Source organism: Plectropomus leopardus, chromosome 11 (assembly GCF_008729295.1).
Source record: "Plectropomus leopardus isolate mb chromosome 11, YSFRI_Pleo_2.0, whole genome shotgun sequence".
NCBI classification, from domain to species: domain Eukaryota; kingdom Metazoa; phylum Chordata; class Actinopteri; order Perciformes; family Serranidae; genus Plectropomus; species Plectropomus leopardus.
In genome coordinates, this window is record NC_056473.1 from 30,872,575 (window position 1) to 30,941,584 (window position 69,010).

Sequence of the window (69,010 nt, forward strand, 5' to 3'; positions counted from 1 at the left end):
AACCACAACAGGAGCAAGATGGTGCACAATTTAAAGCTATTGTAAAGTAAATTTAGAAACACACTAAAACTGGGCTCTCATGTAGATGCTGGTTGTCCGTGTTGAGCAGCTTAACACCAGCAGCTACAACTTTGAATGCTTTCCCCGGGAGCATATTGCTTAGTGTGTACTGGAAAGCAAGAAAATGATAGAAATAATGGCTGCATCGCTGTGGCACTGACTCAGACAGCTTTATTTGTGGCATGATGTCTTTCTCCCAGTTGCATAATGAAAATGACTGAAACAAGTAGAGTGATATTGCTGAGTCGGCGCTGCGAGGCATTGCCTGTGTTTTCCCTTCGTGTGAATGAAATGAGGCAGCATAACGAAACTCTTCTCCCCTCCCTTTGAGTCACTGAAGCAAACCTCGAGTGCTGCACAAAGCAAAAGCTGACCTGAAGTTCCGGTGAGCATAAATTTAAAATCAGCTTCTAATGGATTTACAATTTAGCTCCTGCCACTCAGTTGGTCTCAGGGAATTTAATTAAAGAGCATCAGGCTTAAAATGTTTAATAAGATGGAACATTTAAACTTAAGTAGGCCCCAAAATTGAAATTGATATAATAGCATTTAAATACAAATTGGGAGACACGTAAAAACTAACTGAGCCTGGAATTTTTCCAACTCGTAAATCTCAAAGGGAGATAATCTGATCCGACATCACCTAATACTAAAACCAAAGACCGTCTCAGAAGCTTTAAATGTCAATAGAAACATGAATGCAGAGCTTATTTTCCATAAAACTTGCAAAAATTTAACCACAAACCTAACCTTCACAATGATTTAAACTGACAACCAAAAAAAATTGGGTAAAAATCCAACGGTTCACCAGAAGCCTCCATCTTTTCCAGTTGAATATATTGGGAGGTGTTCATTGCTCCTGAGCTGAGATGTTACTCCTGACATACCAGGACAGGACATGGTATTTCTCGTAAAACCCCTGTAATTGAGTTGACATGCTTTTAAAGCCATCTGAATAATACAGCAAGCACACAAACTCCCATCTCAATGTGGAGCTGGTGCAAACCTGCATCAATTAATCAGAAGCATTTAAATCTTTATATGACATGCAGGCTGCTCAAGGAAAATGCACGTCACTAAAATTGCAAAAAGAATTTGGCTGATCACAGCACCTATGTGTTAATATTGTTCTCATCGAGCTTTGTGTAACTGTGCACAGTAATTAGAATTTTGAATATATATTTATACAAATTATACTTTTCCAGACGTTTACTCCTCGTTTTTGGGTCGTATCCCACCACAGCTAACCCCCCGCCCCCATGTTTTTAATACTTGTGAAAGACAAAACTGATGTGGATCCAGGTGTTAAAGGGTTAAGCTAACATGAGCTACCATAAGCTACTGGCACAGCTAACCTTCTGAGCAAGTATTTTTTTAAGCTACTTATGAAAAAGACATTTTCACCAGAGCGAGACTTCTTTGAGAAGTTATGTAGTCTCAAAACTATTATGCAGCAGATTTAAGAATTTCTGTCTTGCCATCAGAGCTGTCAGAATGATATCACGCTATATTTTCACATGGAATTATGTTTTGTTCATTAGGTTTGGTCTCCTTTAATCTGCACACAATTATGTCAGTGCATGTTTATAGTCCAGTGTCCACATGCAGATCCCTCAGCCTGTCATTTCACACACCTGCAGCTGCTCTGTGAGTAACGTCTGACAGGTGGGTCTCTGACGAAAACTAATAGCGGCACACACCTGTACTTCAATGCACGACTGTCTCACTGTTTTTGACAAAGTGCGATCTTTAATTACTGTTTGGTAGTGAACTACAGAGATGACTCAGCTGATGTCGTCAGTCTGTCTAACAGGGGAGAGTGCTTTGAAAAAAATGCTTAAGGGAGTGAGTGCATTGGTGTGGGAATAATTTCTTACAACTCCACATCATTAAAAAGGAGCTGCTGATAGAGTTTGGAAAGGAGGCACATCTAATTAAAGTTTTGCTGAAGATGCACCGGTAGAGAGATTGAACAACTGTAGATACCTTAGTGGCACGCCTGATAAGTCTCCCTCCAACAATATTGTGTCATTCAGAAATAAAGACACCATCCCCACATGTTCTGTACATTCTGCATCAGCAGGAAAATGTACTTCCTAAGATACTCTCGCAGCTACTTATAAATAATTCTCACTTGCTCCAGTCCTCTAAGAAAACCATCACTTATGAGTGATAACCTGCGTGGGATTTACAGAAACAATCTTAAATAAAGGCAGCACTACAGACGGCAAGAGGCATCTACAATCCCTGAACGCAGTTTGACTAAGCATCGCCTTCTGCTGCCATCTGAGAGCAAATTTCACATTAAAAATGAGAGTGATCTCAAACAGATGCAGGATGAACTCTGTTCTTTAGCTGTAAATCTGCTCAAAAGGGAAAATGACAAACTACAGCCTCATATTACATTATAATTTGACAACAAAGGTCAGTCTTAAGACTTTTATCTTGAAGATTTCATTTTTGTCAGAAATGTTCTCTCCTATGCTGCCCACTGTTTTGTGTTTTATAACACATTGTATACAGCATGTTATACTAACAACAGAGAAAAAGATCAATAATAATAATAATGAAAAATGCAACATTAACCCTTTGAGACCTGATCAAATTGCTTTGATTTCTTTCAAAAACATGGGGAGAAGGGTACAAGCAAGTTATCATGGCAGTGGTGCCTGGAAGCAGAGGAATTGCAGTTTTTGGTATTTCCATACTGCGTTCATTTTATGATCTCAATTCTCTTGTCTACATTTTACTTATTTATTTATGAAATGCATTTTTGTACTTCCACCCCATATGTTCATGTATGCAGTGCTGTTTAACATGTGTGCTCTAATATATATAATGTTCTTAATTTTGGTTATGTCGCAAGGGGAAGGGGGGTATTTCTGATATCTTATTTTTATTCTCTAAATCTTATGCAACCCTCCCCTCCCCCTCACTGTGCAGAGAGTATTTGAGCACACCTGTCCTTAATCTGCTGATTAGGTGCATGCAGCATGTAAGGACTGGAGAAGTGAAATGTTGGAGCCAGCGGGGGTGCTGTGTGCTGGAAACACAGACTGAAGACACTGGTGTTGCAGTCCAGCAAAGGCAGGTTGTTAAACTTTGGGTAGAGTGATTAAAAACACATCAGCGTTAACTGTTACATTTAGTGTGTCCCTTTCTTACACAGAGTACACACCATCGTTTTTGATCCAAATGTTTGTTATTGTTGTTTTTAAGTCAAGGTCTGTTGCATAGATATTTCCAAATTATAAATTCAAGAGCAAATGTTTAACCTTTTGAAACCTGTGCTGCTTTCAGACGCTTTTCACAAGTGTTTAAATCTTTGAACCGACATCAGCAACCTGGTGAGAAATGTCCCACGCATTGCAAGAAATTAGTAGATTTAGAAAATTAATTTAAAAAGGGAAATGTCTTGTGAACAAAGGATGGGGAAAAACTATATTTATAATTTTCATAATTACATATTAAAACTTTATTTACATTTTATCTACATTTATGCACCTCTTTTTTGTTGCCTTTTTTGCTCTAGACTTTTTTTATTTTTATTTTTTTAATAGTGCTTTTTTCTTTCCTTTTTTAATTTTTTAATTTTTTAATTTTATTTTATTTTTTTAGTAATTTCTTGCTAATTTTTGTGTCAGTTCTACTGCTTATAGGCTTCTTGTAATGTTTTTTTAAAAAAAAAAAAAAAAAAAAAAAAAGATATCAAGCCAATTTCTGGTTTCAAGGGATTTAGATTTCCAATTTGGAAAAGAGGTTAAAACAATGCGTTTGTTAAACGAATATGCCATGAATTCCTGAAATGAAGGGCATTCTCCTTCAGCAGGCTAAGTGTTTAAGGGTAATTTTTTTCTGCTGATATGGTCTTTTCTGAATTGCACTATTTTCTCTTCTGTTCAGGCAGACTGAATTTTCCTCGGGACATTAAACAGTATTGAATCTTAAATCGTGCTCAGAGTTTCACATGATGGCGTTATTGTAAACAGTATTTACACGAGCACGCTCAATCAGTAAATAGCTGAGTAGACTGAATAACCAAAGGATACTGTTGTGCGTGTAAACACACTCAATCATACATCTCACTCGCTGTGATAAACTAATGTGATAAAGACCGAAGGCAGAGTACTACACTGAGCACAGGGGAGACAGAGAGAAGAAAATGTGAATACAAGAAGATAACGGTTATGATTTATTCATTGATGAAAGGTACCCTGGTATTTTATTTATGGTCTCTTTAAATATAGCTCATGTAAATTAAATAAGTGATTGAAAATGGATGTTCCAACCTAGATTCTTGTGTATCTCACACACCCGGGCGCATGCACTGAACACAGGCATGTGCACACACATTCACAAACAAATACAAGGTAACCCTTTGCATCCAGAGGAAGTCGGCTCAATTTATTTAAAATATGTGGGAATAGGGTGACAAGCAACCTAGCAAGAAATGAGCCCCATATAGTAAGAAATTAGTAAAAAGTTACATGAAAATTAGCTAAAAACAAGAAAATGCTATAAAAAACAATTTTTTTTTCTCCCCTTTTTGTAACATAATTTTAAATATAATATTAAGAAAATATAAGTATAATTTTATGGCCATTTTTTTCCTTGTCTTATTTTATTTTTATTTTATTTTATTTTTGCAGTTTACAGAATATTCATGCCAACCTGAGAATTTTTTTGTTTTTCAATGTTTTTGAAAGAAATCAAACAAATATTCTAGATTTCAGAGGTTTAAATGTTAGTGAAAGGCATCATAATGCAGGACAAGAAAACAGATGCCAATCCAGTTGTTTAAGGGTTAATAAATCAAGGCACACACACTGACTTTGTTCTCCAATGTTGCTCCTGACTGACAGCTTTATCTCTCTTGGATGCAGCACAGTTACACAAAAGCAGCTGGATTGGCTACTACTGAAAAAAAAAACCAGTCTGTAACAATTCATCAGTTTATTGTGATTAAAAAGAAGAGTTCTCTGGAAAGAAATCACCCAGCATTTTGGTCTGGAGGATTCAAATGATTATTAATAACAGATTGGCCAAATGAAGTCGACATGTCACCAGGAAAATGTCTCTGCCAGCTCATTTCTCAGTTCAATGAAATAATTATACTTCTTTCATGAGCTGACATGACTGAGAGTTAATGTAAGCTTTTTATGGTCTCGTCAACAAAAAAAGTATAATAAAACTAATTGTGTTTTGGATTTTGGGATATAAGGGAGAGTGGGTACAGTTCTAACACTTTTGTCTCAGCATATAATGCCCGAGGGATGCCAGTTTCTACCAACACGCTGTTGCACATCATGTGACCTATAGAAGCAGGAAAAGTGTTTCCATTGTAGTTTGTGAAACATGGCTCTTTCGAATTGCCTGAAATACCACCTAATGCTGGAGTAAAAACTTTTTTTGGCTATAAATGGGAGTTTTTTCAAAATTGAATTGCTTCCATTTGTGTATTTTTTTACTCTCAATTTCAGTTTGTGCAATTTTTGGTTTAATGGACAGTGTCATTTGGGATATTGTACCTCTTAAAAGACAAATATAGACACAGACAGACAGAAGAGTGATATCAGTCTTGTACTCTAACTCCTAAGAAATCTAATGAGGGTATTACTTTAAAAAAACAACCTTTTCCCTGTGTTAAACCTAAATTTATAGCCATTCGTAAATATGAGCCTTTTTTATACCAAGACTCTAATAGAGCGGTGAAGTAATGAGTCCTAAAACGTGGAAGTCTGTTAAACTTTTAGCACTTCTGGTTCCCTCGTCAAAGTCTATGGGATTTTTTGGGGGGTTTTTTTATGCCTTGGCCTGTGGTTAACACAGGCTATAGATATTTAGACATTTTGTTGTGCAACTAAAACTACGTCTGCTTAAACCCTATTTTTAAATGGGCCTACAGTGCTTGTCGGGGACGTTAGACGTTATTACACACCGGACACAGACACCATTAAACCCACACGTCCGCCTTTACAGCTTCACAGAGTCGCATCTGAACTTGTAGATTTATCTGTTTATGATATTTTTCGATTGTGTCTTAGCGTGTTTTTACAGTATTTGTAGTGGTGACGTTTACATTGTGCGACCATGTTGTAGTTCGTGTATAGCAGAACAATAGCTTTTAGCTTCTGGTGATTTAATTTACGCTTCAAAACACACAAAGTGGTGTTCATCTGTGGAGATTATCATACTCAGCAAAACCTGCAACTATCATAAACTCGTGCTCGCCACAGAGCTTATTTTTGGCCATAATCGAAAATCCCATTAAAAAATCCCATAAGATTTTTGAGGAGGTGAACCAGTGTGATGCAAACTTCTTTGTTGACCTACAAAAAAACGTCATCCATTCACCACACTATTGAACCGAATGAAATAATATATTCAGTGTTGATGAACAGAATCTTCTACATAAAATCACAACAACCCAGAGTCATATTACCAAAGTTTTCTGTGAGATCAATGCATTTGCTATCCAAAAAACATCAAGGTAGTTCCCTTTCTCCTCCGTTTGCATAAAAAAAGTCAATTTATCTTTTCATCTCGACAGAGTCCCAGTGGCCCATTAATGTTTACTCCTTACCCCAAAGCCAATACAGGATGATTCAGGAAGAACATATGAAAGAGGATCCTGAAGGGATGCAGGGAAAGGAAGTACTATAAAAATGATCAATATTGCCATTTTCAGTTGCAGAGAATCCTTCTGGAGCGACTCGACCAGGCTTTCCTCTTGGTTGAATGTTACACAGCCACAGAGAGTGTGATGCTTAATAAGTTATGTCTTCATCCTGCTGATTTTGCCTGACCTTGGTAATAATTCAAGCAGAGAGGCAGATGTGCAAAGAGATGTGACAAATAACCAGCGGGAACGTCTATAGCAGAGTAAATTGTGCATTTAATTGTAATTGTACTTTAAAGAAATGCCACTGTGCTATCTTGATGAATCACGGCGAAATCAATGCTTAAGACAGGGTTCTTCAATGTTTTTCAAGCCAAGAGTCCCTTTGCTGAACAAGCGACGGAGCAGAGAACTTATTCTACAAAACTGAGCTGAACTTCAGATAATTATCTGAACATTTTTTGGGTTTTGTCTCATTTGCACTTATGTGTAGCTGCTAAGTCAGCAGCAGTTGCAGCAAAGCTAGATGCATTGGCCTCATTCGACACTTTCACTAGTGGTTTCTTATGTCAGTCTCATTCACAAGATTGTCTGTACACTTGGAATAATAATACGGCTAATTGGCCGATGTGTTTTAATGATATAATATATATATACAAGCACATTCCCGAAATCAAATATCAACAAATTTTCATTATCATTTAAAGTAAAAAGAGGAAGTTACCACCTGGTGATTGTCAAACCTCCTATTCATCCCTGTGCCGTGTGAAAAACATGTTTTTATACATTACTTTAAACTGCTTTATATTTGGACACTGTTTTAGCTTCACATTAAAACTGTTCCATATAGTTTCACTCCACAGATTAATGTACAAAAATGTTTCCTGTTGGTAAGAACACTGCAACTTTTGATATTAAATTTAAATTTTCCCCTTAAATTGTAACCCTACACCGGCCATCAGGCTGTAAAATATCTCACATAATCTGGGCTACAAATATGACTGAATCCTTTACTGCATACAGCAGATTTAAAACAGTAAACTATGACATATAACTATCTTGAGATAAGGAATATGAGAGGGGTCCTTGCTTTTTTATGTTTCAAAACTTGAAGTTCACTAACTTTACTCAGAAAAGATTCCTGTTTGGTCGGAGATAATCGCTCTGAAGCAGCTGTTTGAAGTAGCACCAGTCGGACATAAACTCTGGTGGACTGTCCACTTGTGTCTAAAGTAGCAGCAGGACTGGCAAAATGGAAACATCACATTCTGAACTGTCCCTCCGCCCCACTTACTCAGCGGACGGACCAACTGTAATCCCAGGCATTAAGTGACTGTGGATTTTTCTGTGGAGACAATACATCACTATTGTGTACGCTTAGGAGAGCCAGTTAACACTCTGCAGCTTCAGGATCACAGTTCGGCACCGCACATTGTACCACGACCAACCCATCATTTGCTGCTGTGCTGTGTGCCAAAGTAATGTGTTCTGTAAATGGAAGCACTGAAGCCAAATTCCAAATTAACTGACCTGAAGCAGACCAGGGGTATCTGCTGCTCCCAAGCACCAGAAGCTTTAAGAAAATCTGGATTTAGGAGGCTGCCAGAGAAACCATCTGTGTGCTGGGACTGCATAAGCTCTGTCAGCTGTGCTGTCACCCTTATCTCTGCACCTCCATCTTAGCTTCAATATTTAAAAACTAGCTGAATGCAAAAGCAAAGGATGGGGACGCTTCTCTCCTTCACAACATTAGTATTCATGAAATGCAGACTAACTAATCATAAATAATGAATGGATCAGGAAAATCTAACTCTTTTATTAATATTGTCAACATTTAATTCTTAGAAAGTGCCCCTTTTATTTTGTCAAGTAATTTAATAATGATAACACAATGGAAGCAAACACGAGCAAATTATGTGAAGAAAACAGCAATGAATTTTACTATTTTTAGAAGCATTGTCACATGCTGAAGATATACTATGTAGGATTTTCTTACTCATACAGAAGTTAAACACCCTCAGCTGTCACTTATGACCCCACTACAAGTTTGTAGTTTGTGGTAGTACACACACACATACACACACACAAACACACACACACACACACACACACACACACACACACACACACACACAAAATCTTCTTTAACACACCCCAACTAATTTTCAGGTCATTTTCTTGTTCCAAACAGGCTTAATTTCTATTAAAAACTAGAAAGGAAAGAAATGAGCAACTTAACAAGAAACAAATTGGTAAAAAGCTGCAAGAAAATTACCAGAAAATTAGCCAAGAAGGAAAGAAAAATAAATAAATAAATAAATAAATAAATAAGTTTGTTGTGCGTAGCTTTGTATGTATAATTCTATAATTCATAGCCTACATCGTTTCTGGACATTTTTCCCCTTAGAAAAAAATAAAAAATTGTATTTTATTTTGAATAGTTTTGTCTAATATTTCTCTCACCCTTCTGTCATTAAAAAAAAAAACAAACAAACAAAAACAGATTGTTTTATTTTTGACCAATGTCATGTAATTTGCATGTTTTTTCATGTTTTTGAATAGAATTAAACATTTTTCGCTCAGGTTCAAAGGCTCAGATACTTGTGAAATGTGTCTGGATGCAGCAAAAGAAAAACTGTTTTCAAAGGGTTAATATCTAACTGCTGAACTATCGCCCACGCGTGCACCGTGGAGTGGTTTGGTCCAGCTGGTTTGGTCAAGTCCAGTGGAGCAACCCCCCCACCTACCGGGCGAGTCGCGCGACACCTGCAGATTTAGCAAAGCCCTGTCACGAGCACCATCCATCTGCACAGAGAGCTCACGCGCCGCGGGCTGCTGAGTGCAGCGTTTGTTGCAGGTGACACTAACAATGAGCGGGATCGTGAATTTTAAAAACTGCGGCTCTGTGCTGGTGACGGGAGCCAGCCGGGGTCTCGGGCTGCAGATAGTCGACTTCCTCGCGAGTGGAGGTTTCTCACCGGGCAAGATTATCGCCACGGCCAGAGATCCCGCGAGGGCGCAGGTAGGCTACACATCAACACCTACGGAGAGCGTAGCTTTGAAGCTAACAGTAAAATTCATTGTAGTTTGAGCTACGATTAAAAACGACCCGCGACACAGTAAATGTCGCGGTTATTCAGAGATGTTTGATATTTAAGTTCGCGAGAGTTCGTCGACATAAACAAACCTGACGTCACGGCAACATGGCGACGCAGTGAACCGTAAGTACATCAGTGTTTACTGTATGCGGTGTTTAATTCGTTGTGTTTGTGCTGTAAAATGTGCTGAAACAACGTTACAGCGCATAACAACTCTCTGCACCCATGCACACAATTCTGAGTCAGTCCACGTTATTACAACAACAAGCAACAATGGCCGCTGTTTCTCTTCGCTAAGGGACTGTTCGTTACTTGTGAGAAGGGAGGGGGTGGTGCCAAACGGGGGAGGCACTGTACATGTATTTTGTGTTTTTATGAAATATTCTCAAGAATCCATAAGTGGGTTTTAAACGTATGTTTTCTTCAAAAATATGAAAAAATCACAAACTGTGAATTATTATTATTTTGTTATTTACGGTGAAGTGGTGAAAGGGAGAGTCATGTATTTTCTCCCTGTCACTCAGGGAAGCTCAAGACAGAAAAAAAAGTTAATTAATTGGTGTCCAGATTTCAGAACATCATATTCATATCAACATTTCATATACACAGGTGTGTGTGTGTGTATGATATACATTAGGTTAATCACATCTGTTTTACCCTGATTCCATCACATATGTCACATATTTATGTCTCCGTAAGTGGTCGTAGAAGGACACTGACGCATTAATAGTGATACACATCCAGTAACATTCACATAATTAGTCACGTGCTTAAGTAATGCAATCATAAATAACACCTAAATAAGGATTTACTATTGGATTGGCGTATGTAAAGGGGGCAGCTATTCCAACACTTGATGGCATGATAAATGCCTGTCCTGTTGAAAGCATTAGATTTTAGGCAAGTTGACATGATTTGACGTGTCCATCGCTTGGCGTTCTGGTGAAATGACCGAAAAAGTATATATATACTATATGTATTTCTTTCTTTCTATTACCCGATTATTTAATTTATGCACATATAATTTTAGCTTTTTTTCTCTGTTTTTCTCTTCTCTTTTTGTCCTTTTACTATTTGCACCGTGGGCATGGAGAGAAAAGCAATTTCAATTCCTGTATGTCTATCAAACATGTCAGAATTGACATAAAGATGACGTCAAACCCCGTCAACTGGCTTGATATTGGCCACACATACATAAGTTGTTGCATGCATGCTTTTGGTGCTTTTCCTGTGTGTGGATGCACTGGGATGCATTAGTGTCCGACTTGCAGTGGACTGAAGCATACACCACCTGCTGTAATGCTTTTAATCTGGTTTAATGGAGAAATCATCTACTTCTGCACGACACTGAGCTGACTGAAGTTAGCGGGTAGCGTAGCTTACGGTTGATGAACTAACGTCAAGACAAAGGGCGCCACTGTTCCCCCACTGGTTATTTACAAATGAACAATGACATGATGTGGTTCTGACCTACAGAAACTTCAGGAGCTGGCACAGAAACATCCCAACATCCACATCATCACTTTGGGTAAGATGGAGAATTACAGTGGTGTGTGTGTGTGTGTGTGTGTGTGTGTGTGTGTGTGTGTGTGTGTAAACAAACAATGTCACAATATATAAAATTAGGCCTACTGTAATAGTTTTTTTTGCATGTGTAAAAAATTAACATAAACACAAAACCCTCACTTAGCAACATGAGCGCCTGTAGAATGTAGATGTGAATTACTCATTTTAAATGTAAAAGATTATTTATACACATTAAGCACCAAGAAACAAAAATTCCTCAATTTAAACCGGCCAACATCTTACAGCACAACTACATGAACTCATGCAAGTTTAAGCTTAAAAGCATGTAGAGTAACGAATAGGTGTCAGATAGATAGATAGACAGACAGATAGACAGATAAATAGACGGATACTTTATTGATTCCCGCAGGGAAATTCATGTATCCTGCAGCTCAAAAACCACATAACAGTTAATAAATAAATAAAATCAAAGATGATAAAAAAACACACTGGGAAAAGGGTTTATTTTTTAATAAATAAATAATTATGTCATTTTCTGTATTTAAGTAAGAATACTAAGCAGTGTAAATATAGAAGAAACAAATGTGCATTGTCCAAAAACAGTAACGGTCAGTAACTTTTATCAAATTCTTGACATGATATTGATATTGACATATTTGATATTGAAGTCCAGAAGTTTATAAATTAATTCAAATCAATGAATACATTTGAAAAGGTAACTTCCTCAAACAAAATACACAAAAGTGGAATGAAGATTGAATCATGTCCATTTTTTTTTGACCCAGCAGGGACAACATTAAATGGAAAAAAATCTGATATACAGGAAAATATACTGTATAATTGAAAACAATACAGAATGTCTGAGAGCCTTGCATATTTTGAATTGTCCCCTGCTGCTTGAATTTTGTGTTTTTCTTTATCTAAATGAACACCAGAACTTATAGATAAAACGATAATGATGATGTTAATGATATTGATAATAATAATAATAATGATGTTTATTATTATAAATTTATAAATTAAATTAATAAAAATGGATAACAGTGCAAAGTATAGTAATAGATAAAAATAAAAATGATAAAATTATATATCATTTAGTAAAACAGACTAAAATTTATAAATATATATTTGGAAATAAATAGTCAATAAATAAAAAAATTGTTTAAGTTCAATTCAAAGCCAGACTAAAAAAAACTACGTTCATATTGTGTTTTCTTTCTTCCATTTTGATCAGCTTTCGGTGATTTGCAGTGTTGATGTGTCTTTTTACCAGATGTAGTGAAGCAGGAGAGTATCGAGAAGTCAGTGGAAGACGTGGAGCGGCTGGTACAAGAAGACGGTCTCAACTGTCTGATCAACAATGCCGGGATCAACGTGGTGGCCGACTTTCACACCGTCACCGCAGAGAAGATGATAGAAAACTTCCATACTAATACTGTGGCTCCTCTAATGATCACCAAGGTAAAGATGATTGTACGATCATTTTTCTATATTGTGAGCTTCCTGTCTGCTCGGGAGTTGCGGATTAGCTACTCAGTGACAAAAAAAGTTTTGTTTGCATTTTCTTCAGCTCTCGCTTCACCAGGTAGCGAAATAAAAAAGAAAAGAAGCTACTCTTCTGTTTGGTTCAGACACCAGGAGCAGGACCTGCAAGTTTCTAATTTCTTGAACTCTGCAAACTAAAACAAAAGGATGACCTTGATGGACAGAAGTAACAAAAACCCTCAGCACCGGGGCAGGCTGTGTTTCATAAATATTAATTGAAAGTCTGGTTTCAGTTGGCCCCAGAGCACAGGGCGGACTGCAGAGCAGCACGCTGTGCTGGTAAAAATTCGGCTGCTGATCGAGAACGTGTCAGCAGGGCATTTGCTTGCTGACAGACAATTTGCTCCAACTGAAGGACAGTGTCTCGAACTACAAACAGGCCAGACTGCTGCCGAATTGTGCAATAAAGGGGGCCGCCTGTAATAAATCGCATAAAGTAGAAACTTGCCGCTTCGCCCTTACTGGACTGAGACTTTAAAACATGCTTTACTCACATACTAAGGTGAAAGAATGAGTTGATTATTGGATTAGTTCAGATGGAAAAGATTCAGACTACTCATAATATTATATCTGGCAGTATTGTAATAGCCTGTTGGCACATTATACAGAGTGTTAGAACAGGAAACACAGGAAAACTAAAAAGAAAAAAGAATTCTCTGGAAATAAATTGTGTGTCATTGAGAGTGTTAACCCTTAGGGTCTGTTTGCACATTTACAGGCTTTTCATTATTCATTAAAAAAAACTACTTTGCATGTAGTATATTGAAAATAAATAATTTTTTGTGTTTTTTTTTTTCTCCAAAAAAACATACCATCATCGTGACAAAAACCTGGCATTTAAGGGTTTAAAATTCTGAAAATTAATGAATATTTGATATTTATGATAAGGACTGATGTAAGTTTAATAATAATATAATAATTTTTAGAGCCTGATTTTGAAAAGTGCATTTTGTGTGTAAAGTGGTATGAGTGTGAGTATTTGACACAGCACAAAAAAATGTATAAAAACTAATTATAACATGTAGTATGTTGAAAATAATTCTTTTTTTTTTTTTTAAATCTAAAAACATAGTGGCATCATGAGAAAAAAACCCCCAATTTAAAGGGCTAACATTTTGAAAATTAAATGAATATTTGATATTTGGGACTAATATTGATTAGTAAAGTACTTCAGTGAAAGTAGGCAAATAATAGCATGTATACTATTTTTGAAAGCTTGATTTTGAAAAGCGCATTGTGTGTGCAGGGCGAGTCGAGTGTGCAATACTAAAGCGAGCCCTAAGGGTTAACTGTGTGTTTCAAAGGCATCTGTGTATTGTGAACATAACAGAGCAAAATAAGAATTAAAATTATAATTCCTTATAAATACAAGCACTACGAGCGGTCAGTGGCGGGTGTACAAAAGATCGGAGCTACTAATATATCGATGAATGCTGGAATAGATGTAAATTTCCGTCCGTGAACACTTTACACACACATTGTTTGTGCTCAGGTTTTATGAATGAGACCAAATATGTTGCGGTATATTTCAGTCATTACAATAAGAGGCTTCACCGCATGTTGCCAGTTTATTAGGCACATCTAGCTAAAATAAATGAACTTTAATACAACAGTCCTGCAATAAACGTTATGATGTTGAGTTTTTGTTTAACTGTCTAATAGAGGTGTTGACAGTACTTTTGAGGATTTAGTTTGTGGTGCTGATGATCTGTATTGTGTAATACTGACATGTTTTTCTGTTATTTAGTCAACAGTCATAGAAATAAATGGTGTGGACAAAGTAATAGAAATGCAATACCGTGTTTATAATGTTTCATCACAGAAAAATCTAAATGGAGAATAAAAGCAATTTCCTTGTAAAATGCACATGCGACCACCAGAGGGCACTGCTGTTATTCCTCCAAACACATACAGTGAGAAGTGTGTTTTAAATCTGTTTAGGTAGGTGTGCTATAAGATGTTGACTGGTATTTATATTTAGAGTTTTCCTAAAATTTAAGATTTGTTATTGCGATAATTTCTTAAAATTGTATCTATAGATCTGTGCTCTTCATGTTTCAAATGCAAATGTACTGGTAGTTTTGTTATTAATATTATACATTATTTGCATTATTAATGGTATTATTAAAGTCATGACATAAAAATTTAGTCATAGTTCAGACTAATCACTCACCAATAGATTTTGAAGATTCAGGAAGCTCTGATGCAGTATAGGTGACGTCTTCTGCTTTTGGCTCCATCTGATGAAAACCCTGTACAGTCGGTTGATGTGTTTTTTTTCTCTCCCCACTAAAAGGCCTTCCTGCCTCTGATGAAGAAAGCTGCGTCCAGAGGAGGAGCAGCGGGGAGCATGAGCATCCAGAGGGCAGCAGTTATTAACATGACCTCTCTGCTGGGCTCTGTGGAGCTCAACTGGGGGGAACGGGCCAACAACTTCAAATGGTACCCTTATAGGACGTCCAAGGTAATGTTAACGTTGGGTTTTTGTATTTGCTTGATAACAATTAATAATGATAAAAAGTACAAGACTGTTGAGGCATGTGACGTAGAATAACTTTATTATGGCTACAGAAAGGGAGCTTAGGCTGGGTATTGCATTTGTGACCTGGTAAGTAATTAGAAAGTAATAAGAAAAAGAAAGCAGAAAGAAAATAAATTCATAAGTGCTCCTCTGATTAAACGTTTAACAACAATAGATTTTAAGATAAATGTGAATTATCACTTGTATTTCACACGCACATTTCAGAAAAAAAAAAAGGCAAACTCCATGCTTGCGATAAATTTGTCTTTAATTATGATTATATTTTATGATATATATTTTTTGGTAATGTATTTTATATATGGATTATATATTTTAATTTATTTCATATTTATGTTTGATAGAAATGTATTTTATATATTATTATATATATATTTTTAAATTTATTTTTTAGATTTATATTTAAAAGAAATTTGTGTTCAATAACAATAATATTTGATAATATATATTTTTTTAAATTTAGATTTAAAAGAAATATTTTTAGGCTAATATAAATCTTTGGTGAGATATCATCTTGAATTTGAACAGTTGTTGTGGTGTCCTTATAAATTAAAATAAGTAGAAAACATAAGTATTTACATACATAAGTACATACATACATACATAAGTAGAGAATGTTCAGAGGAGAGTTACTGAACTAATTCCAGGTCTGAAAGATAAACATGAGGACAGTTAAGAAAATAACTTTTACAAACAGGAGACACAGAGGTGACATGATGTCTTATATAGTAACTTGTTTCTCTCAGAGTGCCCTAAACATGGTGAGTCGCTGTATGGCTGTAGACCTGGAGCCTGATGGGATACTCTGTATGGCTATACATCCCGGCTGGGTCCGCACTGACATGGGAGGGTCTGAGGTGAGCGTCTGCTCTGTCCCACTCTGCTCTGTCCCACTCTGTCCCACTCTGTCCCAGTCTGTCCCAGTCTCATAGGAAATCCCTTAAAAGAGTTGTGATTACCAAAAACTGAACAAATTTGAATGTCTTTTCGTACTCTGGGCCTTTTTTTTATTTATTTTTTTTTTTAAAATGAATTAGTGAGAAAAATGTTTTAGACATAGTTTTAAAATGTATCAGCTGTTACGGTTTTTAGAATGAGTGTCCTAAGTGATACAAAGGGATCATTATCAGAGATGAGAGTAAGTCACACATGTGCAAGTCACAAGCAAGTCTCAGGTCTTAAGGTCTGTCCACACCAAGAACTATAACCTTAACTAAAAAAAATACACATTATAACTATAACAACAACGAAAGTGGCAAACGATATCATTTTGATCACTCCAAGAGCAATTTATGAACAATAGAAATACTAACAGCCAATCAGAATCTGTCTTATTTAGACGTCACATCTAACATAAATCCTGACATCTACTTTGGATCACAAGATGTATGTTTTTATGTTGAAAAAGATGTATGAAGCTGTGGACTATTTTACTGTTTGTTTTGTTTTTATTCCTGTGAATTTAGTCATAGATTAGATTATTAGTCTCCCTGATTGTACCAGATTCTGGCCAGCAGGTGGTGGTGTTGACTGCTATCAGGAGAAGAAGAGGAAAGAAAAAACTTCCACATGTTGATTTAAAAAAAACATCACCTTAATATGATGATTTATTGGCTACATACAAATTTTGAATTTAGATCTAAATCTCTGAATTTAAAATGTTAAGTTTGGGTGTCATCAGTATTTTTATGGGTGTGCTGAGAGAGGACATGGAGATAGTTGGAGTCAGAAAAGAAGATGCAAAGAACAGGGAGAGCTGGAGGAGGTTGATTTGCAGTGGTGTCCCCAAAAATGCTGAAAGGAGAAGAAGAAGAGTGTCATCGGTATTTTTCAGGGACATTTTTCTATAAAATAAAGTACTTACAACATCAGCTTATCATTTAGGGTTTAGGAACAAACTTTAACATGGTATAATAACTCAGTCACTGATATTAACGGCTATATTACCATTTGTTGGGCTGCAGATTACACAAAAAGTAATTTGACCTGAGACATTCAAGCCAAACAGTCTCTGACACTGACAGGGTCTCTGAGGTTGGTTTTGTCTTTACTGTCCTCTTTTATGACCGCCAGAATGTCGACAAACTGATGTTGACTTATACCAAAGTAGGAATGAAACTTGTCTTCAAAAGATGACAGCTCTCATAATAGAAATTTTGATTCTCCCGATTCCTGTCGTCTTTGAAGAATTTCATTTGTTTGTTTCTCCTCAAACTCCTCGCAGCGTACGGCAGTGGCAGCTCATTGCATATGTCTTCGTGGAGTGTATACCGCATGCTTTGTGCTGCTGTTTACAGAAAGTTATCGCTTATCAGTATGGATGCTCATATTGTTATCGTCATGGATATGGTTATAGTTATAATGCTGAGTGTGGACGGACCTTAAGTTACACGTGCGAGTCTCAAGTCTTAACCTTTAAGTCGCAAGCAAGTCTCAGGACACTGTGGTGAGAATCAAGCAAGTCAAGTTGAGTCTTTGCTAAAATTTAAGTAAGTTGAATCAAGTCATACTCACAAACTCATGAAGACAAAATAAATAAACTGCCCCTGTGGTGAAATGTAACTAAAAGTATTTCATGGGGCACTGTAAGTACAAATCTGACTCTTTTCTTTTTATGCCACAGTTTCTTTACACTCTGCTACATTTATCTGACAGCTCTGGCTACTTTACACATTAAGGTTTTTGCACACAAGTAGTAGTAGTAGTAGTAGTAGTAGTAGTAGTAGTAGTAGTAGTAGTAGTAAATCTAATAAGTAGTCAACTAATAAACTGACAGAAAATGAATTGCCAACAATTTTATAACCACTTAAGTAATTTTTTAAATGCAGTACATGTCATTGCTCCAGCTTTCAAAAGAATACAAATATCAGAAAAGAAAATGTAACTTCTTAGTATCTAGAAAAAATTTAATATTGAATAAAAAAAAAGTAAATTCCTTTAAAGTCCTCTGCCTCAATTTATAAGTCAAGTCTCGAGTCATGATTACCAAGTCAAAGTCCAGTCCAATCATTCATCACTGTTAGTCAAGCAAGTCTCAAGTCCTCAAATTTGCAACTTGTGTCGGACTTGAGTCATTTCGTGTGACTCAGGTCCCTTGCCTCTGATCATTTTATGATGTTTCTTTGAAATGTATCTGAAATGTTAATTTTCTGTGTTTATCCGTCTCTTTCCAGGCTCCACTGAGTCCAGAGGAGAGCGTTTCTGCTATCTTGTCTGTGATTGGTGGACTGACTGAAAAGGATCATGGCTCATTTCTGAACTTCACAGGAGAGGTGTTGCCGTGGTGACCCTGATTATTATATAACGGATCCTAATGGCCATTCAGCCACAGCTATGCAAAGATAAACATATCAGCGACTCAGAGTGCACAGCGTTAAATCTTAGTTAAGTTCTACCTTTTAATAGAAATCGTGCATTTTCCACCTGGATGCGACGTCATTACAGGAGAGCTACAGGGTTCAGTTTAGTTATGAAGAGATTACTTGAGTATTCAAGTACTGTAGAAGATGTGCTGTTTGTTGTAGCTTGTTTTTAGGCTGCATTATACATGCAGTACGCTGTTAGGGAAGTGCAGCTTGAACTTGTTGCAAAAATAAAAAAAATATGTGTTTACATGTAAACACACACATTTCTTTCATTTAATCAAACTCACTGTTCCAGACAAACGGACAAGGTGTGTGTGTGTGTGTGTGTGTGTGTGTGTGTGTGTGTGTGTGTGTGTTTGAAAACTTCTTTTTCTCTTGATCTCTTATATAAAAACAGTGTTTTAAATGCTATTTTGAGGTTGTTACTGTTTAGAGCTTTTTAGCAGCGATAACTTAAACGTGGCAACAGCATTTTTGTTTTTGTTTGTCTTTTGTTTTCTGAAACTGAAAATGTGTTTTGCCATTTTAGGGACCTTATTTGTTGAGTTATTAAGATTCATAAGAATTATATCTTTATATTATATTTATGCATTTATAAGTGAGCTTATTAATGAAAATGTGACGTGAGAGAGCGTTTAATAACTGTTATACCAAATGGTTTTTTTTTTTTTTTTTTCCAGTTTTTTTGTGTTTAATCTGTAAGTTTACAGGATTTGAATTTCAATCCTTATTAATGTATCCACCCTCCGTTCCTGGTATATAAAATACTGTGGTGTGCACAAACGAACAAGCAAGCAAGTCACTACAAGAATTAAAATGTACTTTTTCTTTTTCCATCATTTTTGATGATGACAGCAGTATTGAAATATCCCTTATGATATATATGTATGTATACATTGCAAATGTATTTGTTTTGCACGTTTTGCAGTTTACTGTCTCTATATTTTATATGTTAAAAAGTGGTAGCCACTGATGGTAACCAAAAGACCAAAAACAGTGGCTTTGATTATTGTCCAGCCCTGTGAGATAATATGTTTTCAGCTGTGTAGCTGCTTTTGTCATGAACTGTGAGATTATTAGAAGATGCTGCGACACAGTCTCACAGAAAAACCCGTGGAATGGACACATGGGCATGAAATGTGTTTCAGTTTCGTACTGGCATCACAAAAAAATAATGCCATTACAGTTTAGTTTATTACAAACAGTTGCGGTTTTTTTATTGTGAAATAGTCACAGTTTGGTTAGGTTTAGGGAACAAAAATACTAAAGATAGTGGTTTCGGCTAAATTGGGCGTAAGTGACGCATATTTGCACACATAGTGACAGGAAGTACCTAAATATAATACTTGTTGTAGTTGTGTAAAGTTATGTAAGTCCTGGTTGAAAGTCATTTTTTGTTTGACCCCCCATACACTTTACACTGGCATTGCTTTCATGTTGCCGGCATGTATTTTAACACAATGCATTAAGAGCTGTGTCCATTTCTTATATTTCTTTAAAAATCACATACTGCTATGAGAATGGGCAGCTAAAAGATATTTATTTTCTCACAGTTTTTAAGGAGATCATGTCAAACAGGGAAGTTAAGTCAAAATGTTTTTCTTCCTCATTCTTGGAAAGGCGAGCTTAGTCTGTAACGTTACCTGACCGTATCTTTGCCTTCCAGCAGGGTGACTTGACATGTTTTTATTGTTAAAGACCTATTTTTAGGTGAATTTTCTGTTTCCCCTTGTGTGTCTGTCTTTCAACAGGCAGTCCTGCAAAATAAAAGGTGACGAGTCTGCGAGATAATGACAACAATGAAAAGCTTATAAGGTAAATGCCATGTAAAGTCATTGTCCTGTCTTGCCTGGTGGCACTCGAGCTGTTAAAGTTGTGAGAGAGTCGAGTGTGTCTTATCACCGTCCTTTTACTGCACCTGTAGCTCCAGCTGGTTTGGGTACAGCTGGATGATAAAACAGAGGTAAAGTTGAATGTTTCAAACCTCCTAACAGTTTGTGATCGGATTATTACTTTAAAGTGCTTTAGAAATGCTGACCTTGGCACATAGTGGAGAAACATGCAAACATGCAGAACACATTTTGGGAAGCAGACCTGTAGAGGGATTTTGAAGAAAAGGAGACCTGTATATCAGGTCATGTTAAGCTCCCTAAAATGTCATTTAAATCTAAGCAACCAGTTTGCCCAGAGAGGTGTGCAGGAAGTCATGTGCTGGGTGTGTGTATGTATGTGTGTGTGCGTGTGTGTGCGTACGTGTATGTGTGTGTGTGTGCGTACGTGTGTGTGTGTGTGTGTGTGTGTGTGTGTATGTGGACAGTAAGAGGAGAGAGAGAGAGTTTGCCTCGAGAGTCCAAACCAGGAGGAACAGTTATATGATACGTTGTTGCTTTGAATTTCTCAGTCTAACTACTTATTTTGTTTCTGTGGACGAGCTCTGCATGGATTTACAGCACAAGAAGAAACTTGCATTTCTGAAGGAAAAACATGCCTTGAGTTTTATCACTTGCTACAGGTAATTGTGTCTGCATGTTATTGAAGTCCTGACTTTGTCTTTGACTTTCACCAGTCTTTAAAAAAAAAAAAGAGAGAATTGTCACTATTGTAGCTGCTTTGTTGAAAGGGGGTTACGCAAACTTTCTTTGTTTAAATACAAATACTACTCTCAACTTTTTTAGGTTTTTCCTTGCAAGGTTCATCTTGTTTTGCATGCAATGTGAGCAGGACAAGTGCTATTTGACTAAATTGATAGGAGATAATCATGTTTTTCTGACTACGCCACGGCTGAACCAGTTTTCTTTACCTCAAAGATTAATCCAACTATTGAAGTATGTTCATTTTCAGGAGTGTGGACATTTTGACCTGATCACCTGGGCTCTTTTCTAGGAAAACAGGTATGTAATTGTATCATTTTTGTAGCTGTAATCAAATAAAGCAATAATAACAATATATGAAGGTAATAGAAATGGAAATGACCTACACACACACTCTCTCTCTCTCACACACACACACACACACACACACATATATATATATATATATATATATATATATATATTGTCAGAGGCAGAACTGGCATAAATATGCAAGTTGATCCACTGACTGACTTACCTCAAACTCAGGTCAATCCAGGACTCATTTAGTGCTGTTTGGCCTGCAGGCCTAAAAACACAGGTTTTACCATAACATAAAAAATGGTTCAAACCGTGACAGTTTTTGGCGTGAGAAAGCATGAACAACACCAGGATCCTGAAACTGAAGCAAACTGAATATATTCATCATTTCTTTTATTATCTACACCTGTGCTTTTCATATCTTGAGATTTTGAAATTATTTGAAGACTTTGGCTGTGATCTTGATCCATTTTTACCAGAGTGCCCCAAATGTCTCTGTCCAAACAGTATCTTCAAATATGTTTTATTGTTACTATCTATCCGTTTTACATCTCTCATCTCCTGGAAAATTTTGCCAAATGACAGGAGGCCAGGGGGCAGTGAGAAAAGTCTCACATTTCTAGGACATTTCTAGGACTTTAGGACATTAGGGATTTAGCTAGGACCTCTGTCTGGGGGTGTGAGTAATCCTCCATTTGGCACTTTTCTTGATAAACAAGCTCTATTTTTATGCTGTTTTATGCACTCTTAAGTATTCTTAAAGTACAAAAACTAATTCTCAGTGTGAATCACTATTTTTATTGTGAATTTGAAATTGTTGAGGGGGCCACCCGACACGCTATCGAGGGCCAGATTTGGCCTGTGGGCTGTAAATTGAGTATAAATGATTTACAATATGTTCCCCTCACATGGTTTGTTGCACTGCAGAGGCATGTGTAAGCCACATGGAGTTGGAGAATCATGGTCACGCTGATGGACCATCAGGGGCTGCAGTCGGCCGCTGGAGAGCTGAGTATGCCGTTCTCAGACACGGTCAAGTACTGCATCCTGGGCATCTCGGTCACCCTCCTCCTGTTGGCGCTGGGCATCTTGGTGTGGCAGGCTTTCAGATGCTGCACAAAGACAAACACATACACCTTGCAAGATACCTGTGAGTAAATTACGATACCAAACAGTACAACATATTTTGCTGACGCTTGGTGACTGACCAAGAGAGTAATTACCAAATGCAAACTTGTGTCTAATTTCTTTTGTAGTGAACAATGATCTTCTGTATGAAAAGTCAGACCAGCAGGAAATCACTTAGGAGCTCCAAGTACTAGGGTAAGAGGAAATGCAATAAAGAGGTGTGGAAAGAACAAAACTTTTCATTTAAACTTATTTTCTTATGACCATATGTCAAATGATCTATGGCCATATTGTATCAGGTGTCCCAGAGTTAAAAGCAGCACCTGGACTGTTCAACATAAAGGTAGATTTATTAGTCATTATTAAGGAAAGTTTAAAAACCAAAATTATAATTTGTTCTTAATCCTGCTACATCTTTGGAGTTGGGAGGATGAGCTGATTAAAATATTGCTTCTGATGGCATCATACAGTTCTTGCAGTGCATTGCAGAGTAAAAACTGAAGCAGAGCCACAGTTTGCGACCTTTGAGGAAGCTGCAGGGCGCCCCAGGATGTGTGTTTCAGTGAGGTGGATTTGAACTGTGAAAACTGACTTATGAAAACACATTCAGTGTTACATTACATTACATTAGTGTTACAGTGTTTTACATTCAGTTTCAAGCCAATGCTATTAATTACACTATCTGCAGGTACTAGTCTCTTTACATGCATGACTAGTTTGTTTTTGAGATGCGGATTTGAAATGCGATTGGTTTGTCTAAATGTTTTGACTGTACAAGGAGGCGGTGTAAGGTTATAATTGCTTTGAAAAAGAATTATGGACAGAAAAACAAACTATGTAAAAAAAAAAACCCAACTATATATGGTAAATAAGATCTGTAGGGACACAAAATCAAGAAAGTCTTCTTGGAAAATGTAGATTTACTTAGGGTGTGATCTGCCAGTTCATTATTTTAAATAAGTACAACATGACTTCAGACACTAAGACATTTTGATATGACCTGTTCATAGAGATGAAAAAAAGTCAGTCAGCCTCTTGCTGAGTCTTAAGAAAACCTTTAGTGTACATTTCTCTCCTGACTTGGATGTGTTTAGCAGCATTATTCATATTTCTGTGAGAGGAGTCAGGTTGGGTGAGGTTTCTCTGTTGATTTTATGCTCCACACTACACGTGAACTGTGTTTGAGAAGTCACTTTTTATTTGGACAGCCTCCTGTTTCCCTTCCTATCACCTGATCTGACTTGTGTTAGTAAAGCCGTACTGAGAGTAGAAACAGTTTGTAGCTTGTACAGCGTTAAGACAGGATTAAAGTTGAATTTAGGGACAAAGTAGAGTTGGCTGATAAAGTGGGACAAGGACTGCACTGCCATCAGGTCGGGGTTAATTTCAAAATTATAGGAGCACTTATTAGGGTTTGTACAGTCACAAAAAAAACTTGGAAAAGTCCCGGAATAGCAATTCCCACACCTGAATAGGTTTTGGAAAACTAAATATACCCTGAACTTTTTATAAAAATCATGACATTTTCTTTCACAAACCTGTATAATAACAACACACAATGTGTTTAACAACTATCATAATCGAAAGTTTCTGGCTGTGATAAATAGTGTAATTTTTAGTGATTTTTAAAGAAAAATATCTTCCTTTTAAAGGCATAAAAAGGCATTTTTTTCTTTAAAATTGCCAAGAAATTTTTTTTTTAAAAAAAGAAAACAGAGCATGTTTTTTGATGGTCATTTTGTGAATGTATCATCTTTAAAATTTGCCTTAAAGTCCTTGAAAAATCATGTAAAAGTCATGGAAATTTATTAGTAAAATGTGTATGACTTTTCAACCTTGGTTTGGTATAACCAAAATCTACAGCCTTACAAATCAAACATCTTTGACATAGTGAGAATTGAATCATAAATTTCTCAAATATTTTATTAGTTTCTACTTTTTAATTTCATTTTATTTGTAAAATATTACACTATATTATTCCTGTTATTTTGTCCAGACCCAGTAATGTGTGGAGATGCTTCAAGTAGGCAACATTGCCTGTGTACATAAAGATTTAACTTAACAAAAAAAGAGTTGGGACTTGTCACAAGTCAAATAAAATCTGCAGGTGCGGTACTGTAGTTGTTTATTAGAAAAAGAAAGAAGAAAGAGAGATAGAAACGGCCTGTATGTCTTCGTGATCCCCAGGTGGAGGACGTCAGCACAGAGGTCCGCAGGCTGAGTCACTGTCTGTGTCAGGCCTCAGCGCCCTCCTCAGGATCCAGCCAGACGGACGGGGACATAGGGGAGCCAGCCAGCATCAAAAAGGTAGCGTTACATGACTTTAAAATCCTGTCATTATTTGACAATTATTAATTAATAATTTTTGTTTGTCTTTTTATTATCTTTATCTAATGGTGTGTGCTCCTCTCATCTTCTAAAACCCATTCAGGGTTCCCTTATCAATCAATCAATCAATCAACCAAAAAATCAGACTTTATTTATATAGCACTTTTAATACAAGCAAAACTGTAACACAAAGTGCTTTATACAATAAAACCAAAACCAAAAAAACAATGTTTAAAATAATAACAATAACAACAACAATAATAATAATAGTATAGCTGGATTAGGCGGTCTGCATGTGCTCCTAGTTGCCGCGCCGGCCTCCCTCTGTGTTTACGGATAGACATTGTTTGTCCCTTATGGGGGAAGGGGTGTTGCAAAACAGGTCGGGCATTTTAAAAAATGTAAACATTGAGGGAGGATTTGACTTTAATTTTGGCTTTGGTTGGGGACATACAACTTAAAAAGGTACTATTTCATATTTACTTTAGAGAGAATACACAGTGCATTTCACATTTTCAAACAATATCAACAGCATCATTATGTGCTTGGTGTCTTCTCTAACACCTCGTCTTTTACCAGGTGGATGGATCTCTACGTTTCTCTGTTTATTATGACCAGCTGCAGTCCCAGCTGGTGGTCACCATCCTGCAGGTGGAGGGACTTCTGGAGGACAGCCAGACACGCAGCTTCCAGCCATTTGTGAAGCTCAGACTCATGTGGGCAGGTTCAGACGGAGCTGAAGTGGAGGACAACACAGATGATGAGGTAGTTTTGCCCTTATTAGTTAACACACAGGCTATAATATGTCACTGACTGAGTCAATCAAGTGTCAGCCACAGAAATGACTGCATCTTATTTTGGGAAATATACCACTATTCTTTTCTCCTTTTATGCTTTTGTAAAAAAAAAAAAAAAAAAAATTGTCAGCACTGAGTACATTTACATAATGTGTTAGAAAAAAGTCGAATTATTGTGTTATTTTGACCAAAACTGGACTTTTAAAACACATATAATGATATGGCAGCTCAGTCGGACTTTAATTGGACAAGATGTTAAGCACGACCTGCTAGTCCCCGAGCCAGCCTCCCTCAGTGGTAGAGATAGGGACTGTTTGTTAATAGGGTCAGGCATTAAAAAAAAAAAAAAAGTAAGCACAGAAGAGAGACCTGTGTTATTAATTTTGTCTTAGGTGAGGAAAATACAACGTGAAAATGTAGTATTTTATATTTATTTTAAATAGAAAAGTCACACCCCAGTCACCTCCCTCCTCTGAAAAATAATTAAAAACTCCCACAACACCGGCACTAAAGCGACGTGATGTAGTGCTGTGAACGGAGCCGCTGTGCCACCTAAAAATATCAATATCATAGACTGTATAAATGATATAGGTTTATTGCAACTAGCTGAAAGTGGACATAGCTCAACCTGCCATGGTGGAGTCGGACATATTTCGTCAATAAATCAGTTCTCCCCCAGTTCCTGTATACTGGGACAGTTAAATGGCCTAATCGAGCAATAACAGTAGCTCAACTAAACTGTGCATGTAAACGTACTGAGTGTCCTTCAGATTCGAAGCCTTGGAGCAGTGTCTCTGTACTGTGTAAAAGCGTGTTATAAACCACATGCTTAAACTACAGGGAGTGCAGAATTATTAGGCAAGTTGTATTTTTGAGGATTAATTTTATTATTGAACAACAACCATGTTCTTAATGAACCCAAAAGACTCATTAATATCAAAGCTGAATATTTTTGGAAGTTGGAGTGGGGCTTTTTTAGTTTTAGCTATTTTAGGAGGATATCTGTGTGTGCAGGTGATTATTACTGTGCATAATTATTAGGCAACTTAACAAAAAACAAATATATACCCATTTCAATTATTTATTTTCACCAGGGAAACCAATATAACAGCTCAACATTCACAAATATACATTTCTGACATTCAAAAACAAATCAGTGACCAATATAGCCACCTTTCTTTGCAAGGACACTCAAAAGCCTGCCATCCATGGATTCTGTCAGTGTTTTGATCTGTTCACGATCAACATTGCGTGCAGCAGCAACCACAGCCTCCCAGACACTGTTCAGAGAGGTGTACTGTTTTCCCTCCTTGTAAATCTCACATTTGATGAGGGACCACAGGTTCTCTATGGGGTTCAGATCAGGTGAACAAGGAGGCCATGTCATTAGTTTTTCTTCTTTTAGACCCTTTCTTGCCAGCCACGCTGTGGAGTACTTGGATGTGTGTGATGGAGCATTGTCCTGCATGAAAATCATGGATGCGGACTTCTTCCTGTACCACTGCTTGAAGAAGGTGTCTTCCAGAAACTGGCAGTAGGACTGGGAGTTGAGCTTGACTCCATTCTCAACCCGAAAAGGCCCCACAAGCTCATCTTTGATGATACCAGCCCATACCAGTACCCCACCTCCACCTTGCTGGCGTCTGAGTCGGACTGGAGCTCTCTGCCCTTTACCGATCCAGCCACGGGCCCATCCATCTGGCCCATCAAGACTCACTCTCATTTCATCAGTCCATAAAACCTTAGAAAAATCAGTCTTGAGATATTTCTTGGCCCAGTCTTGACGTTTCAGCTTGTGTGTCTTGTTCAGTGGTGGTCATTTTTCAGCCTTTCTTACCTTGGCCATGTCTCTGAGTATTGCACACCTTGTGCTTTTGGGCACTCCAGTGATGTTGCAGCTCTGAAATATGGCAAAACTGGTGGCAAGTGGCATCTTGGCAGCTGCACGCTTGACTTTTCTCAGTTCATGGGCAGTTATTTTGCGCCTTGGTTTTTCCACACGCTACTTGCGATCCTGTTGACTATTTTGAATGAAACGCTTGATTGTTCGATGATCACGCTTCAGAAGCTTGGCAATTTTAAGAGTGCTGCATCCCTCTGCAAGATATCTCACTATTTTTGACTTTTCGGAGCCTGTCAAGTCCCTCTTCTGACCCATTTTGCCAAAGGAAAGGAAGTTGCCTAATAATTATGCACACCTGATATAGGGTGTTGATGTCATTAGACCACACCCCTTCTCATTACAGAGATGCACATCACCTGATATGCTTAATTGGTAGTGGGCTTTCGAGCCTATACAGCTTGGAGTAAGACAACATGCATAAAGAGGATGATGTGGTCAAAATACTCATTTGCCTAATAATTCTGCACTCACTGTATGGAACAGCCTTAATGTGGAGCTAAAGCAATGTCCAGACATAAACCAGTTTAAAATATAACATTTTATAATATATCATATAATTTTATAATTATATAATTTTAAATTTTATATAATATAAATAAATGTATAAAAACATGATTTTCACGAGATGCAGGGATGAAAAAGAGGTTTGACAATCACTAGGTGTTTTACAGGGTTACTGTTTATTTAGTATTTATTTTTTCCTAGTTTATCTTTCTCTTTTTCTGTGAATAATAATGAAAAATTGTAGACATTTGATTTTGAGTGTGTGGGTGTATGTATATATTTAATCAATTGTAGTATAAGTTTAAATTAATGAGGAAGCTGGTTAGTTAAAATTCAGTGATTTATGGAGAAGGTGAGATTAAATAATTTTTTTGTTCTTCTCACTCCTTTTTGAATATGTAAACCAAGTCATCATTTCTTTTGCTTTATGTTTTTCACTGTCTGTAAAAGATATTATTTTTTTGTCTGTCTGCTTTTGTTTAATAGTTTCTCTATTTCCTTTTTTCCATTTTCAAAATAAATCAAATCAAAATCAAAAATCGAACTGCTGTGACCCTCTCAGAGCGAAGGGACGGCGCCTGTCCTGTGGACGGTGCTGCAGGAGTGGCGGACTCGCGTTGTGAAAGGCAGCTTTAACCCTTTGTATGGAGACCAGTTCAGCTGTATTCTGCAAGATGATAAAGAGCTTCATCACATCAATCTGCGGATGGAGGTCCTGTAGTAAAACACACCCATTTCTCACATTCAGTATCTGTCAAATCATAGGAAATTATTCTGTCAGTTGAAAAAAAGGATCTAAATAGAGGGGAAGGAGTGTTTACTTCTGGAAGTAAAACTGTGTGTCTGTTGTATGTCTGTGTGCAGGTGAGGGACTTTGATAAATTCTCGCGGCACACAGTGTTAGGAGAGGTGAGGGTTCCTCTAGGGCAGCTCAACATCTCCTACCCTCTGGAGCTACAAGAAGATCTGAGGATGCCCCAGAAGGTACAGTAAGACATCATGCTTATTGCCTCACATGCTGCCTCACATGCTCCTGTCCAGCCAAAAATCTCACATACCCCCTGCAGTACTCCAGAGTACCACTAGGGGTGCCCCTGCCCCCATTTAAGAACCACTGGTGTCAAGTATGTTTACATGATTATAAAAGTAAACGAGTTAATAAACTGTTATGCTCCCAGTCTGTTTTTGTTTTCCAAATGTATTATTTGTTTAGAAGAATTAGAATTAGATTATTATAATTTAACTCTTGAACATACAGAACATAATTTTAAAATATTGAGGGAAAGAGTTTAAGGGAAAGACATTACACTATAATAATATAATAATTATATTATTATATTGTTATTTAAATAAGTGATGAGGCATTTGCAGAATAGAGGGAAGACAACTTGATTCTTAGAGTAGAAAAAGTACCAAACAGAATAGTAAAATTACCATTATGTTAAGTATTTGTGTACCTGCTCGTGGGGAACATTTCTTTTTGGGATTGAGTCTTGATTTATTTATTTCCTTTTTTATTTTATTTATATATTTATTTTTTAAAAATTTGGGGTTAATTGTTATATATATGATTATTCCTTTTACACTCATTTTTTGCTTGAAAATGTCATTATTAAGTAATAATCGAAGATTGATTTCTTAAATTTTCAGTAAATCCCACCTTCACCCCTGAGTTACAAAAGAAAGGACTCTGTGAATGAACTCTATCTTTTGAATTACAAGCATACTGTAGCAATTAATTTTATTACTTGCTGCTTACTATTATTTCACATATAAATACACACATATTACCTGTTGAATGCTGTTATTTATGGTGCTAAGAAACATATTTTGTGCTTAAATGTTATTCCTCCCTCTCTCTGGACAGGATCTCGTGGGAGAGGTGCTTCTGTCTTTAAAGTTTCTTCCCCCACCTCTCAGAGGCTTGAGGTTGGATTGCTAAAGGTCAGAACGGTCGGCCCAGAAATACGTTCAGATGCAGGTAAATAACAAACACCTCTATCACCTGATAATGTGTAAATTTCCTTAAAATGTAAAAACGCCTAAAAAAAAAAAAGAAGAAAAAAAAATGTAATAATAACCAATAATGTAATAACTTGAACAATAATGTAATAAAATGTCCTGACTCACTTTGTGAAATATTTGTTTTTAGGTAAGTGCAAATTGTGTTACATTTTTAGGCATTACAACTTTTTCAGTAAATTATTACATTATTGGATGCTACAAAAACCTTTATAATCTGTTGAAAAAATGTCCCACTATAACAATAACCCAACATGATGTGTGTTTTTTTCATGTTTACCTTTTCCTCTCTTCTGTTTTATTGCATAATTATTTCTGTCCTCATCTGCCTGTCCCCTCTTATTTCTACTTTTATTATAGCCTATATATATACTTTTATTATAGCCTTTAGATATATATCCACTTAAGGGTTTTCTGAGATTCCCCTGCATGTTGCCTTTCCTTAAAATATATAATATTGTAGTTTTTAATATGTACTAAATAAATCAAATTACAAAAGCAAAGTTACAAACATTCAACTGTCATATAAATATACATCACATACAGATCCCAATTTGCCTGTTTTGTGTTGTACAGCCTTGTACGCCAGAATCAGTGTGCAGTGCAACCAGTGCAAGCTGAGGTACCAAAAAACCTCTGCAGTGGGCCCGCTGTCTGGTGACCATCTTCAATGAGGTCCTCATGTTCTCCCTGCCAGAGTTTCCTCTGGAGCGGTGTAAAATACTGGTTTATGTGTATGAGACTCACACGACAAGAAAATCAGCCAAACAACTGATCGGACAGTTGACTGTGGGGAAGGAGATGAGTTCAGAAGACGAGCACTGGAGCTTAATGATGCGCTCAGTCCGCCAGCCAATAGCAAAGTGGCATGGCCTGCTGATCTGACATGAATCCCATAAATACTCTCCTGCACTTCCTAGATGTTGGTACCTGGTTTTACGTCCCTGAAAGCGGCGGAGCATGATTATCCGGCTGTAGCCGAATCTGCAGCTGCTGAGCTGCAGGCCTAACATGGACTCCTGTGCTTGATGACACTAGTGGTAGTTACTCAGTCTACTTGTGTCTCTTATCCAACTTTTTAGCTCCAAATCTCATCATATTGAAAGAGTTCTTATGATCTGATACTTGCCTTTTTTCTGATGATTGGTTTAGTTTTGCACTCATTTGTTGCTGTTGTTTGTGTTACTGTTATAGTTATCTTTAAGATGTGCTGCTCTTTAGTGCATGTTGTAAAACTCAGATAATTCTGCATTATTAAATCTTTGTATTGCAAGTCTGAATGTTCCAAAAAACAAACAAACAAACAAACAAACAAAAAAAAACAAAAACAAAAATAAACTGTAAATAAATAATAACTTATGGCTTTTGTTTAAGAGAAACCAAAACATATGAAATAATAAATAAATATTCCCAAGGATAGGCAAAACAAAACATACTATTCATGTAATAAGTGGTCAACTTGTAATAATAATAATAATTATTATAGATTTTATTTATAATGCACTTTACATTTAGCAAAATCTCAAAGTGCCACAGACACGGTATAGGGACAGTAGAATAAAAACATTAAAAAACAAGGCAAAAACTAAGAGCAGATATAAAACAAATTTAAAATTTAAAAAAAAAAAAAAAAAAAACAGTGCATAAGATTAGGCAAAAGAGAGAAGCAAACATGAAATAAAAAGCTTACAGTTCTGGTTCTGGTGGAGAAGCGGTGAACAACCAGCACCAGCATGCTCTCCCCACAACTTGTATTTATTTATTGTTAGAAATGCTCTGCTCACACTTACAGTTAAACTTGCAACACCTAATTTTAATTGTTAGTTTTAGGCTGAAAGGTGTTTTTGTCTTTTGAGACTCATCACTGGCTGTACTAAAGCGATTTCCTGCATTGATTTCATATCAGGCCTCTGACACCATCTGCTGGTTTGAAAATTCATTTTGTGAAATACATTTGCTTTTATCCTGTGAGCAGTCAGTAACTGAATCAGGATTGGAAGTGATGGTAAATAATAGTTTTTTTTTTTTTTTTTTTTATAATTTCACAATATGGATCTTTTCTTGTTACCGAATTTGTGATTTGGTCTAATAAATGTAATAAAACAATAAATTTCCATTTCAAGATAATCCAAATGTTTAAAATCTGAATTGAACTGTCAATAATTCCAGGATTGCTTAATTACAGAAACACTTTTCTATTTATTGGAAGTTTTTACCACAGTGGGATAAAAAAGGATTTTATTACTAATAGCAGTTATTATTATTATTATTATTATTATTATTATTATTATTATTATTATTATTATTATTATTATTATTTCTACACTAAATTTAATGATGACATTTTTCAGCATTTTTTTTTAAGACACCATTATTTCAGACCCTCAGCAGGCTGTTACAGTACTGCAGAGGTCTGTATTTCGGTAGTGCGTGATGGTAAGGGCACACTCAACTACTCAACTAGAAATGTTAAATTTGTAACTACTATTAATGTCAGCATCATGTTGTTTATTTCGACCTTTTTTTTCTTTTAAATTTTAATTATTTTAGAATGTGTAAGCCTACGTAATTATTTTTCTATCACTATTTTAACGTTAGCTAGTTAGCTACACTGAGTTAGTAGCTAGATAGCTAGGTTAAGTAAATGGCTAAATAGCAATGTTAAGTTCATAACTATTATTAATGTCTGTATCATGTTGTTTGTTTCGACCTTTTTTTTTTTTTTTAAAGCTTTTATTTTAATCATTTTAGAAATAGTTTTCCTACCTGATTATTTTTACATTACTTTCATTTTAGCTAGCTAGCTACTAGCTCGACCTTGCGAACTAGCTAAAATGAAAAGCTAGCAGGCTACATAGCTAGCTAGGCTAAGTTAGTTGCTGGCTAGCTACTAAAAACGTCTCTATATGTGGGACAAGAGACCATGAAAGGGACAAAAGATAGAAATGCTGCACTGCTCCAGTGGTGTTTTACTACTTGTGAAAGGCACATGAATGCCAGTTTGAAAACACATGAAAAGCGCCAACCAGCAGAGAAGACATCCGGTCCTTTCTTTAATGGTAAGGGTACATTTAAATAAAAACATTACTCTAAACTTTAGGTCAGATGCATTAATCTTATTAATGTCAGTCTCATGTTGCTTATTACGACCTTTTACAAAAGCTTTTATATTTTAGAAAGAGTTATACTACAGAGTTATTTTCTGTTTCTATTTTCATATTAGCTTGTTGGCTACATTAGTTAGTTAGTAGCTAGATAGCTAGGTTAAGTTGATGGCTAGCTAGCTAGGTTAAGTTTGTAGCTAGCTGGTAAAAACTTTGTATTGTCATAATTTATTTATTTTCTTATTTATTTATTCCCATGGTGCTATTTTGATGTGGCAGGAGGCTTCAGACATGCGCTGTCAGAAGAGTGACACTCAGATTTGTCATGATGGTGGAGAAGATTTAAAAAATCCAAGTGGACCAACCGAGTTCACCAACTGGCACTGCCTGGGTATGATGTCCGACTTACAGCTAGCAGTTATGACCAACTCAAAGTTATGACTAGTGCACCAGTTAGACTTGAGGCTTGTATTTGTAGAGCCTTGGTTTAACTTTCTAACTTTTTGCCAGAAAGGTGAAAGGAGGATGGCAGCATGACTTTTGCATTACATTAAAAGGATAGTTGTGGATTTTAATCCACTGTAGCCATGGTTTTGTGTAAACAAAATAAATACAGAAATACAGCATCAACATACAGAAAGAAAAGTTCTGATCCATATATTCATAAAGTTAGAGTCAAATTGAGTTAAAATGATTGACATTTTAACTTATTGAATCACAGCTTCTCCATGTACATAACTGGAATAAGTTCATACCACCATTTTCATGGTTTGTGCATGGTAGGATTACTGTCTTTGAGGAGTGTTTTTGCTAGTACCATGCCCATCATCAGGGTTGTTTGAATGTGGGACGGGAGAATATAATTAAAGTCCTCAGAGCATTCAAAGAGAGAGTGAGGGAAAGAGGGATTTCACATTTGCTGTGAGCCATGGCTGTGAATCAGGTTGTGATTGAAGGCAGGTGTGTCTGGGTGTGCCTCTTCACTCTGTTGGTTAGTGCTGCAAGCACTGGTGGCTCTCATGCTGTACTTGCTCCTTGTCTGTGCAGGTATGGTGTGGATGTGAGTGATTATTGTAATTATTGTAATTGTTATTATTGTAAGTGAAAGACAGTTTTAGGCCCAGCAGAATGAACGGTTCAGTTTCACTTTTAATGCGCCTGACGTTCTGCTGCGCGTCTCTCCCGCTGCTGCGCTACAAATAAATCAACAGTGTTTTAATATGGCTCTTAATTAACAGTCCAGCTCCATTGAGACTATGGCGGGACAAATTAGACTATGGCGGTATGGCAGTATGGGAAACACTGGTGGGGCTGAAGGGCGGACGGTCTGTATGCACTATAAAATTGCATCGTTGATTGGAGAAAACAATGGAATTCGTGTTTTATCTTCCTGGGTGCAGAGTATATATATTGGAAACACCGCTTCTCATACAAATTGTATTTCTGGAAAGCCAATTTCCCAGTCTAATAATCAGCTCGTGGGGGAAACAATACAATAAAAAGAGTAGGCAGTGTAAGTGGAACAAAGAAACATTTATTTGATAGCATATTTCACATCATATTATATGATTAGAAACAGCTGATCAGGTAGTGTGCTTCACTCAGCTGCCTCTTTTCCCTAAAAAAAACACACACACACACACACACACACACACAAAAAAATGGGTTCAGGTTCATTCATCTCAAACTTAACTGAAAGTGACTTTCTGTGGGAAATGCTTTTAAAATATGATTTAGGTTGAATTTGATTTGGTCTTGATAAATGGAATTCTATATTTACCTTTCCAGAGTCACGGCTCTTAGCTCTCAGTTTGTTGACCTGGGACTCTGCGATGTCAGCACGCTCCTCAGCCTCCTCCAGCTCATGCTGGATCTTCCTGCACTTGGACAGATGAGCATTGGCCTGCTCCTCCTGAAATACAGTACACATTATTTTAAGGTAAAGCGAAGGTAATGTGAAATTAAAATGCTTTTGGTCATTATTATGTGTGCAAAAATAATTAATTAATTTAGTTTAGTTTCCAATGCCTAAAACATGATGGATTATAATACTCAAGTATTATAGAGAATAATTGATGCTATGCCTGTACTATTGCTTTGATGTATTTTATTTTTATTTCAACAAGTAGGCATAATCTGTGGATCAGTAGTGAAAATAAATGTTTTGGCCTTACCGCTTCCTCAGCCTGCCTCTTGTAGGCCTTCACCTTCAGCTGCAACTTGTCAACCAGATCCTGCAACCTAGCAACGTTTTTCTTGTCCTCTTCAGTCTGTGATGGAAGGTAAATTGGCATCCTGAATCGTATTAAAAACTAGATATGTTTTTCGTTTATATTAACTTGCAAAGTGACTGTACCTGATAGGTGAGCTCCTTCACTCTCCTCTCATATTTACGAACACCCTTAACAGCATCTCCTCCACGTCTCTGCTCAGCTTCAACCTCTGCCTCCAGCTCACGTACCTTCAAGAAGGAAAATGAATTGAACATTTAGAATCAACATTTTCTTAATTTTTTTTTTAACAGTGCAGATGTCAACATGACTTTCTCACCCTAGACTCAAGTTTCTGGAGCTGCTTCTTGCCACCCTTCATGGCCAGATTCTCTGCCTCATCCAGGCGGTGCTGCAGGTCCTTAACAGTGACCTCCAGGTTCTTCTTCATCCTCTCCAGGTGAGCGCTAGTATCCTGCTCCTTCTTCAGCTCCTCAGCCATCATAGCAGCCTAGAGGAGATAGCATAAAATGTTAATTAGAAATGTGCTGAAAAAGCAAAGGAAAACATATAACAAAGGAGTAAGAATGACTGAAATTTAAACCTACATCAGTGATGGCCTTCTTGGCCTTATCCTCTCGTTCCTTGATTCCTGAAGAGAGTGTCATCCACTTCACCCTGAACCTGGATCAGGTCAGCCTCAAGCTTCTTCTTGGTGTTCAGAAGGCTTGTGTTCTGGAAAAGAAATGATTGAAACATGTAAGTAATCACATGCCTCATTTTTACGTTATTTAAAAATGTCATTAGAATTTTGAATTATTGAATAAATGATTGGGTTTGTTCACCTGAGAGTGCAGAAGTCCAACACGCTCGCTGGCGTCCACCAGCTCCTGCTCAGCAACTTTGCGGCTTCTCTCTGTCTGTTCCAGAGCAGCTCTAAGTTCCTCAATTTCAGCGATCATGAGACCGTTCCTGCGTTCTACCATAGCAGCTTGTTCCTTGAAGTCATCCTGGGCTCTGACGGCATCATCGAGGTGCAGTTGTGCATCCTAGAAAAAACAAAAATCAGGAAAGCTTAAAAAAAAGTATTTGTACTGACCATAGTCTGTGCAACAACTCTGTCTTACAATACCTTGAGCTGTGCCTGCACATTCCTCAGCTGCTTCTGGGACTCAGCAGCCTGGCGATTGGAGTGGCTCAGCTGAATCTCCATCTCATTCAGGTCTCCCTCCATCTTCTTCTTGATTCTCAGGGCATCATTCCTGCTTCTGACCTCAGAATCCAGAGTGCTCTGCATGGAGTCAATCACCCTCTGGCTGTTCCTCTTGATCTGCTCCATCTCCTCATCTTTCTCTGCCAGCTTCCTGTCCACCTCACCCTTAATCTGGTTGAGCTCAAGCTGGACACGCAGGATCTTAGACTCCTCATGTTCCAGAGTTCCCTGATCATATCAAAGAATGAAATGTTAATGTGTTACTTCAAACCTTTTACAGTATATTTGTCCATGATTTGTATTTTTTGTTTTCAAAAGTTCTCCTCAGAAAAAAATGTACCTCAGCCTCTTCAAGAGCTGTCTGGATCTCAGCCTTCTCTGTCTCCACCTGCTTCTTAGACTTCTCCAGCTCGTGGATGCTCTTTCCAGTCTCACCAATCTGTTCAGTCAGATCTGAGATCTCCTCTGTAGAGAGATACATGTGTTTCTTATTAAGCCTTAAAAAATATTAACAGTGTATTGTAGGATATGAACATGTTGAATACAATGTAATTGCTATATAAGGTAGAACTTACGCTGCAGGTTCTTGTTTTCACGCTTCATGGTCTCAAGCTGATCCAGAGCTTCCTCATAAGAGTTCTTCATCTTGAACAGCTCAGTGCTGAGAGAACGAGCCTCCTTCTGAGCTCCCTCAAGCTCTGCCTGACCCTCCTCGAACTTCTGTTTCCACTCTGCCAATACCTGAACAACACAGTGAATACAGTTCAGTTAGCTATTTAGCAATATGAAGACAATTAAATGTATCGTATTTCAGTGTTTGTATGGCTTGGCTAGACAAAGTAAACAATGCTACCTTGTCAAAGTTCCTCTGCTTCTTGTCCAGGTTGGCAGCCAGCCCATTGGCCCTCTCCACATCAATCATGAGGTCCTCCACCTCGCTCTGGAGCCTCTGTTTGGTCTTCTCAAGAGAAGCACACTTGGAATTCACTGCCTCAATCTGCTCCTCAGCCTCCTGAAGGCGCTGGGCCAGCTTCTTCCTGTTTGAAAAATCAAAGATTTTTCTTTCAGTAATAAGATACCTGAAGTCTCAGTAACAGAAATCTGCATAGTGAGTTCTTAAAACATTATGTAACAGATAGCTGAATCCATTCTTCACAACAACAGAAATCCTTTTTGAATGGATCCTCCCTGTGTAACAGTGGTTGGAAAACAGGGCGCCGCAATGTACGACTAGTGTGGTCTTATATTTGAACCTTTATGGTAATAACATGTTTTTAAAAGATTTATATGAAAATACGAAAGCAGAGCTGGAAAATGTCTGCAAGAACAGACTCTTTTAATTTTTGTTGTTGTTTTTTAAAGTAATTTGTTAAATCTATTTAATGTAAGTATTGATACCAGTGATGCAGTTGTAAGTTGAGGTATGCTAAAAATTTGCACCTCTGAGCTGGCCATTAGATTGTTTGAATGTTACTCACTTGGCTTCCTCAAGTTCCTCAGTGCGCTGGATAGCATCAGTTTCATACTTGGACCTCCACTGAGCCACCTCACTGTTGGCCTTGGACATACCACGCTGCAGCTCAGCCTTGGCCTCCTGCTCCTCCTCAAACTGCTCCCTCAGCAGGTCACAGTCATGACGGGCTGATTGCAATCCATGGGCAAGAGCATTCTTGGCCTGGTGTAAGATATAATATTGAGGTTATAAAATTCCTAAATCCCAATTTAGTAATACAAATGCACACAGTCTCTTACCTTAACCTCCTCTTCAACATGTCTCTTCAGCTCCTCAATCTGCTGTGTGAAGGCCTGTTTGCCTCTGGTCAGCTGGGAGACAAGAGCTTCTTTCTCCTCAAGTTGACGGCTGAACTCACCTTGTAAGAAATATGTCATGATACATTAGTTTGTGTTATGTTTCTGAATAATACACAGCAGATCAATTGGTGATAATCTGTATATACCATTTTCTGTCAGGAGACGGGCTTTCTGTGCGCTTGCGTCATTGATTTGACGAACATTTTCATCATTCTTGGTCTTCAGTTCGCTAAGTTGGTCCTCAAGAGTGCGGCACATCTTTTCAAGATTTCCCTAACGAGGAAGAAGCGAGATGAGATCAGTGATAAGATGGTATTTTTAATATTACCTTATTTAGTATAGCAATTTGGGTATTAAAATAGCACTTAAAATATTATGTACCTTTGCTTTAGCAACATTCTCCATGTTGCTGGAGAGGTCATCAATCTCCATCTTGTATTCACTCTTTTCCTTCTCAAGCTTCTGCTTGACACGCTGGAGATTGTCGATCTGCTCTCCCAGCTCAGCAACGCTGTCAGCCTGCTTCTTGCGAAGAGCAGCAGCAGTGGCTTCATGCTGCAGAGTGGACTCCTCAAGGTCACGACGGAGCTTCTGGAACTCAGCTTCACGCTTCTTGTTCATCTCAATCTGAGCAGCGGTGGCACCACCAGCCTCCTCCAGCCTCTCGCTGATCTCCTCAAGTTCCCTGGAGAGGTCAGCTCTCTGCTTCTCAACCTTGGCACGAGCAGCACGCTCAGCCTCAATCTCCTCCTCCAGTTCCTCAATACGGGCCTGTTGAATTAAGGTGTGATGTCTTTCAGTAAACTTTTACTTTGAATACACAAAAAGGGCATTTGAACTAATCATTATTTTTTTATGTCACAGAATTTGTCACCTGAAGCTCCTTAATCTTCTTCTGGAGCTGAGCACCCATTGACTGCTCATCTTCAATCTTGCTAAGGAGCTGACTGATTTCAAAGTCCTTCCTGTAAGAATAATAGATAAGAACACATAGAGTTTAGGTATTTGACCACATTAATGAATGGTTAGATCATAATAAAAGAAAGAAAGAAACAAACAATGAACAAAACAAAACAAAACAACTTTACTTTTTAATTTTCTCATCAGACTGCTGCTTGTCATTCTCAAGATCCATGATGGATTCCTGGGCCAGTTTCAGATCACCCTCAAGCTTCCTCTTGGCTCTCTCAAGGTCCATGCGCAGTTTCTTCTCTTGCTCCAGAGAACCCTCAAGCTGAGGAATAATATGATTATTAAAATCATATTCAGGAAAAATTGCCTTTCCATTTGAAGTGACTTTGTAAACTTACATCATCCACTTGCTGCTCAAGCTTGGTCTTGGCCTTGGTCAGAGTGTTGACTTTGTCCTCCTCGGCCTGCAGGTCATCAAGAGTCTGCTGATGAGCCTCCTGAAGGGCTTTCTTTTCCTTGGTCAGCTTGGCAATGCTCTCATCCTGAGAGGCCATCTCCTCAGTCAGGTTCTTCACCTAAGTGTGCAAGAAAGATCTTGTCATTAAATTGTAATCATTATAATCTTACTTGACTTGCTGGACAGAGTTTTATTTACAAACCTTGTTCTCAGTGGCATGTTTCTCTTTCTCCACTTTGGCCAAGGTAAGCTCCAGGTCATCAATGTCCTTCTTGAGCTCAGAGCATTCATCCTCCAGCTTTCTCTTCTTGGCAGTAAGCTCAGCATTGATTTCCTCTTCATCCTCCAGTCTCTCATTTGTCTCTTTGAGTTTGGCCTCCAGCTGGATCTTACTCTTGATAAGTCCCTCGCATCTCTCCTCAGCATCTGACAGATTCTCTGCTTCCTAGTTAATTTTATGAAGATACATTTTAGCATATCATCACTTAAAAACTCCAAAAAACACAACTGTCTGTCGATGTATACATACAGATGCTACTTGAAGCTGCAGATCATTCTTCTCCTGCAGAAGGGACACCATTTTCTCCTCCAGTTCCTTCTTCTTGGCCAGGGCAGCAGCCAAGTCACTTGTCATCTTCTCATAGTTCTCCTTCATGTTTTGCAGTTCCTTCTCAGTTTCAGCACTCTTCAGCAGAGGCTTGATCTTGTAGTACACCTTCATCCATGGCCAGTGTTTCACATTCATGAATGAGCGGACATTGTACTGAATGGTATAAATGGCTTCCCTGCAGAGAATAAGAGGCTGTTATGGACAATGTTGTTTAGAATTTTTCATACCATCTTTCAGAATGAGTTGTTTTTCACATGCCTCCTTTCCATCATCTTGACAAACTCCTTTCTCATGACGTAACCACGGCACAAAGCCTGAGTCATGGTGACCAGAGTAGCCAGTTTTTCATCTCTCATCTCCTCTAGGACACCCAGCAGACCGGCCTTGAAGAACACCTGAACCAAGAAAAATTGGAAATGATTGCAGGATATAGTCATGTAGTGAATACTTCACACCCTGGAGTCAACAAAAAATCATGGGGGGGGGGGGGGGGGGCAAAGGTGTTCTCTGGGGGGGGGGGGGCAATGTGCTTACCTTGGTGTGTCCGAATTTATACTCATCGTGGTTAACATCAATTGACCCAAGCAGCTTCTCTGAAGCCTTCTTGTTGTCAATGAACTGGCCCTCAGGAATGACGCTTGCATTCAGCACCTTGTACCTTTTTTGAGAGAGTCAATGGTAATTGTGAGCATTTTCTTTTAATAATCTACATCAAAACTCGTTTAAAATAATAATTGATACCTCTGCTTGAAGTCACCATAGAGGATTCTGCTGGGGAAACCTTTTCTGCAGATTCTGATACCCTCCAGCACACCGTTACACCTGAGCTGGTGGATGACCAGGAAGTTCTCCATCAGACCTGACAAAAAAAGAAATTTCTCAGTTTTTTTTTTTTAACGAAATAATCTCTTTGTTGATGAACACAAAATTAAGTAAACCACACTAACTAAACCAAACAAATCCTTAAAGACTCAATGGAGGTTATGTTCTCCATTTACCTGGAGTCTTTGACTCATTAGGAATCAGGCAGCGCACAAAGTGAGGATGGGTGCTCCTCAAGTTAGTCATCAGTTTGCCCAAGTTCTCCTGTAGATCCAGAATGATTAGTGTTATCTGGAGTGTAGTTGAGTTTTAACTGAGATATGGAAGATACATTTACAATGTTAAACCTTACCCTAAACTGTGAGGACACAGTCTGCATAGAACCACCCTTCTTCTTGCCTCCCTTCTTGCCAGCCTCTGTTGATAATTTTAAACATGATTTGTTAGAATGTGTCATAAAATTTACATTAACACGTAGTATGTTTAGTTAAAATTATACAGCATGTATAACCTTAAATGCGTATTAGTTTACTGTAGTTAATATCATACCCTCAACAACGGGAGGATACAGAAGAAACCAGCAGTTTCACTGAGGATTTCTGGTACAGCTGCACCACAGAGTCATTCAGTGGGTCCTTGTTCTTGTCCAGCCAGCCAATGATGTTATAATCAACGGTGCCGGCATAGTGCACCAGGGAGAAGTGGGCCTCAGCCTTGCCCTTGGCGGGCTTTGGCTTTTCAAATGCTTTGTTTTTGCCAAGATGTTGGTCATACAGCTTGTTCTTGAAGGATGTGTCTGTGGCCTTGGGGAACATGCACTCCTCTTCAAGGATGGAGAAGATGCCCATGGGCTCCCATGGGCTTGAAAGAAGTGGAAAGAAGTAAGTCATCAAGAGATACATTTTGTAAAATTAAGAACAATTACAGTCACAAACTGAAGTGATTACCTTTTCAATCAGCTCAATGCAGGCAGCCAAGTCCATGCCAAAGTCAATGAACTCCCAGATAATACCCTCCTTCTTGTACTCCTCTTGCTCCAGGACGAACATGTGGTGGTTGAAGAACTGTTGCAGCTTCTCATTGGTGAAGTTGATGCACAGCTGCTCCAAGGTGTTGAACTGTGACGGGACAAATAATCAGCATAATGTCTTGCAGGCATCAAGAATAATTGTATCATGACAAGTATTGGCTGCAGAATTTTTGAAAATGACGCTTACATCAAAGATTTCAAAGCCAGCAATGTCCAGGACACCAATGAAGTACTGCCTTGCTTGTTTGGTGTCCAGCATCTGGTTGATACGGATGACCATCCACAAGAACATCCTCTCATAGATGGACTTGGCCAGGGCAGTCACTGAGTTATTCACCTAAACAGTACATAAGGATGTGATTTCATTAAAGTCGATCAGCGGCTTGTAAAAGAATAGAATACTGTTGTCAAGTTATCAAATGTAGAGCTTAATTGCACACTGCATTTGATGTCATAAAAATTAAGAGGAAGTTAGACGAAGTTTTCTCACCACTTTTTTAGAAATATAAATACACATGTACTACATTTTGATTAAAATGATACTAGTATATCTTGCTTACTTGAGGTAAAATAATTCATGATAATTCGTGTTTACCTGAGGAACAGTCTGTCCCTTGGTGACAAACTCATTTCCGACCTTCACTCTGGGATAGCACAGAGCCTTCAGCATGTCAGCAGAGTTCAGACCCAGCAAGTAAGCGACCTTGTCAGCCTCTGAAAATATTTCAGTGATTTCCATCAGAAACCAGTGTGACTAAAACTTTATTACTGTTTTCCACAAGGAATTTACTTTGAGCTGATAACGAATACTCACCCTCTGTGCCATCAGGCTCAGCCTGCTCCTCACGCTGCTTCTGCTTGAACTTCATGTTACCATGGTGGAGCACAGCACCAGTCATTTTGTAGATGCTTGTCTTCTCTTCAGCTGAGAAGCCCAGGATGTCAATGGCATTCTGAGTTCATAAAAAAAGATCACTTCAGAAAATGCATCTAAAAGGGCAGTTTTGATGTTGCAATTGATGCACAAAATATATTCAAATATTTTGAAGGGAGGATCACTGACATCAGTGGCTTCCAGCTCAACTTTGTCATCAATGCTGGCCACGGTGATCTGACCCATGCTGCACATGGGGAAGTCGTAGGGGTTGGTTGTGATGAGTGACAATTCTGGAGATCAAAAAAGAGTGAAAATGTCAATACATTTGTTTCATATGAGGAAGAGTAGGTTTACCTTTGTGTAACAACTCATTTTGCTTACCAATCAGCTCAGGTTTGTGGTTGGTCATCATCTGGTAGAAGATGTGGTAGCCTCTTTCATCAGGAAGCTGGAATGTCACTCTAGACTTCTCCAGCAGATCTACAAATATTGTTCATAAGTCAGAGCCTGGCAAACTCTCATTTGCAGTCGTTTCTTTTCATTAAGTATTATTACTTACATGTCTCAATATCAGCACTAGCCAGTTTGCCAGTTGTGCCGAAATGAATTCTGATGAATTTACCCTGTTTGGAACAAAGGGATTTTTAATGTCTTACCACATTGGCAATCTTTAACGAGACTTTTGTTGTGCATAGAAATTTACCCCATACTTACGAAACGAGAGGAGTTGTCATTCCTCACAGTTTTGGCGTTACCATAGGCCTCCAGCAGGGGATTGGCTGCAATAATCTGATCCTCCAGGGAGCCCTATAGTCCAGATTTAGAATTGCTATCAGAAAATGACTATTTATTCTTTCCCACTGGAAAAATATTGCAAATTTAAAGATCCCAGAATTGTGATTATCATCCAGTGACATACCTTTGAGGTGTCCCTCTTCTTGTCTCCACCAACTGAGATGGTTGCAAAGTACTGGATGACACGCTTAGTGTTCACAGTCTTTCCAGCACCGGATTCTCCACTAGGTAGGTAGACACAGATTTATCAGACATTATTATATAATTGAGATATCTGACTGTTTAACAAAGTCAATAAATGTAGATATTACAAACTTACGTGATCAAAACAGACTGGTTCTCTCTATATCTGTTACATAAAAAGAAAAAAGATACTTTCATTGTTTTACCGCAACAAAAAACTCATATACTGATAAACTGTACATTATTATGATTATGAATGACATACCAGTAAGCATAAACTGATAGGCGTTGTCAGAGACGGAAAAGATATGGGGTGGAGCCTCCATACGCTTCTTGCCTCTGTAGGCAGCAACACATTCAGCATCGTACACTGGGAGCCACTTGTAGGGGTTCACAGTGGCACAGAACAACCCGGAGTAGGTCTAAAAGTTATCATAGAGATTCAACCATTAATTTAACGTGTCCTAAAAGTAAAGCCTTTTGCAATAATTATCTATTCTTCTTAGGCTGATAATCTTACGTAGATCATCCATGCTGCATAACGCTCTTTGAGGTTATACAGCACAGAGGCTTCATTGAGATGGGTCATCATGGCCATGTCCTCAATCTTGTCATACTTGGGAGGGTTCATTGGAAAGACGTCATCCTCTTTAACTGTCCTCTCCTGGAAGAACATTTGTCATAATGAGTGGGTCACCTGGTCACCTTGAACTTCCAGTTGACTCTGACTTCATGATACCAACCTCTTGAGTCTCCAAGATTTTGACAGAGACTTTGCCACCGTCTTTCTTAACGATTGTGCCCTTTACGTACAGCTCCTTGGCATCGCTCACATAGCAGGCACTCTTGGCATCAAAAGGTTTGCTCTGAGCCTCAATTCTCTCCTTTTCTGGCTTACGGAGATAAATGGCAGCTTTGCCATAGACGGCCATCTCTGCGTCCGTACTCATGGTGGCGGCTGATGTCTGCGTAGCAAATCAAACAATGGCAATCTTAGAATGAACAACTATGTGGTACTTCAGGCATGTGTCCGAATAGCCCAGAATCACAGTCCAATCAAATAATTAACATATACCCATCAAACTGATGTCTGTGCATCAATAACTGAGCTCACCATAGCTCTGTCAGTATTATTTTCTCAGAACTGCCATCTTAGAATTTACTTTTAAGTTCATGTAATCAAACAGCATATGAACTTGAACAATATATATAAATTATATAAATTAAACAAACAATACACAAATTAAAACACATTGCAAAGAAATGCAAGAAGTTAGAGAAGATACCCCCCAACCCCTCCCAAGGCTCTAGAAAAAAAGAAAATAAAAATAAAAAAAAAACTAAAAAGACTAGGATCTCCTGATTAAAATCCTATGTGCCGAGTAATTTAAAAGCAATATAAAAGTAAACACATCAGTTTATATAAGTTGCGAAACAACCAGATATTCCAATGAAAGGAAAAGCCTTCAGCAAAATCTACAAAGGGGCTCCAGGGTAAAACAATGTCCTTGTGATTTTTGCCTATTTTATACCTTAGCTTTTCCAAAGGTAAAAAACAAAAGCACCTCCGGCAACTACTGCATAAATGACGGTGCTTTGTTTGACTTTCAGTTTAAAAGGATAAGTCTGTGAGCAAGTAATTACGCAAAAGCCACTGCATTTGCTCATCAGCCTGTTAATTTGAGGTTTGAGGGTGGTACGCCAAAGATAGCTATATGAAAATAGGGGGTTATGGTCTGATTACAGATATGGGAGAATACCTCAAAAATATGTCCCCAGTAACTATTGAGGGAGGGTGAACTTAATATTTCATTACAGGTGGGCTTTAGCTTTACTCAAAGTCATTTTCATACTCATTTTTTACTCCGAATAAAATGCTAACCAATATTGTTGAGTTTTATTAAAATGTTTGAATGAATAATGTTGGACATTGAATGAAAGATGAAGATTTTACATATACATATACATATAACACTTGCATCCTAAAGATAAGTAAAACCTTTAAATGGAGTCAGAGAGAAGTTGTCTTACCTGACCCTCTCTATTTCAAAAGTATTCACCAATCCTATAAGAAAAAAAATGTTGTTAGAGTAGGTGTAAAAACAAGACAACAAATGTTTCTGCAAGCATATGTTAAATAAAGAGTACAGTCAAACGGTGTAAAGCTTAAGAGAACAGTTTTACCACAAGCAGGAACTCACAGGTCTTCAGTGCCACACACTGTGTCCACAAGTAGCCTTTATATTGAATCAGATTTTAATGACACAGCACAAGCTAAATATGGTATACCTACCAAATGTGGTAAGCCAGATAGGCAGACATAAAAGACATGTTGTAATCATATCATCTGATGTTTCAGGTTTCAGTTTATATGGCCAGGTCTCGACTTTTGCTTAACTATAACTGTAATCGTTTATTTTAGGCTCTTGTACACCCTATTCATTTTACAGAAGGTATACCAATTTAGAAAGACAGTTGTGTTCTTTTTTCCCCCAAACTGTTTAATTATTTGAAATAAATCATTATAAATATTGTTTAAAATGTAATTATTTGTATGTAAGTTGTGTATAATATTTAATTTATTGAACTGTATGTCAGTCATACAGTTTAAACAATATAGGCATGTCATGACTAAAGTAAAATTTTTCTGTTTTACTTGTAAGTTTGATCTTCAGTTTTGTTTCAGCATGAGGCCATAGCAGTAAACAAGCACAGTAAGTACCAATTAAGTAAAGACACTATCAGTGGGAAAAGAAGATGAACCTGAAGGCTGATTATTCTCTGAAATATTCAGTTAAACATTTCTATTGAACACATAAAAGTCCCTTAACCCCCCCTCAGAAAACAGTTTGGTTCATCATGGCAACTGCAGAAAGCACAAAATTTTGCATGAAGCATGAGTTTTGTTTATTGCCCACAGTTGGCTGTATGTTTCAACTGGCTCCAGCATCTCACAGCAGCTGATGCTATGCATGTGTCTCCAAAATTAGACATAGGCGGTACACTTTTACAGACTGTGCTGCAGTTGCTTCATTGAGAGGATCAGTCAGAATTTGATGGTAATTAATGTTCTGTATTCTGCTTCACATCCACACAGGAAGACTGTTATGTACAAATCCCAGGTTTATAGGGTGAAATTGTTTGTAATAAGGCAGCCCTTATGGATGAACTGTTTCATTTCAAAATCCGATATAAGCTCACAACCCACTTGATTCCCCCCCCGACTGTAGATTTCAACAATAATATCAGTCAATATCAGCTCACGAGCTTTGAAGAGGGCGAAATTGCATCTAATTAAAAACATGGGTCTCAATGGCGTAAAATAGCACCATTGTAACTGCCTGTGGTAATAAGGTCTTTGGTCTGGTCTTTGTGAATTAGATGGTGCTTGCATTGAGGCTTATTTGCATAGGAAGGGGCAATTTTGCGCCAAATGTTTACATACATGCAAATGGGACAAGCGCAGCCAAGAAGCTATCTGCTTGGCAGTATGATTTGCACGTATTTCACCCTTTGCATGTGCTATGTGGATTGCAACCTATCTCTTTCTCTGATTTGCACAGAATTACAATGACAATACTGAGTATTGAATTTGGTGGGGTACACGCTCAATGGAGTAGACATATTGTTAGACACGTTAACCGCACCACCTGAATCCTCTACACAATGCCTCCTAAGACTGCCAACCAAGACAAATGATAAACTGCACTGAAATAAACAACACCAGATGGAAGCTTGAGCAAGAAAAGTTTTGGTGTGCTAGCGAAAACTCACAGGAATAATCCTGTAACAATGGAGACAGATTCCACAGCGGCATCAAAGGAACCCTCACAATCAAACCTGCTTCTTGTAATAACAAACTAAAGACCAAATGTGTCAGTTTCTCAACTCAGATTCATAAGCTTCAGTCAGGTGATATGCAGACCAGAGAGCATGTTGTATTGCTTGAAACTGGCATCGGCAACCACCTCAGTCAGTCAGAGGAGTCACTTTGTACCTCCCCCATGTCCGAAATAAAACTCATGAAAGCCAAGCTAGAAACACTGAAAATCAGATCTAGATGCCACAATATCAGAATCGTCCAGATCCCATTGGTAATTGAGCGAGGGAAACCTACAGAATTTATTACGTAGCTGATACCGTCTGTATACTTTGATGTGCAGTTCATAGTTCACTGTGCCCCCCCCCCCGGTCTCTTGCTGCCAGGCCTCTTGACGGCGGTTGCCTAGTTGTGCTGGGAGCTAGACTTAAACAATTCAAGATCATACATAGACTCCCCTACACAAAAGCAGGTCTCCATGCTTTATATCCTAATGTCTCTCCTCTATGTGATGAATGCAAACAGGAAATGGGTATCCTTGCCCATCAACTATGGCTGTACTCCAAGCTCCACTCCTTCTGGTCTTTTATATGTGATTATATATCCAAGGTTTATAGTAAAACAATAACACCAGACCCCTTTCTTGCCATATTTGGATTACCTTAGACCTCTTCCACTGATAATCACACTGCTCAGGCTCTCTCGCTCTGCACCCTGCAAAACGCCTCATTTTACAACACTGGAATTCAGAGTCTAGCCCACATTCCAGCAATGACTGAGAAGCCTGGAAATGTGATACATATAGAAGACCTCTGATGTAAACTTGCCAACAAGGAAATATTTACCTTTCTAAAAATCTGGAAACCTTTTTTCAACAAATTGTCTACAACCCAGCAGAAATGAATTGACTCATATCTTGGAAGCTTGACGTGAGATGGGTTGATCCTCTCCATGGCGCATCGCATCCCTTTTTCTGTGATCTCCATGTTGCTAGTTTTTTTTTTTTTGATTTCTCTTCCTCCTTTATACTGATAATAACCTCTGTTTTTTTCAAAGTGCATTATTTTGTTTTAAATTTATCTTTAACGTTCCCTTTTTCTCATTGGTTGCTACTTTCTTTCTTTGTTATTTGCCTCAGATGTGCATTATTATATTTTTATGTTGGATGCAGAGTGCTGCCATTTCAGTGTATACATTACTTGTGCTTAAAAAGCTCAATAAAGACACTTAAAAAACCCCAACAACAAATGGTTTACAGCAGGTATTAGTGTCGTACAGTATACTTTTGGTCTCATACTCTTTGTAACTAGCCTTTGTGATAAGGATTTTAGACATTTTTTTCAGCTGTGTCACAAATTATGCAAATTTTTACAAAACAATTAGACAATAAGATCAAAATAACACAGACAATGCAATTTAAGGTCAAAAAATATTTTATTATGGAATATTTCACTTCATATTATATGATTAGAAACAGACCATCAGCTGAAATGCTTTACTCTGATGCTTCTTTTCCCTGTAAGGATTTAAGAAAAGACAAAAAACAGTTAGGGCATACAGGTGATATGGGCCTATATAGTACATGTAATAGTCTGTGAAATATTTTTCTGTCGTTAACTTTATGAACCAATTGTGGTATTTTTTTTAGTATTGCAAGGCATACATTAGAGTGGGAGGAAATGCATTTAAGTTAGTATTCATTTAGCTGAAATATTTATATATTTACCTTGCCAGTGTCACGGCTCTTTGCCCTCAGTTTGTTGACCTGGGACTCTGCAATGTCAGCACGCTCCTCGGCTTCCTCCAGTTCATGCTGAATTTTCCTGCACTTGGACAGATGAACATTGGCCTGCTCCTCCTGAAAAAACATGTAATTTGACATTTTTTGTGTGTCCAAAAAAAGCAAAGGTCTGTTTTGTGCCATATACAATTCCACAGTATTACATTTTCAGCATTGAAAATGTATATATTGTCCTTACCGCCTCCTCAGCCTGCCTCTTGTAGGCCTTCACCTTGAGCTGCAACTTATCAACCAGATCCTGCAGTCTGGTAATGTTTTTCTTGTCCTCCTCAGTCTGTTAAAGATAGTTTAAAAGTTAAGTACAAAATAAATGTACATGTTGACTTGATTTTTAGTAATAAGCATACTATGTCAAGTGGATTTGTATGTTAATTAACAAAGTGACTGTACCTGATAGGTGAGCTCCTTCACCCTCCTCTCATATTTGCGGACACCCTTAACAGCATCTGCTCCACGTCTCTGCTCACCTTCAACCTCTGCCTCCAGCTCACGCACCTTCAAAGAACCAGAAGACAATAAGTATCCATCGCCCCTCCCCAAAATTATGCTTCATCTGTGGAAATTCTCATCATGACTTTCTCACCCTAGACTCAAGTTTCTGGAGCTGCTTCTTGCCACCCTTCATGGCCAGATTCTCTGCCTCATCCAGGCGGTGCTGCAGGTCCTTAACAGTGACCTCCAGGTTCTTCTTCATCCTCTCCAGGTGAGCGCTAGTATCCTGCTCCTTCTTCAGCTCCTCAGCCATCATAGCAGCCTTGAGGAGATAGCATAAAATGTTAATTAGAAATATGCTGAAAAGGCAAAGGAAACATATAACAAAGGAGTAAGAATGACTGAAATTTAAACCTACATCAGTGATGGCCTTCTTAGCCTTATCCTCTGCGTTCCTTGCTTCCTGAACAGTGTCATCGACTTCACTCTGAACCTGGACCAGGTCAGACTCAAGCTTCTTCTTGGTGTTCAGAAGGCTTGTGTTCTAAAAGGTAAATTGATTTAGACATTTTATTAATCACATAGTTCATGTTCACATTAACGTCTTATTAGGTTTTTAAATGAATGCATGAATGATTGGATATTTATACCTGAGAGTGCAGAAGTCCAACACGCTCACTGGCGTCCACCAGCTCCTGCTCAGCAACTTTGCGGCTTCTCTCTGTCTGTTCGAGAGCAGCTCTAAGTTCCTCAATTTCAGCGATCATGAGACCGTTCCTGCGTTCTACCATAGCAGCTTGTTCCTTGAAGTCTTCCTGGGCTCTGACGGCATCATCAAGGTGCAATTGTGCATCCTGAAGAAAAACAATCAGAAAAACTATCAATAAAAAAAGATCTGCACTGCCCATAGTCTGTGCAACATCTCTGTCTTACAATACCTTGAGCTGTGCCTGCACATTCCTCAGCTGCTTCTGGGACTCAGCAGCCTGGCGATTGGCGTGGCTCAGCTGAATCTCCATCTCATTCAGGTCTCCCTCCATCTTCTTCTTGATTCTCAGGGCATCATTCCTGCTTCTGACCTCAGAATCCAGAGTGCTCTGCATGGAGTCAATCACTCTCTGGCTGTTCCTCTTGATCTGCTCCATCTCCTCATCTTTCTCTGCCAGCTTCCTGTCCACCTCACCCTTAATCTGGTTGAGCTCAAGCTGGACACGCAGGATCTTAGACTCCTCATGTTCCAGAGTTCCCTGATCATATCAAAGAATGAAATGTTAATGTGTTACTTCAAACCTTTTACAGTATATTTTTCAATGATTTGTATTTTTTGTTTTCAAAAGTTTTCCCTGGAAAAAAGTGTACCTCAGCCTCCTCAAGAGCTGTCTGGATCTCAGCCTTCTCTGTCTCCACCTGCTTCTTAGACTTCTCCAGCTCGTGGATGCTCTTTCCAGTCTCACCAATCTGTTCAGTCAGATCTGAGATCTCCTCTGTAGAGAGATACATGTGTTTCTTATTAAGCCTTAAAAAATATAAACAGTGTATTGTAGGATGTGCACATGTCGAATACAATGTAACCGTTATATAAGGTAGAACTTACGCTGCAGGTTCTTGTTTTCACGCTTCATGGTCTCCAGCTGATCCAGAGCTTCCTCATAAGAGTTCTTCATCTTGAACAGCTCAGTGCTGAGAGAACGAGCCTCCTTCTGAGCTCCCTCAAGCTCTGCCTGACCCTCCTCGTACTTCTGTTTCCACTCTGCCAACACCTGAACAACACAGTTAATACAGTTCAGTTAGCTATTTAGCAATGTGAAGACAATTAAATGTATCTATTTCAGTGTTTGTATGGCTTGGCTAGACAAAGTAAACAATGCTACCTTGTCAAAGTTCCTCTGCTTCTTGTCCAGGTTGGCAGCCAGCCCATTGGCCCTCTCCACATCAATCATGAGGTCCTCCACCTCGCTCTGGAGCCTCTGTTTGGTCTTCTCAAGAGAAGCACACTTGGAATTCACTGCCTCAATCTGCTCCTCAGCCTCCTGAAGGCGCTGGGCCAGCTTCTTCCTGTTTGAAAAATCAAAGATTTTTCTTTCAGTAATAAGGTACCTGGTACCTAATTTTTTAAAGTAATTTGTTAAATCTATTTAATGTAAGTATTGATACCAGTGATGCAATTGTAAGTTGAGGTATGCTAAAAATTTGCACCTCTGAGCTGGCCATTAGATTGTTTGAATGTTACTCACTTGGCTTCCTCAAGTTCCTCAGTGCGCTGGATAGCATCAGTTTCATACTTGGATCTCCACTGAGCCACCTCACTGTTGGCCTTGGACATACCACGCTGCAGCTCAGCCTTGGCTTCCTGCTCCTCCTCAAACTGCTCCCTCAGCAGGTCACAGTCATGGCGGGCTGATTGCAATCCATGGGCAAGAGCATTCTTGGCCTGGTGTAAGATATAATATTGAGGTTATACAATTCCTAAATCCCAACTGAGTATTACAAATGCACACAGTCTCTTACCTTAACCTCCTCTTCAACGTGTCTCTTCAGCTCCTCAATCTGCTGTGTGAAGGCCTGTTTGCCTCTGGTCAGCTGGGAGACAAGAGCTTCTTTCTCCTCAAGTTGACGGCTGAACTCACCTTGTAAGAAATATGTCATGATACATTAGTTTGTGTTATGTTTCTGAATAATACACAGCAGATCAATTGGTGATAATCTGTATATACCATTTTCTGTCAGGAGACGGGCTTTCTGTGCGCTTGCGTCATTGATTTGACGAACATTTTCATCATTCTTGGTCTTCAGTTCGCTAAGTTGGTCCTCAAGAGTGCGGCACATCTTTTCAAGATTTCCCTAACGAGGAAGAAGCGAGATGAGATCAGTGATAAGATGGTATTTATAATATTACCTTATTTAGTATAGCAATTTGGGTATTAAAATAGCACTTAAAATATTATGTACCTTTGCTTTAGCAACATTCTCCATGTTGCTGGAGAGAGGTCATCAATCTCCATCTTGTATTCACTCTTTTCCTTCTCAAGCTTCTGCTTGACACGCTGGAGATTGTCGATCTGCTCTCCCAGCTCAGCAACGCTGTCAGCCTGCTTCTTGCGAAGAGCAGCAGCAGTGGCTTCATGCTGCAGAGTGGACTCCTCAAGGTCACGACGGAGCTTCTGGAACTCAGCTTCACGCTTCTTGTTCATCTCAATCTGAGCAGCGGTGGCACCACCAGCCTCCTCCAGCCTCTCGCTGATCTCCTCAAGTTCCCTGGAGAGGTCAGCTCTCTGCTTCTCAACCTTGGCACGAGCAGCACGCTCAGCCTCAATCTCCTCCTCCAGTTCCTCAATACGGGCCTGTTGAATGAAGGTGTTATGTCTTTCAGTAAACTTTTACTTTGAATACACAGAAAGGGCATTTGAACTAAGCAGTAATGTTTTGTGTCACAGAATTTGTCACCTGAAGCTCCTTAATCTTCTTCTGGAGCTGAGCACCCATTGACTGCTCATCTTCAATCTTGCTAAGGAGCTGACTGATTTCAAAGTCCTTCCTGTAAGAATAATAGATGAGAACACATAGAGTTTAGGCATTTGAGCACATTGTGTAAAAGAGTGGTTAGATTATAATAAAAGAAACAAACAAACAAACAAACAATGTACAAAACAAAACTACTTTACTTCTTAAGTTTCTCATCAGACTGCTGCTTGTCATTCTCAAGATCCATGATGGATTCCTGGGCCAGTTTCAGATCACCCTCAAGCTTCCTCTTGGCTCTCTCAAGGTCCATGCGCAGTTTCTTCTCTTGCTCCAGAGAACCCTCAAGCTGAGGAATAATATGAGTTTTTAATAATCATATTCAAGAAAAATGTTGCCTTTCCATTTGAAGTGACTTTGTAAACTTACATCATCCACTTGCTGCTCAAGCTTGGTCTTGGCCTTGGTCAGAGTGTTGACTTTGTCCTCCTCGGCCTGCAGGTCATCAAGAGTCTGCTGATGAGCCTCCTGAAGGGCTTTCTTTTCCTTGGTCAGCTTGGCAATGCTCTCATCCTGAGAGGCCATCTCCTCAGTCAGGTTCTTCACCTAAGTGTGCAAGAAAGATCTTGTCATTAAATTGTAATCATTATAATCTTACTTGACTTGCTGGACAGAGTTTTATTTACAAACCTTGTTCTCAGTGGCATGTTTCTCTTTCTCCACTTTGGCCAAGGTAAGCTCCAGGTCATCAATGTCCTTCTTGAGCTCAGAGCATTCATCCTCCAGCTTTCTCTTCTTGGCAGTAAGCTCAGCATTGATTTCCTCTTCATCCTCCAGTCTCTCAGTTGTCTCTTTGAGTTTGGCCTCCAGCTGGATCTTACTCTTGATAAGTCCCTCGCATCTCTCCTCAGCATCTGACAGATTCTCTGCTTCCTGTAGTGAATTTGATGAAAATAGCTGTTAGCACATCAACATTGAAAAAACATGAAAAAGCACAACTGTCTGTTGATATATACGCACAGATGCAACTTGCAGCTGCAGATCATTCTTCTCCTGCAGAAGGGACACCATTTTCTCCTCCAGTTCCTTCTTCTTGGCCAGGGCAGCAGCCAAGTCACTTGTCATCTTCTCGTAGTTCTCCTTCATGTTTTGCAGTTCCTTCTCAGTTTCAGCACTCTTCAGCAGAGGCTTGATCTTGTAGTACACCTTCATCCATGGCCAGTGTTTCACATTCATGAATGAGCGGACATTGTACTGAATGGTATAAATGGCTTCCCTGCAGAGAATAAGAGGCTGTTATGGACAATGTTGTTTAGAATTTTTCATACCATCATTCAGAATGAGTTGTTTTCAACATGCCTCCTTTCCATCATCTTGACAAACTCCTTTCTCATGAGGTAAGCACGGCACAAAGCCTGAGTCATGGTGACCAGAGTAGCCAGTTTTTCATCTCTCATCTCCTCTAGGACACCCAGCAGACCGGCCTTAAAGAACACCTGAATCGACACAAAAAAGAAATAAATACAGAATAATCTCAGATAGTGAATACCTCACCTATCCCACATGGTTGAAGCGTTCCAAGGCAATGGGGTTTTATGAAATGAGATGTGCTGGCTACTCATCCTTTGTATCAACATTTGATTACTCATTCCTTCACACCAAATTCATTACATACAATACATAGTAAGATATTCCAGTTTATTAATATCAATGTATACAATGTATTCATGAATAATTAATAGGAAACAATTAATCACACTGGACTTAACAACGTAACAATTCATGACTGAAATAAGGAAAGCATAGTGCTTACTTTGGTGTGTCCGAATCTGTACTCATCGTGGTTAACATCAATTGACCCAAGCAGCTTCTCTGAAGCCTTCTTGTTGTCAATGAACTGGCCCTCAGGAATGACGCTGGCATTCAGCACCTTGTACCTTTTATGAGAGAGTTAATGGTCATTGTGAGCATTTTCTTTTAATAATCTACATCAAAAGTCTATTAAAATAATAACTGATACCTCTGCTTGAAGTCACCATAGAGGATCCTGCTGGGGAAACCTTTTCTGCAGATTCTGATACCCTCCAGCACACCGTTACACCTGAGCTGGTGGATGACCAGGAAGTTCTCCATCAGACCTGACAAAAAAAAAAAAAAGAAATTTCTCAATTACTTATTTTGAAGGAATAATCACTTTGTTGATGAACACAAAATTAAGTAAACCACACTAACCAAACCCAACTAATTAACAATAAAAACTAACAAGAGGTTATGTTCCCATTTACCTGGAGTCTTTGACTCATTAGGAATCAGGCAGCGCACAAAGTGAGGAGGGTGCTCCTCAAGTTAGTCATCAGCTTGCCCAAGTTCTCTTGTAGCATCCAGAATGTATGAGTGTCTATATCCCAGAGCGTGTAGGTTGAGTTTTAACTGAGATATGTAGAACCATCCGTCGACTTTTCATGTCGTGATTCTCTCTCATTTTCCTCCCTCCGTTGTTGTTGTTGGAGAGAGATCACGACACGACGATGCTCTACACTCTATCTCATTTAAAACGTCAACTACACTCTGGATAACACTCATCATTCTGGATCTACAGGAGAACTTGGGCAAGCTGATGACTAACTTGAGGAGCACCCATCCTCACTTTGTGCGCTGCCTGATTCCTAATGAGTCAAAGACTCCAGGTAAATGGAGAACATAACCTCTTGTTAGTTTTTATTGTTAATTAGTTGGGTTTGGTTAGTGTGGTTTACTTAATTTTGTGTTCATCAACAAAGTGATTATTCCTTCAAAATAAGTAATTGAGAAATTTCTTTTTTTTTTTTTTGTCAGGTCTGATGGAGAACTTCCTGGTCATCCACCAGCTCAGGTGTAACGGTGTGCTGGAGGGTATCAGAATCTGCAGAAAAGGTTTCCCCAGCAGGATCCTCTATGGTGACTTCAAGCAGAGGTATCAGTTATTATTTTAATAGACTTTTGATGTAGATTATTAAAAGAAAATGCTCACAATGACCATTAACTCTCTCTCATAAAAGGTACAAGGTGCTGAATGCCAGCGTCATTCCTGAGGGCCAGTTCATTGACAACAAGAAGGCTTCAGAGAAGCTGCTTGGGTCAATTGATGTTAACCACGATGAGTTAACCACGATGAGTACAGATTCGGACACACCAAAGTAAGCACTATGCTTTCCTTATTTCAGTCATGAATTGTTACGTTGTTAAGTCCAGTGTGATTAATTGTTTCCTATTAATTATTCATGAATACATTGTATACATTGATATTAATAAACTGGAATATCTTACTATGTATTGTATGTAATGAATTTGGTGTGAAGGAATGAGTAATCAAATGTTGATACAAAGGATGAGTAGCCAGCACATCTCATTTCATAAAACCCCATTGCCTTGGAACGCTTCAACCATGTGGGATAGGTGAGGTATTCACTATCTGAGATTATTCTGTATTTATTTCTTTTTTGTGTCGATTCAGGTGTTCTTTAAGGCCGGTCTGCTGGGTGTCCTAGAGGAGATGAGAGATGAAAAACTGGCTACTCTGGTCACCATGACTCAGGCTTTGTGCCGTGCTTACCTCATGAGAAAGGAGTTTGTCAAGATGATGGAAAGGAGGCATGTTGAAAACAACTCATTCTGAATGATGGTATGAAAAATTCTAAACAACATTGTCCATAACAGCCTCTTATTCTCTGCAGGGAAGCCATTTATACCATTCAGTACAATGTCCGCTCATTCATGAATGTGAAACACTGGCCATGGATGAAGGTGTACTACAAGATCAAGCCTCTGCTGAAGAGTGCTGAAACTGAGAAGGAACTGCAAAACATGAAGGAGAACTACGAGAAGATGACAAGTGACTTGGCTGCTGCCCTGGCCAAGAAGAAGGAACTGGAGGAGAAAATGGTGTCCCTTCTGCAGGAGAAGAATGATCTGCAGCTGCAAGTTGCATCTGTGCGTATATATCAACAGACAGTTGTGCTTTTTCATGTTTTTTCAATGTTGATGTGCTAACAGCTATTTTCATCAAATTCACTACAGGAAGCAGAGAATCTGTCAGATGCTGAGGAGAGATGCGAGGGACTTATCAAGAGTAAGATCCAGCTGGAGGCCAAACTCAAAGAGACAACTGAGAGACTGGAGGATGAAGAGGAAATCAATGCTGAGCTTACTGCCAAGAAGAGAAAGCTGGAGGATGAATGCTCTGAGCTCAAGAAGGACATTGATGACCTGGAGCTTACCTTGGCCAAAGTGGAGAAAGAGAAACATGCCACTGAGAACAAGGTTTGTAAATAAAACTCTGTCCAGCAAGTCAAGTAAGATTATAATGATTACAATTTAATGACAAGATCTTTCTTGCACACTTAGGTGAAGAACCTGACTGAGGAGATGGCCTCTCAGGATGAGAGCATTGCCAAGCTGACCAAGGAAAAGAAAGCCCTTCAGGAGGCTCATCAGCAGACTCTTGATGACCTGCAGGCCGAGGAGGACAAAGTCAACACTCTGACCAAGGCCAAGACCAAGCTTGAGCAGCAAGTGGATGATGTAAGTTTACAAAGTCACTTCAAATGGAAAGGCAACATTTTTCTTGAATATGATTATTAAAAACTCATATTATTCCTCAGCTTGAGGGTTCTCTGGAGCAAGAGAAGAAACTGCGCATGGACCTTGAGAGAGCCAAGAGGAAGCTTGAGGGTGATCTGAAACTGGCCCAGGAATCCATCATGGATCTTGAGAATGACAAGCAGCAGTCTGATGAGAAACTTAAGAAGTAAAGTAGTTTTGTTTTGTACATTGTTTGTTTGTTTGTTTGTTTCTTTTATTATAATCTAACCACTCTTTTACACAATGTGCTCAAATGCCTAAACTCTATGTGTTCTCATCTATTATTCTTACAGGAAGGACTTTGAAATCAGTCAGCTCCTTAGCAAGATTGAAGATGAGCAGTCAATGGGTGCTCAGCTCCAGAAGAAGATTAAGGAGCTTCAGGTGACAAATTCTGTGACACAAAACATTACTGCTTAGTTCAAATGCCCTTTCTGTGTATTCAAAGTAAAAGTTTACTGAAAGACATAACACCTTCATTCAACAGGCCCGTATTGAGGAACTGGAGGAGGAGATTGAGGCTGAGCGTGCTGCTCGTGCCAAGGTTGAGAAGCAGAGAGCTGACCTCTCCAGGGAACTTGAGGAGATCAGCGAGAGGCTGGAGGAGGCTGGTGGTGCCACCGCTGCTCAGATTGAGATGAACAAGAAGCGTGAAGCTGAGTTCCAGAAGCTCCGTCGTGACCTTGAGGAGTCCACTCTGCAGCATGAAGCCACTGCTGCTGCTCTTCGCAAGAAGCAGGCTGACAGCGTTGCTGAGCTGGGAGAGCAGATCGACAATCTCCAGCGTGTCAAGCAGAAGCTTGAGAAGGAAAAGAGTGAATACAAGATGGAGATTGATGACCTCTCCAGCAACATGGAGAATGTTGCTAAAGCAAAGGTACATAATATTTTAAGTGCTATTTTAATACCCAAATTGCTATACTAAATAAGGTAATATTATAAATACCATCTTATCACTGATCTCATCTCGCTTCTTCCTCGTTAGGGAAATCTTGAAAAGATGTGCCGCACTCTTGAGGACCAACTTAGCGAACTGAAGACCAAGAATGATGAAAATGTTCGTCAAATCAATGACGCAAGCGCACAGAAAGCCCGTCTCCTGACAGAAAATGGTATATACAGATTATCACCAATTGATCTGCTGTGTATTATTCAGAAACATAACACAAACTAATGTATCATGACATATTTCTTACAAGGTGAGTTCAGCCGTCAACTTGAGGAGAAAGAAGCTCTTGTCTCCCAGCTGACCAGAGGCAAACAGGCCTTCACACAGCAGATTGAGGAGCTGAAGAGACACGTTGAAGAGGAGGTTAAGGTAAGAGACTGTGTGCATTTGTAATACTCAGTTGGGATTTAGGAATTGTATAACCTCAATATTATATCTTACACCAGGCCAAGAATGCTCTTGCCCATGGATTGCAATCAGCCCGCCATGACTGTGACCTGCTGAGGGAGCAGTTTGAGGAGGAGCAGGAAGCCAAGGCTGAGCTGCAGCGTGGTATGTCCAAGGCCAACAGTGAGGTGGCTCAGTGAGATCCAAGTATGAAACTGATGCTATCCAGCGCACTGAGGAACTTGAGGAAGCCAAGTGAGTAACATTCAAACAATCTAATGGCCAGCTCAGAGGTGCAAATTTTTAGCATACCTCAACTTACAATTGCATCACTGGTATCAATACTTACATTAAATAGATTTAACAAATTACTTTAAAAATTAGGTACCAGGTACCTTATTACTGAAAGAAAAATCTTTGATTTTTCAAACAGGAAGAAGCTGGCCCAGCGCCTTCAGGAGGCTGAGGAGCAGATTGAGGCAGTGAATTCCAAGTGTGCTTCTCTTGAGAAGACCAAACAGAGGCTCCAGAGCGAGGTGGAGGACCTCATGATTGATGTGGAGAGGGCCAATGGGCTGGCTGCCAACCTGGACAAGAAGCAGAGGAACTTTGACAAGGTAGCATTGTTTACTTTGTCTAGCCAAGCCATACAAACACTGAAATAGATACATTTAATTGTCTTCACATTGCTAAATAGCTAACTGAACTGTATTAACTGTGTTGTTCAGGTGTTGGCAGAGAGTGGAAACAGAAGTACGAGGAGGGTCAGGCAGAGCTTGAGGGAGCTCAGAAGGAGGCTCGTTCTCTCAGCACTGAGCTGTTCAAGATGAAGAACTCTTATGAGGAAGCTCTGGATCAGCTGGAGACCATGAAGCGTGAAAACAAGAACCTGCAGCGTAAGTTCTACCTTATATAACGGTTACATTGTATTCGACATGTGCACATCCTACAATACACTGTTTATATTTTTTAAGGCTTAATAAGAAACACATGTATCTCTCTACAGAGGAGATCTCAGATCTGACTGAACAGATTGGTGAGACTGGAAAGAGCATCCACGAGCTGGAGAAGTCTAAGAAGCAGGTGGAGACAGAGAAGGCTGAGATCCAGACAGCTCTTGAGGAGGCTGAGGTACACTTTTTTCCAGGGAAAACTTTTGAAAACAAAAAATACAAATCATTGAAAAATATACTGTAAAAGGTTTGAAGTAACACATTAACATTTCATTCTTTGATATGATCAGGGAACTCTGGAACATGAGGAGTCTAAGATCCTGCGTGTCCAGCTTGAGCTCAACCAGATTAAGGGTGAGGTGGACAGGAAGCTGGCAGAGAAAGATGAGGAGATGGAGCAGATCAAGAGGAACAGCCAGAGAGTGATTGACTCCATGCAGAGCACTCTGGATTCTGAGGTCAGAAGCAGAATGATGCCCTGAGAATCAAGAAGAAGATGGAGGGAGACCTGAATGAGATGGAGATTCAGCTGAGCCACGCCAATCGCCAGGCTGCTGAGTCCCAGAAGCAGCTGAGGAATGTGCAGGCACAGCTCAAGGTATTGTAAGACAGAGATGTTGCACAGACTATGGGCAGTGCAGATCTTTTTTTATTGATAGTTTTTCTGATTGTTTTTCTTCAGGATGCACAATTGCACCTTGATGATGCCGTCAGAGCCCAGGAAGACTTCAAGGAACAAGCTGCTATGGTAGAACGCAGGAACGGTCTCATGATCGCTGAAATTGAGGAACTTAGAGCTGCTCTCGAACAGACAGAGAGAAGCCGCAAAGTTGCTGAGCAGGAGCTGGTGGACGCCAGTGAGCGTGTTTGGACTTCTGCACTCTCAGGTATAAATATCCAATCATTCATGCATTCATTTAAAAACCTAATAAGACGTTAATGTGAACATGAACTATGTGATTAATAAAATGTCTAAATCAATTTACCTTTTAGAACACAAGCCTTCTGAACACCAAGAAGAAGCTTGAGTCTGACCTGGTCCAGGTTCAGAGTGAAGTCGATGACACTGTTCAGGAAGCAAGGAACGCAGAGGATAAGGCTAAGAAGGCCATCACTGATGTAGGTTTAAATTTCAGTCATTCTTACTCCTTTGTTATATGTTTCCTTTGCCTTTTCAGCATATTTCTAATTAACATTTTATGCTATCTCCTCAAGGCTGCTATGATGGCTGAGGAGCTGAAGAAGGAGCAGGATACTAGCGCTCACCTGGAGAGGATGAAGAAGAACCTGGAGGTCACTGTTAAGGACCTGCAGCACCGCCTGGATGAGGCAGAGAATCTGGCCATGAAGGGTGGCAAGAAGCAGCTCCAGAAACTTGAGTCTAGGGTGAGAAAGTCATGATGAGAATTTCCACAGATGAAGCATAATTTTGGGGAGGGGCGATGGATACTTATTGTCTTCTGGTTCTTTGAAGGTGCGTGAGCTGGAGGCAGAGGTTGAAGGTGAGCAGAGACGTGGAGCAGATGCTGTTAAGGGTGTCCGCAAATATGAGAGGAGGGTGAAGGAGCTCACCTATCAGGTACAGTCACTTTGTTAATTAACATACAAATCCACTTGACATAGTATGCTTATTACTAAAAATCAAGTCAACATGTACATTTATTTTGTACTTAACTTTTAAACTATCTTTAACAGACTGAGGAGGACAAGAAAAACATTACCAGACTGCAGGATCTGGTTGATAAGTTGCAGCTCAAGGTGAAGGCCTACAAGAGGCAGGCTGAGGAGGCGGTAAGGACAATATATACATTTTCAATGCTGAAAATGTAATACTGTGGAATTGTTATATGGCACAAAACAGACCTTTGCTTTTTTTGGACACACAAAAAATGTCAAATTACATGTTTTTTCAGGAGGAGCAGGCCAATGTTCATCTGTCCAAGTGCAGGAAAATTCAGCATGAACTGGAGGAAGCCGAGGAGCGTGCTGACATTGCAGAGTCCCAGGTCAACAAACTGAGGGCAAAGAGCCGTGACACTGGCAAGGTAAATATATAAATATTTCAGCTAAATGAATACTAACTTAAATGCATTTCCTCCCACTCTAATGTATGCCTTGCAATACTAAAAAAAATACCACAATTGGTTCATAAAGTTAACGACAGAAAAATATTTCACAGACTATTACATGTACTATATAGGCCCATATCACCTGTATGCCCTAACTGTTTTTTGTCTTTTCTTAAATCCTTACAGGGAAAAGAAGCATCAGAGTAAAGCATTTCAGCTGATGGTCTGTTTCTAATCATATAATATGAAGTGAAATATTCCATAATAAAATATTTTTTGACCTTAAATTGCATTGTCTGTGTTATTTTGATCTTATTGTCTAATTGTTTTGTAAAAATTTGCATAATTTGTGACACAGCTGAAAAAAATGTCTAAAATCCTTATCACAAAGGCTAGTTACAAAGAGTATGAGACCAAAAGTATACTGTACGACACTAATACCTGCTGTAACCATTTGTTGTTGGGGTTTTTTAAGTGTCTTTATTGAGCTTTTTAAGCACAAGTAATGTATACACTGAAATGGCAGCACTCTGCATCCAACATAAAATATAATAATGCACATCTGAGGCAAATAACAAAGAAAGAAAGTAGCAACCAATGAGAAAAAGGGGAACGTTAAAGATAAATTTAAAACAAAATAATGCACTTTGAAAAAACAGAGGTTATTATCAGTATAAAGGAGGAAGAGAAATCAAAAAAAAAAAAACTAGCAACATGGAGATCACAGAAAAAGGGATGCGATGCGCCATGGAGAGGATCAACCCATCTCACGTCAAGCTTCCAAGATATGAGTCAATTCATTTCTGCTGGGTTGTAGACAATTTGTTGAAAAAAGGTTTCCAGATTTTTAGAAAGGTAAATATTTCCTTGTTGGCAAGTTTACATCAGAGGTCTTCTATATGTATCACATTTCCAGGCTTCCTCAGTCATTGCTGGAATGTGGGCTAGACTCTGAATTCCAGTGTTGTAAAATGAGGCGTTTTGCAGGGTGCAGAGCGAGAGAGCCTGAGCAGTGTGATTATCAGTGGAAGAGGTCTAAGGTAATCCAAATATGGCAAGAAAGGGGTCTGGTGTTATTGTTTTACTATAAACCTTGGATATATAATCACATATAAAAGACCAGAAGGAGTGGAGCTTGGAGTACAGCCATAGTTGATGGGCAAGGATACCCATTTCCTGTTTGCATTCATCACATAGAGGAGAGACATTAGGATATAAAGCATGGAGACCTGCTTTTGTGTAGGGGAGTCTATGTATGATCTTGAATTGTTTAAGTCTAGCTCCCAGCACAACTAGGCAACCGCCGTCAAGAGGCCTGGCAGCAAGAGACCGGGGGGGGGGGCACAGTGAACTATGAACTGCACATCAAAGTATACAGACGGTATCAGCTACGTAATAAATTCTGTAGGTTTCCCTCGCTCAATTACCAATGGGATCTGGACGATTCTGATATTGTGGCATCTAGATCTGATTTTCAGTGTTTCTAGCTTGGCTTTCATGAGTTTTATTTCGGACATGGGGGAGGTACAAAGTGACTCCTCTGACTGACTGAGGTGGTTGCCGATGCCAGTTTCAAGCAATACAACATGCTCTCTGGTCTGCATATCACCTGACTGAAGCTTATGAATCTGAGTTGAGAAACTGACACATTTGGTCTTTAGTTTGTTATTACAAGAAGCAGGTTTGATTGTGAGGGTTCCTTTGATGCCGCTGTGGAATCTGTCTCCATTGTTACAGGATTATTCCTGTGAGTTTTCGCTAGCACACCAAAACTTTTCTTGCTCAAGCTTCCATCTGGTGTTGTTTATTTCAGTGCAGTTTATCATTTGTCTTGGTTGCAGTCTTAGGAGGCATTGTGTAGAGGATTCAGGTGGTGCGGTTAACGTGTCTAACAATATGTCTACTCCATTGAGCGTCTACCCCACCAAATTCAATACTCAGTATTGTCATTGTAATTCTGTGCAAATCAGAGAAAGAGATAGGTTGCAATCCACATAGCACATGCAAAGGGTGAAATACGTGCAAATCATACTGCCAAGCAGATAGCTTCTTGGCTGCGCTTGTCCCATTTGCATGTATGTAAACATTTGGCGCAAAATTGCCCCTTCCTATGCAAATAAGCCTCAATGCAAGCACCATCTAATTCACAAAGACCAGACCAAAGACCTTATTACCACAGGCAGTTACAATGGTGCTATTTTACGCCATTGAGACCCATGTTTTAATTAGATGCAATTTCGCCCTCTTCAAAGCTCGTGAGCTGATATTGACTGATATTATTGTTGAAATCTACAGTCGGGGGGGGAATCAAGTGGGTTGTGAGCTTATATCGGATTTTGAAATGAAACAGTTCATCCATAAGGGCTGCCTTATTACAAACAATTTCACCCTATAAACCTGGGATTTGTACATAACAGTCTTCCTGTGTGGATGTGAAGCAGAATACAGAACATTAATTACCATCAAATTCTGACTGATCCTCTCAATGAAGCAACTGCAGCACAGTCTGTAAAAGTGTACCGCCTATGTCTAATTTTGGAGACACATGCATAGCATCAGCTGCTGTGAGATGCTGGAGCCAGTTGAAACATACAGCCAACTGTGGGCAATAAACAAAACTCATGCTTCATGCAAAATTTTGTGCTTTCTGCAGTTGCCATGATGAACCAAACTGTTTTCTGAGGGGGGGTTAAGGGACTTTTATGTGTTCAATAGAAATGTTTAACTGAATATTTCAGAGAATAATCAGCCTTCAGGTTCATCTTCTTTTCCCACTGATAGTGTCTTTACTTAATTGGTACTTACTGTGCTTGTTTACTGCTATGGCCTCATGCTGAAACAAAACTGAAGATCAAACTTACAAGTAAAACAGAAAAATTTTACTTTAGTCATGACATGCCTATATTGTTTAAACTGTATGACTGACATACAGTTCAATAAATTAAATATTATACACAACTTACATACAAATAATTACATTTTAAACAATATTTATAATGATTTATTTCAAATAATTAAACAGTTTGGGGGAAAAAAGAACACAACTGTCTTTCTAAATTGGTATACCTTCTGTAAAATGAATAGGGTGTACAAGAGCCTAAAATAAACGATTACAGTTATAGTTAAGCAAAAGTCGAGACCTGGCCATATAAACTGAAACCTGAAACATCAGATGATATGATTACAACATGTCTTTTATGTCTGCCTATCTGGCTTACCACATTTGGTAGGTATACCATATTTAGCTTGTGCTGTGTCATTAAAATCTGATTCAATATAAAGGCTACTTGTGGACACAGTGTGTGGCACTGAAGACCTGTGAGTTCCTGCTTGTGGTAAAACTGTTCTCTTAAGCTTTACACCGTTTGACTGTACTCTTTATTTAACATATGCTTGCAGAAACATTTGTTGTCTTGTTTTTACACCTACTCTAACAACATTTTTTTTCTTATAGGATTGGTGAATACTTTTGAAATAGAGAGGGTCAGGTAAGACAACTTCTCTCTGACTCCATTTAAAGGTTTTACTTATCTTTAGGATGCAAGTGTTATATGTATATGTAAAATCTTCATCTTTCATTCAATGTCCAACATTATTCATTCAAACGTTTTAATAAAACTCAACAATATTGGTTAGCATTTTATTCGGAGTAAAAAATGAGTATGAAAATGACTTTGAGTAAAGCTAAAGCCCACCTGTAATGAAATATTAAGTTCACCCTCCCTCAATAGTTACTGGGGACATATTTTTGAGGTATTCTCCCATATCTGTAATCAGACCATAACCCCCTATTTTCATATAGCTATCTTTGGCGTACCACCCTCAAACCTCAAATTAACAGGCTGATGAGCAAATGCAGTGGCTTTTGCGTAATTGCTTGCTCACAGACTTATCCTTTTAAACTGAAAGTCAAACAAAGCACCGTCATTTATGCAGTAGTTGCCGGAGGTGCTTTTGTTTTTTACCTTTGGAAAAGCTAAGGTATAAAATAGGCAAAAATCACAAGGACATTGTTTTACCCTGGAGCCCCTTTGTAGATTTTGCTGAAGGCTTTTCCTTTCATTGGAATATCTGGTTGTTTCACAACTTATATAAACTGATGTGTTTACTTTTATATTGCTTTTAAATTACTCGGCACATACGATTTTAATCAGGAGATCCTAGTCTTTAGTTGTTTTTTTATTTTTATTTTCTTTTTTTCTAGAGCCTTGGGAGGGGTTGGGGGGTATCTTCTCTAACTTCTTGCATTTCTTTGCAATGTGTTTTAATTTGTGTATTGTTTGTTTAATTTATATAATTTATATATTATGTTCAAGTTCATATGCTGTTTGATTACATGAACTTAAAAGTAAATTCTAAGATGGCAGTTCTGAGAAAATAATACTGACAGAGCTATGGTGAGCTCAGTTATTGATGCACAGACATCAGTTTGATGGGTATATGTTAATTATTTGATTGGACTGTGATTCTGGACTATTCGGACACATGCCTGAAGTACCACATAGTTGTTCATTCTAAGATTGCCATTGTTTGATTTGCTACGCAGACATCAGCCGCCACCATGAGTACGGACGCAGAGATGGCCGTCTATGGCAAAGCTGCCATTTATCTCCGTAAGCCAGAAAAGGAGAGAATTGAGGCTCAGAGCAAACCTTTTGATGCCAAGAGTGCCTGCTATGTGAGCGATGCCAAGGAGCTGTACGTAAAGGGCACAATCGTTAAGAAAGACGGTGGCAAAGTCTCTGTCAAAATCTTGGAGACTCAAGAGGTTGGTATCATGAAGTCAGAGTCAACTGGAAGTTCAAGGTGACCAGGTGACCCACTCATTATGACAAATGTTCTGTTCCAGGAGAGGACAGTTAAAGAGGATGACGTCTTTCCAATGAACCCTCCCAAGTATGACAAGATTGAGGACATGGCCATGATGACCCATCTCAATGAAGCCTCTGTGCTGTATAACCTCAAAGAGCGTTATGCAGCATGGATGATCTACGTAAGATTATCAGCCTAAGAAGAATAGATAATTATTGCAAAAGGCTTTACTTTTAGGACACGTTAAATTAATGGTTGAATCTCTATGATAACTTTTAGACCTACTCCGGGTTGTTCTGTGCCACTGTGAACCCCTACAAGTGGCTCCCAGTGTACGATGCTGAATGTGTTGCTGCCTACAGAGGCAAGAAGCGTATGGAGGCTCCACCCCATATCTTTTCCGTCTCTGACAACGCCTATCAGTTTATGCTTACTGGTATGTCATTCATAATCATAATAATGTACAGTTTATCAGTATATGAGTTTTTTGTTGCGGTAAAACAATGAAAGTATCTTTTTTCTTTTTATGTAACAGATAGAGAGAACCAGTCTGTTTTGATCACGTAAGTTTGTAATATCTACATTTATTGACTTTGTTAAACAGTCAGATATCTCAATTATATAATAATGTCTGATAAATCTGTGTCTATACCTAGTGGAGAATCCGGTGCTGGAAAGACTGTGAACACTAAGCGTGTCATCCAGTACTTTGCAACCATCTCAGTTGGTGGAGACAAGAAGAGGGACACCTCAAAGGTATGTCACTGGATGATAATCACAATTCTGGGATCTTTAAATTTGCAATATTTTTCCAGTGGGAAAGAATAAATAGTCATTTTCTGATAGCAATTCTAAATCTGGACTATAGGGCTCCCTGGAGGATCAGATTATTGCAGCCAATCCCCTGCTGGAGGCCTATGGTAACGCCAAAACTGTGAGGAATGACAACTCCTCTCGTTTCGTAAGTATGGGGTAAATTTCTATGCACAACAAAAGTCTCGTTAAAGATTGCCAATGTGGTAAGACATTAAAAATCCCTTTGTTCCAAACAGGGTAAATTCATCAGAATTCATTTCGGCACAACTGGCAAACTGGCTAGTGCTGATATTGAGACATGTAAGTAATAATACTCACTGAAAACAAATGACTACAATTGAGAGTTGGCCAGGCTCTGACTTATGAACAATATTTGTAGATCTGCTGGAGAAGTCTAGAGTGACATTCCAGCTTCCTGATGAAAGAGGCTACCACATCTTCTACCAGATGATGACCAACCACAAACCTGAGCTGATTGGTAAGCAAAATGAGTTGTTACACAAAGGTAAACCTACTCTTCCTCATATGAAACAAATGTATT

General features: G+C 38.7%; 2 protein-coding genes and 3 pseudogenes across 2 annotated transcripts; 3 read left to right on the forward strand and 2 right to left on the reverse strand.

Annotated features, from left to right (window-relative positions):
* Positions 1-9,462: 9,462 nt before the first annotated feature.
* si:dkey-12e7.4 (uncharacterized protein LOC558132 homolog) lies at positions 9,463-19,008 on the forward strand. Its single transcript, XM_042496717.1, has 6 exons — positions 9,463-9,701; positions 11,254-11,305; positions 12,578-12,765; positions 15,146-15,313; positions 16,135-16,245; positions 18,562-19,008. Exons 1-6 carry the CDS (start codon positions 9,549-9,551, stop codon positions 18,673-18,675), a joined length of 786 nt encoding a protein of 261 aa, XP_042352651.1. The 5' UTR covers positions 9,463-9,548; the 3' UTR covers positions 18,676-19,008.
* A 2,108-nt stretch (positions 19,009-21,116) lies between these two features.
* On the forward strand, positions 21,117-31,955 carry syt19 (synaptotagmin XIX). Its single transcript, XM_042495537.1, is given in 13 exon segments — positions 21,117-21,265; positions 21,595-21,644; positions 22,572-22,794; positions 22,901-22,918; positions 22,921-22,967; positions 24,960-25,079; positions 25,680-25,865; positions 28,867-29,016; positions 29,169-29,288; positions 30,172-30,210; positions 30,213-30,285; positions 30,903-30,964; positions 30,966-31,955. Coding segments are annotated over 11 exon segments (1,251 nt in total). The 5' UTR covers positions 21,117-21,265; positions 21,595-21,644; positions 22,572-22,604; the 3' UTR covers positions 31,212-31,955.
* A 2,989-nt stretch (positions 31,956-34,944) lies between these two features.
* On the reverse strand, positions 34,945-46,560 carry LOC121949773 (annotated as a pseudogene).
* A 3,106-nt stretch (positions 46,561-49,666) lies between these two features.
* LOC121950199 overlaps positions 49,667-69,010 on the reverse strand; it is a 22,152-nt pseudogene continuing 2,808 nt past the window's right edge.
* On the forward strand, positions 56,486-63,048 carry LOC121949777 (annotated as a pseudogene).

Excerpts from the sequence above, each read along its gene's own strand:
- si:dkey-12e7.4 (XM_042496717.1), top strand. The coding sequence starts at position 9,549 with ATGAGCGGGATCGTGAATTTTAAAAACTGCGGCTCTGTGCTGGTGACG. Across the intron at positions 11,306-12,577 it reads CATCCACATCATCACTTTGG|ATGTAGTGAAGCAGGAGAGT; the intron begins GTAAGATGGAGA and ends TCTTTTTACCAG. Across the intron at positions 15,314-16,134 it reads ACCCTTATAGGACGTCCAAG|AGTGCCCTAAACATGGTGAG; the intron begins GTAATGTTAACG and ends TGTTTCTCTCAG.